Consider the following 72,089-nt stretch of genomic DNA (forward strand, 5'->3'; position numbering starts at 1 on the left):
TAAATTATTTTCAAAATGAGTGTTTTTATCTCCCCCCCCCCCAATTTTTTTAATGGGGTTATTCATCCTTCCTGCTGAGATTTTATAACATCCCATTCCACCCATTAAAAATGTTTTGTGGTGGAGGGGCGGGGGAAAGGTTAATTTGTCTTCTGTACTATTTTTTCGAAGATGCTTTCTAGCTCCCTTCCCTTCGGTCATTGCAGGGTGGGGAGAAGGGATGGGGGAGAAGAGATGGGGGGGAGATGGGGGGGGAAGAGGTGGGGGATATAAATGGGAAATAGGGATGGGGGAAGGGATGGGGAAGAAGGGATAAGGACTAGGAGGCCCATAATCAAATAATCCCACCCCTTAAAACGCCCTTATTTAAAACTAGTATATATAATCAAAATGCCCCCCCCTAAAGCAAAGTGCCCCCCCGGGGCACTTTGATTTAGGGGGGGGCAAAATTTTACAAAATCTTCAAAATGCCCCCCCCTAGACAAAGTGCTTCGCACGCCACTGGTCGTGTTCCTCAAAATTAATACAATTTCGGGACAGTTTTTATTGTGTCATTTCCGGCCTTACTCATATAAGGAAATAAATGTCTATAAACGAGCTCAAGTTTTCCAAGGAATATTTGTTTAAAACTCATAGTGCTCCAATAATCCATAATAAACTCTCATTGCCCAGAACGATAAGACCCATTATTTTACTTTATTAAAAATAAATTCCTTTTTTTAATTTCATGTTGCTATTTACCTTATATCAATGTATTTAATTTCTAATCATAAAAAAGAAAATTTAAATTTATAAAATAATAAATGTAAGAAAACTCTGTTTTAAAAGAATTCGATTGTGGCGACACTTTGTGTGTTCAAATATTAAACTAAAATTGTAATCATCATCATTAACCCTTTGGTGATGGTAATGTAAAGAAAAAATATAATTGAAAAAATCTTTTTAAAATCATTTAGATTATTAAATATTTACTTTCTTTTAGATAGTAATGCCGGGTGAGGAAAATAGATTTATTGAGAAATAGATATGCATATAGAAAACTAGCCAATAGGGAGATAATTATATCGAGCCAACTCTAGTCTTTTTATAAAATGTATCTTTCTGAAAATAGTTATTAACAAATTGTCAAGAATACCTCATTCATAGAGAAAATGTTTCATTCATTAATATAAATATATTCTTATAATTAGCCTTATTTGTCAATTCATGAATTGACTAGGTAGATTTCAATATAAAACAAGAATGATAACATCCATAAATAGCGAAGCAAACATATAGAAAAATATTTATTAAAATATTAAGAAAAAATATACAAACGGACTAATAAAGTAAGTTATATATTGGATGAGCACATTAAAAAAGGAATTTTCTGATATTTGAGAACCGATTTCATATTCGAGAAGTCGAGAAATTCACGTTTCCCCACATAAAAAAAAACTTCACCCTATCATCATTTGCATAAAAACATACAAAATTAATAAAGACAAATATATCCATAAGTAGTGTAGCATTAGAAGAAGTTAACAATAACATAGATACAAAAAGAACAATAAACTGCAAGCTCTTTTGTAGCATATGGACAGGCCTTATTATAGAATACTGAAAACGCAATAAAATTTTAAAAGGTACGCAATTTTTTTAAAGTAAAAAGGTTTTCATTAGATGAAATTAGGTCATATGTTATGTTGATTTTTAAATCAGTCAATAAATCGACTTGATTCTTATAGTCCATCAAAACATTGAATTTGTTTTTAAATTAAAAACATGTATTTTTCATATTTTTCCTAAAATTCGGATTTTTGATGTGTTTTTGTTCATTTTAGGAAATGTATTTTGATTTCCTTGATGGTTTATTTTTTTCCTAGGAGGGAGGGAGATTGTATTTCTGATTATTATTCAGTTGCGCAGCTACTCTACAGGTTTTGGAAACCCGCGACTTTGGCGTAACATGTAAGGAAGGTGATATGTTCAAAACTCGGCCTAACACTCTGTCATAACTAAAGACGTTAAAAAATGTCTTACTGCTGCTTCTAATTAGGAAAATTATTATCTTCAGAAAAAGGACGTGCAATCAAAGAGTTGTTTTTAGATATTTTAAGGAATTTACAAAATTGGTATACTTATCTCAACATAGATTTACAAAACTTACGATTAGGTATGCCTACATAAAAAAGAGAAAAACGTCTTATAAAAAAATATGTTTAATTTACTGTTTAATTATAACTCAACAATAATATAGATGTTAAAATAGAATTTAACTGTTAGTTTTTATTTTGGAAAAGTGTTGACTTGGTTGTAATTACACCATTCTTATTGTAAAAATTTAAAGAAAATAGCTCCGTTACTTATGAATGTTGTAATCCTTGTTTGTTAATCTGTATTCAAGGACAATTAATGTGTTTTTTTCCCCCAACATTTTATTTGTTTATGCGTTTTGTTTTCAAGCAGTTGGGTGCTATAACACAGAAACTAGCGGCCGGGCTGACACTCTGGTTTTAGGGTTATGGGGATTGATTTAAGTTGATCTTTCCATCCTTATAATAAAGTAACAGGATGTTTGTGTGTCTGTGTGTTTGTATGTTTGTACCGAAGGTTTGTGGAAAACCCCCAACCCCCCCCAAAAAAAGAAAAATCACCCCCGAAAAAAAAAATTTTTAATTTTTTTTAACTAAAATTAAAAATGAGGGGGGGGGGGCATCACCCCTCAAAAAAAAAAAAATTTCGCCCCCCCTCAAAATTTTTTTACTTTTTCTTTTAAAATCTAAAATAAGAAATTGAATTATTAAATTCGACTCTCTCCTCCTCAAGTGCCCCTAGAGGCCTCTAGGGGCGTAGCCGCTAGTAAGTAATAAGAAACTTAAGTAATTAAGAATCGTCACTGTTTGAAGGTTGACAAGATATTTTTCACAAATAGACATACAGACATCCTCTTGTATTGCTAACAATTGAAGTAAAAAGTATACAACTTTCCTGTTAAAAGCAGCTAGGGATGAAAAGAGAACACTTAAAGAAAGGCTCTGCTTCTAAAAAATACTGTAAAGCCTTAATTTACTATTGTTTATTTTTCAGATTTTTGTACTCCTAAAGTTTTACAAAAGTGAAAAATTGTTAACAATTGAAAGCAAAAATTGTTTTTTCCAATGTTAAATATTTTTTGGTTGGTAGAAATGTAAAAGGCAAAAAAATCTTTATTTAAGAGCTAAATTCTATTTGCATTTTGGAAAATAGATTCAAAATCTATGTTACTTTCCTAACTGTCTAAAAGGCCCCTATTAGGCACCTAGTAGGCATTTTGTAGGTCCCTAGTAGGCCACTAGTAGGCCTGACTTCAAGATTTAATCATATTAATATTGATCGAACAGAATAAAAACATTTAAAATTGGACATAAACAAGAGTGCTAGTATTCAAAAGTAGCATAGCCAATGATTTTTTTAAATAGCGGCTAGAGCTAGTCGAATCATCTATTTCTATGAAAAAAATGGGGGAAGGGATATTTCTCTTCGGATGGGGGTAGAAACCTTCCCCCTAAATATTTATCCACCTTTTCTGTGGACCTATAAGAAGCTTCATTATATAAAAAAGAGACATATCGGTTCAGTGGTTACTTAGACATGTACTTTAATAAGTATAAATGAATTATTTTAAAATCACGAAACCTATTAAAGTTGATATGATTATGTTTGACAATATTTATATAAACAAAAGTGTCAATGGCTGACACATTATTAACACTTTGGTTTAAGAGTCAATTTACTTGATATTTACGTCGACATAATATCAAACTAAACACTATAGTTGTGGAGTTTAAATACAGTTGGCATATTTGCATTTAATTACTAATAGTTTCTAATAAAATATAATGTATGAACTGACCAAGCTAAATTTGCTTCATTCACTTCACTAAGAGATGCGAATGATAATGAAGATTTTTTTCTTTGAAATATATTTCGTAATGAAGCAGCAGTAGTTACTAATTTTTAAATGGTTGAGATTAGATTTATAACTGTTAAAAGTGCTTAATGGATGAGACAATAGACGATGATTTAATATACATCCCCAATCATTATGATCAAAATAACCCTTTCTGGAGATCAAAATTATTGGTGGATATTTCCCGACAAAGTCTCCAATGTTTTTAAGCCATTCAATTAATTAGAGAACATTTGAGTAACAGAATAATGTCCTTTCCCTCCTACGTTAAAATCAATTTAACACAATTTAGACAAACAGATTGAACTAAAGAGTAGCTGCGCTACTTAAAGCATAAGGAATTGGGAAAAACAACTTTCTTTAATATGTTTATATTGGCACGAGATCTTATATATATGGGCACAATTAGATAGATAGATACATACACAGACAGATAAATAGATAGATAAACGCATTAAGATGGATAGATAGAGCTCTAAAGGGCAGAAAGATCGGTAGGTAGCCTAATAGGGGAGGTGGGGAAGGGGTGTTTACATTGAAGGGGTCAAATTATGTCAATTTCAGGGATGCCACATCTTGAATTATGCACAGTGCTATATTTAAATAAGATATCCCTGTAAAAAAAATGTAAAGTTATACTATGCTACCTTTTATTTATTAATGCCCTAAGTATTGACAAGGATAATTTTTTAGCTAATCTTTGCTTTAAATCAAAAGTGGGAGTTTTAATACATATAGAAAGGGATTTTAAACCAAAAAAACATTAATCTCAAAAAGACCAAAAAGCAAATTTATTCTGTTTCACTTTTAATTCCCAAAAAGTTAATAAAAATAACTTTCTGTCAAACCTAAACTTTTTCTAAAATTGGAAATAAATTTTTTTTTACAAGTTAAACCATTTGACATCTCTGACCTCTAGTAAACATTGTGGTCAGGACTTGTGCCCATTTCATGCACCTTCCCCCCATCCCACAACACCCCGCAAATCAAAACAAGCACCAAAATATCCTTACCCACTCCATCCTTTTTTAGCCTCCCCACTAATTTTATTTACCCAGACAAGAATCTATCTATCTAATCCATTTCCTCCCTCCGTTACTCTCTCACAGAAAGACCTCCTTCCTGCCCCTCCCCCGCCTCCTTTTTTCACATCCTGTCTATAATTCCCAATTTTCCACCCCCCTTATTTCCATTTCCTCCATCCCCCTTTCCCCTTCCAGCCCAACCAATTATAACTCCGACGTACTGTCACGGCACTTGCCGCGCACTTACACCCTTGTACGGCGCACAGAAGCGCCGAGATTCGCGCATTTTCGGTAGCAAATCTGCAGCACGGGTCATGAATGCCGCACCGTCCCGCCATAACCAACAACCAATATACTCCACACTAAGATTGTCGGAAAATTCAACAAGTTTAGAATCAGTTCCAAACAAATTGTCAACGAGTAAAGACATACATATTTGTTAAAATATAAAATCAACAATTTATAATTGTTATGTTAATGTGACATTAAAAAGATACAATTTAAAAAATCACTATGTATAAAATAGTGTTATTTAGTGCCGTTCTGGCGACAAGTGTCATTTCCGCAGACATTAACAATTTTGAAAAGTTAACAGTTCAAATTTCTGATGATGTTAGTTATAAAAATTGCAATCAAACACTTAGACAATTAGAGGTAAGAATCATTTTATTTATATTTATTTACAGTAAAAAAAAACATTCATACATAAATTGAAACTTTTTACTGAAATCAAATTTAATTTCATTTATAATTTTTCTTTTTATTTATTGCAGAATGTCTTACATGAATCCAACCGCCTGATATATAACCTCACGAATGGCCGCGTCCATTTGACCGACATCCATGTGCAGCTGCCCACCAGTTGGTCCGCCGCCAGCCATTGCATTCCCTCCACAACAATTTCCGCACCCGCCTGGCCATCCGCCGACATTCACTTGACCCCCGTGGAGCATCCCGTATTTGGCCGCCAACCGTGGAGTCTACAGTATGACGGCTGCGGCGCTCCCGCCAAACATTTGACACTGCCCACCGCTTTCTTGGTGGCCACCAATGAAACCAACAACGCCACAAAGGCGGAAACATTTGCCATGGAGTGGGCCAGACTGAAGTTTGGCGTGTTTCCCGAGAGCGGGTTCAGCGGTGATAATTTATACCCAGAATCGTTTACCGAAGGTCTGGAGACCCTAGAAAACTCTGGCTGCAGCCAAAAAGTTCAGGTAAACAAAAATATTGATAATTCATGATTCTGCGCTACTTTTTAAGTTTTGGATGTTTGGATCATTCTTGTTTTATTTTCTCATACTTTTAACCTAAACTGACCATGCCAAATCTAATTAAAGAAAAAATGCTTTTAATTGTCTTTACAGCATTTAAAGAATTTCACCCCCCTATCGTTTTAATGCCTTTAAATACAATTTCCCACTTATAAAGTATTTTTCAATCTATCTCAACATCTTTAAAATTGTCAGAGAATAATTGAAAATTTTAAGATTTGAAACAAAAAAATTGGGTTTGATAAAATGATTTTTAATTGGCCTAGCAATAATAAAATAAATTGTAGAGTTGCTAAACACTGAAGCCAATATGTAAAACCAGTATACATACTAATATAAAGCCTAATGAATCTAGTTAGCTCAGATTAAAATCAAAAAAACGGAATTCAAACGCCCTAATAAGATATGGAAACCATTTCTATGCTCTTCTTATCTGTAATTGAATTTTATCATTTTGGAACATGGGTCAGCTTTTTATTTTTATTGAAATTTTAGTACAATTTTTAAATCTTAAGGTTCTTGGCGTTATGAGTAAACCAACCCTCAATTTTGTTTCAAATTTAAACTTTTTTTGTGGGAGTTAATAGATTTACAAACATCCTGTTACTTTACTAAATTGACAATGTAATTTCTCAATTGCTTACAAATTTTTTCTTCTCAAAATGAAATCTTAATCTGTCTAATATAAAAAAAAATGTGTGCTTGCGTCTGAAGTTACTATCTTTCATAAGATCAAATTAAGCATTAATTAAAGAATGAGTTATTACCAACCCCGCTCTATATTATATACATACTTACAGACCATTTAGAACAAGGATTAAACTTTCCAAAGATTTCCAAGTTCAAATATATAATTATCTAGGTATATTGTTTGCCAATATATCTAATAAAAAAGGTTGTTAAATTCAAAATTTAAAATGTTATAAATGCTTTCATAAATTTCAAAACATGTTTCACGTATGTACAGACAAAAATCTTATTAAAGAGTAGCTCCGCTACTTAAAATCCACAAGCCAAGTCTAATACCAATTGGTATATTCACGAGGTTGCAGTTTTTCCATGTGGGGGGAGGGGGGGATGGGGGCAAAACTAATTACAATGAGCTTTGCACAAATGGTAATTTGCAATACCCAATTATCTATACCCTTTAAACAAGGGCTCGGCAGAAGCGCATTAATCGTGGTTTAGAACTATAAATGTCTAAACGTTTATCTAATATCACAATCCGACTTTTTATTGTGTTTTAAAACACCAAAACAAGTTTATTATATAGGCGGCTGGAGCATTGCTGCCGAGCCCTGCAAAAAACAACCATATAAACATATGCTCTTTGTATTTTCATTTCAAATATAATAAATTACAGGATTTAATTTGTAAGATTTTGTACTATATCAATTTTTTGGAAGATTTTTTATGTCATTTTAATTTGAAATATTTTTATTATAATTTGATATAAGATCTGAAAACAAGGCTTGGATGATGTAAAATGATGTATTTTAGCATCTTTAAACAATGATTATAATAGGGCTAGGTCTATTTAATAACCATCTTATGGTTCCAAAAAGTCACTCTCAAATTGCCCATCCCCGTTTTGTCTTGAATTTTTATTATCATCCATAAAATACTGACAATTTTTATAATTTTCATCATATTTTTTATATTATCTAAGATTTAACAGTAGCTACTCTACAAATAAAAATAATTAAAGCACTTATCTTTGCAAATAGCTAAAAAATGCAATATTTTAATGTATCTATCCATCCTTTTTTCTATCTGTCTATGAATTGAATGTCCTTATCTTGAAAAAAATCATCTTCATTAGGGACCGAATGACAAATGATGGCTTTTTAGAGCATGGGAACTAGTTGATAAAAATTAATTCTTCTATAGTGCAACTTCTCTATAATATTTTTTTTTATTTTAGGGTTTCTGTCCAACTGGTGATTATGCGGAGGATATGCCGACAAAACAGAACATTCTCTGCAACAGAAAGTCCATCAGAGCTGTTATCAATGAGAAGCTAGAGTCCTTGACTGCTACAACCGCCACAGCTGCTTCTGCCTCAACTAATACTTCATCTACTCCATCTCCCGCCAATATTTCTGCCAAAATCCGCGATCCTGCAAGTTTTACTGTCCAGGAAATCGGTAAGGTTACCATGTCGAGCCAATTTGAGTTGCCACCACTTAATTTTCACTTCCAACTGCCAGTTAGGCAACGTTTTGTGATTGTTCTGGAGCGCACAGGATCCATGGGACTTCACAGCCGCTGGGCAATGCTCCACTCTGAGCTGTTCAGGTTTGTCTCGCTGTTGCCCGATGCCGCTGAATTAGCAATTGTCACGTTTGGCAGCGAGGCTGAGCTAGTGCTTGCCCCCACCCTTCTCACACAAGAGAACAGAGAGGGCATTTATGGCAGAATTCCAAGAAGACATTTGGAGGATGAAACTTCTTGCATCAAGTGTGCTGTTGATTTGGGACTTAAGACCCTTGGAACAGCTTCTATTACTGATGTTAATGGTCTTGGTGGCACAATGATTCTGATCACTGCAAGTGCTGCTAAGCCATCAAGCTTTGAGGATACTTTAAAGCTGGCACAGGCCACCAATAATCAAATCCATGTTGTGGCTTTTGAGAAGAGCATCTTTTATGAGGCTAGACACCTGGTGGGCGAGACTGGAACTACATTTATTGTCCATGAGAAGCACCATGATGTTATTGGCGGTGCCCTCAACATTTCTGATATTTTCACCTCCATTTTAAGACGGACTGGCAAAATGGAGATTGAAAAATTCCATGAGGAGCAGAAAATCTCAGATGAGACCTCAACTGTGACTGGAACCTTTGTTGTTGAGGAAAATTTGAGGGACAACCTGTGGGTCCAGATAGCCGCCCCGGATGAGGATGACATTGAAATGTTTGAGCTGACAAACCCTGCAGGACGTGTGTTCGAGTTCCCCAAGTATGAGCATGGCCTGGTGTATTTTAAGCTGGCCGGCACACAGGAAGCTGGCATTTGGTCATACAGGACTAGGCTTTTCAAGAAGGATCAGAATATTAGAGTTTCTGTCCAGGTTCACGCCCAGCCCAGCCACAAGGACTCCTTTGCCTTGGACACCTGGACCAACATTGATCATGAGGGTGTCAATGCTCTGCAAACCCCAGTCAAGATATTTGCCCGTCTGACCAGCCACGCTGCCCCAGTCATGGACGCTGAAGTTGTTGCCACTATTCACCGCCCCTATGGCGCTGAACCTGTTACTGTTGTCTTGCGTGATGCAGGAACCGGTTATCCTGATATCACCGCCGGCGATGGTATTTACTCCGCCTACTTTACTCAATTCACAAGTGAGCCTGGATTTTATACTGTCACCGTTACAGCCACCAACAAGAACGGCACTGCCCGCCTGCCACGTGTCCAGAAAAATGTCAACTCCACCGCCAACAGCACTGAGGCGTGCTGCGGCTCCGCCATGACGTTTTCCTACACAGTGCCTGTGTCTCAATTTACCCGCCACTCCCTGGCTGGCTCCTTCTTTGTGAAGGAAGGGTCTCAATTCTACCTGCGCCAGGGTTCCCCGACCCGCAACGATGTTTTCCCCCCCTCCAGGGTGACTGACTTTTCTCTGGCCAACTACATTGACAACTCTCTGTATGTTACCCTGAAATGGACAGCGCCCGGCAATGATTATGACTTTGGCCAGGCCTTCAGGTATGAAATCAGATGCTACACCAACCGTGAGGCCCTGAGGGAGGAAAACTTTGCTGAAATGGGAATTCTTGTTCACACCTCCCTCATCCCTGTACCTGAAATTTACGGCACTGAGCAGAGATCAACTGTCGGAATCCCCTGGCCCAATGAAGTCTTCTACTATGCTATTGTTGCTTTTGATGAGGAGGGAAATAGAGGTCTAGTTTCAAACATTGTTTCTGTTTTTGCTGAAGAAAAGCCATCAACCTCAAGTGAATCTTTCATTGCTGAGAATATCATCCCTGATGAACATTATCCAATTCACATCAGCCAACCTTTGACCTCTGAAAATAAGGACACCCTCATTTATATTGTGTCAGGAGTTATTAGCGCCATTCTAGTTGTTATTCTTATCCTGTTGCTGGCGGCTATCTATAGATCTAGCTGGTCCAAGAATATTAAGCGGTCAAATTCCAGTCAGATCTATGTGAAGGACTGCGAGGCTGGCAGCGAGAACGGCAAGGGTCAACTTGTGGTGAACAATGCTGGAAGCAGCACAAACTGGAAGGACACTGACTCTTGTGATAAAAATTCCACTAGAAAATCACCAATTCCCTCCATTTCTGATAATCTATCATGGAGGTATGACCAGTCCTTGGCAGGTGTTCATAACAAGACTATGACCTCAACTCTGACCTCCACGCGGCCCTCCAGCATCCAGAAGAACCACCACTATGCCTCCAACATGATGATGACCAACTCCTCCACCAACAGCTCCACCTCCACCGACTCCTCCATGTATTCTAACGACTCTGAGACAACTGTCAGCGCGGCTGACTACAGCCTCGTGGCGCCGAGAATTTCTGTGATGGAGGACTACACTGTGTACAGGGATCTATCCCATCTGGACTCTATGACCGGCCAGGAGTATTTCTCCTTCAGCCAGCTGCCCAAAGAGCTGCAGGGAGTCTCAATTGTGCCATATTCTCCGGGCTATGACATGGTCGAGCCATCAAACAGACGCCATGTATCACTGGTCTAGAAATTTTCAGCGTGCTTCGCGCCATTTTATTTTGAAAATGGCCTGAAAGTCAAAGAAAGGAGCTTTACTCAACAAGAAAGAAATGAGTTAAAAGTGATACCTACATAAAAATGAGCTTAAAAACATTGTAAAAATTATACATACTGAATTTATAAATATTCCCACAGTTGAAAAATCATAAAACTAGTCTTTTATATATAATATAAATATTATAAATAATGTATTAATAAAAAATAAAAATTAAAAATTAAATCTATTTGTTTTATTTCCTTTTTAGTGTTATTTAGCAACCTTATATATTTTTAATAGGATGTCTGTCAGTCTATACCGAATGATCTTACTAAACACTGAACCTATATTGTTCTCCTTTACAATGTAGCTTTTCATAAGTCCAGGTTTATTACTAATTTAGGGAAGAACTGCCTCCCTCTCAAGAGAAATCGCCAGAAAATAAAAATAAGCTCCCAAAATTGTTTATTTATGATTTTAAAATTGAAAAGGGAAAATGTTGACTCTTCCCCCTAGTGCCTATAGAGGCCTCTAGGGGGCGTAGCCGCTAGTATATATATAAGACACTGACATAGAAAAACTACTTTTCTCTTCTGTTTAAATTAAAACAGTTTATTTTAAGGGGCCAGGAGCTAAGCTATTCAATATTTAACAATCCGAACGTCAAATCACAAGTTAAGGTAATTTTAAAAATTTTGGATGATAACAATCATGAAAGCGAAGCTCAATAAAGAGATAGCTTGATAAACGAACATTAATCATTAATTGTGGAGCGATATTACTTAGAAATCGGATTCTGAACATTAATCCATTTAAAGGAGGGGGGGGGGGGGGGGGTTAATGCAACCATCTCGTAATCAATGAGTAAATGGCACTTAGAATTCGAATTTCGATCTGAAATTTTTTCAAAACGGCTGAGCCGCTAGCCGTTACTTTTCCAACTTTTTGTTCTATTTAGGGAAAATAGACCTACCAAGGATTACTCATGCAAAATTTCAGATCGAAATTCGAATTCTAAGTGCCATTTACTCATTGATAATGAGATGGTTGCATTAACCCTCCCCCCCTTTAATTCTAAAAGATTAAAAATCAATTTGATAAAAGACATAGGGACTTTCCATTTTATGTGTAGTTTCTAGGTTTTACATTTATACCTAACAGTTACAAGAATCCAATCTAATTAATCAAAATATAGAGTCGCTACATTTCATTTTTTATTCTTGGTTTTAGAATATTATTTTGTTAAAGAAAACCAATAAATCTTTAAAGTATATTAAAATGTTGATTTTATTGTTCTTAGCTGTTAGAAAACATCTCTGAAAAAAGCAAATATCATAAAAAGCGAAAAATTAAACAAGATTGAGTTTAAAAGTAGCGAAGATCGTTGTAAATTTGTAAGCTAGTAGTAATAAGCTTTTTTTTGTCTGTAGCTTAAGATTTCAATGACTACTGAACAGAATGATTTTCTATTTTAACGAAGTTTTACATAAGCCCCTAGATGGTTTTAGACATTTTGATATAGATTTTTGTACGGTATAATATTAGAATAATAGACTAGGGCACTATCCTATTATATAAAGTAGTAAGTTTTTTTTTGTCTGAAGCTCAAGATGTCAATAACTACTGAACCGATTGGGTTCATCATTTTAGGTAAGATTCGCGCTGGTCCTGTGATGGTTTTAGACTATTTCAATTTTTAGATTTAAGTATTGGTATGGTTTTAAGCCATTTTCAAGTCCCCTCGAATACAAAGCCATCAAATTGTAGGGGCGCAGTCGCTAGTAAAGTATAAAGAGTGCCTTTTTCTGTCCATCACATCTTCTTCCAATACGGAGTCCCTAGTTGATGGGGCGCAGTCTCTAGTTGATGGGGTGCAGTCTCTAGTTGATGGGGCGCAGTCCCTAGTTGATGGGGCACAGTCTCTAGTTGATGGGGCGCAGTCTTTAGTTAATGGGGCGCAGTCTCTAGTTGATGGGGCGCAGTCTTTAGTTGATGGGGCGCAGTCTTTAGTTGATGGGGCGCAGTCTTTAGTTGATGGGGCGCAGTCTCTAGTTGATGGGGCGCAGTCTCTAGTTGATGGGGCGCAGTCTTTAGTTCATGGGGCGCAGTCCCTAGTATTATAGAAAATATCTAAATTGGCTCTTTTATTTGTTGTACCACAATGCAAGAACTTAGTTAAAGTCTATGAATTTTAAACTAAACCTCAAAATTTATTACATTCCATATACACTTTCCTCTTCACGTATTTTGCCAAGTTTTATAATACACCCCTTTCATTATCCTTCTTTAAGACGAAAAGAATATCTGTCTGTTTGTCTGTATCGTTAACCGCAGGACCGACATGGCTCTCCATTACAGTAAAGCTTCCTATAAAATCTGAAAAAGGTAACCCCCAACAAAGAAAATTTATTTCACCTTTTCTTTGTTATTTAATAAGGGTGAGTCGAACCCACGACCCCTTCTATAAAGTGTTACTTCTAGGGGTTCAGCTTTATTTTTTTTTAAAGTGAGAGGTTCAATATAATTTGGTAGGATTTTAACCTATTTCCTATAAGTATTACTTGGGTTAAATAGAGTAATACACACTAAAAACACTTTTTACAAACATTATTTGTTGGTTTTAGTACTTACTTCTTGTATGGATTTACCAAAAACGGCTAAAATAGCTCTGAAAGTATATTTGGGGATGTTTGAATCGTCTCATCAATTTAAAATCCTACATAGGGATTCCTTTAACATTTAGGTATCATCTAGAAAGCGTAGCAACATTATGAATGTTAAGAGAAAGTTGGTGCTTACATTTATTAACGTAAAATGATGATCAGGTTTTAAATAATAAACTGTTTTTTTAAAGCGAAGCTTTTCTATGATTAGGGAGATCCGAACGTACTGCATACCTCTTATTGTTTGTTTAGGCATGTTAAAATTGTATTTTTGATTTTAAACTTTGCATGACATTTCTAGTAACAGTAAAATACGATTTAGAAAACGTAGCATCTCTACACTCGTTATCCTAGAACAACACGGTACAATATTTTAAGCAAAGATTTTTAAAAAATCAAGTCCTAAAATGTAAATATTTCTGTATATAAGCAATTCTTTAACAAAGTTATATACAATTGCACATTTTTATTTTGCTCATTAAGATGATGTCGTTCGTCCTACCGTATAATTTGAGAGATTTGGTTTTATTATTGTTTTATCATATTTTTATATAAGATTTCACTTTTTAAGCAAAAATATGATTAATTCTAAAATTCATGTTGAACATTGATTTATGTTATTGATTATTTTCTAATAATACAATACCAAGTTCATCCATAAGTAGCACAGCAAATACAAGAAAATCAGAGGTCTACCTTTCTTAGCAGCTGAGTATTTCCCATTGTAACCCATAGCGTTACAGACTGACAGACAAAGGGAATTATAGAATATCTTTGCAACCAAAAAATATGGACTAAAACTTATTTAAAAACAGACACCCAGTAGACCGAAAATGTACCTTCTGGAATTTTTTTTTTGAAAAACTCAGTGATGGACATTCCTTAATTACAAAGTAGCTGCCTTTCTAATAACACAATTTTATTTGGCAAAACTAACATTCTAAGATTAATTAGTTGACATACATTCCTGCAAAAATTTAAATGTTTAAATCAACACAATACAATGTCGTAATTAAAAAAGTGTTATTTCTTATAAGCTGCATAGCCCATAAGCCTCTAGGGGAGGTCTTAAAACTACCCAACACAATTATATGAAAAGTGCAACCCCTTCGAACCAGAAATTTACGTGATCTTTGAGATAAAAACCGTCTCAGTTATTTCTACAAAAGAAAGCTTAGCAACTCTAAACACAGCATTTAATGTTCTTTTATTGTCATGATTTGTTTATTTGTTATTTTTATCTAAATTTTCTAAACCATTTTTAAGCACCATTCAAAAAACACTGGTTATTTGAATGATTGATTATTGACTGATTTACAAGTTATACCACAAGATTTTCAAAGTTGGCGAGATTTTACTACAGAGTTAGTTATAGAGTGATCATTAGAGTAAAACACTAGAGGGAGAAAGGGTTTAATCTCTCCATCGCAGTGTCCTTGTGCCGACTATCAATTGGTTCATTAAAATCAACCAATGGTGTCGCTTATATTAACGCTTATAGACGAAAAAGGTCATTAAAAAAGAGAGGAAGGTAGTTATCTGTATTTACACAATACTATAGATCTGTTGAGTGATTAGAATATTAGAAGTGAAGTTACTTTTTGTAATTTGTCATAAGGTCTTTTTAAATATTAATTATTTTACTATAAATAAGTTAGTCATTTGAGAGTATAATTGTCACGTAAAATCTGTGAAACGGCTTTATCTCTGGAATATTTTTTTTGTAGGTTAGCTTTATATATTTCCGGAGCAGGTTTTATACTATTCTTTTGCGTAAATGTCAACCCAATTACAGACAATCATCTTTATAAAAAAAGAACAGAGAAAAGTGTGACTATACTCATACTAAAATGTCTAATATACATTACTTTTTTGCGATGTTACAAAAAGTTATGAATTGTATATTTTTAAAATATTTAAAGTTTGAATTAATAAATCATTTATATACAAGAATAATTATGTCCATAAGTAACATAAATTTTTTTCGCATAATCTTTCCGTCATTGACTGTTTAATTTTCAACTTAAAACTCATATTTTTCAGTTTTTGATATTCTACAATAAAAAAGAAAATAGCCTAAAACTTTCTGAAAATAAAATATCCTAAAACCCTCCTCGGATCTATGTTAAGCTTCCCTTAAAAAGGGGGGAGGGGATAAACCCTCTTGGAAGTCTTATTTGTCTTATTGTTTAAATGACTTTATTAGGGCAAAATAGAAATTTTCCTTCAAATGAAATATCTCTGCCCAAAGTAAGAAATGACCTATCATTGCAATTAGAATTCATTTTGAATACAAAATAACTAGGATAATTTATTCCAAAGTTAGATAAATAAAAGGCTGTCCTTATTATATTAGTAAATTAAGGGGTTACTGGACAAAGCGTTTAAAAAACTCGGCCATATGACGTCATAAAATGAGAGGAGAAGTGGGGAAGAAAACCACTAAAAAAGAGATGGATAATCCCACATTTTCTGACGCTATGTCCAGTTACATTAGGGCTATGCCCCTTAGATCCCTAAGGTTAGGGAGGTGGGGGGGGGGGGGGGTGGGGGGTGTAACTTGGTAAGTCGACTCCCCGTCCAATTTAAAAAAAAAAAGAATAGAAAATTAGGAGAGGGATATTTTTTTATGGTCGATTACCCAAATTTGTTCTAAACTTTCCTAAGGACCTAAGTTCACAAGATTTTTCTGTACTGACAGGCAGTCATCTTATTACTTTTATATAAAGATTAATTAATGTCTAAGTTTAGCTACTTATGGATGTTGTATCTAAATTACTAAAGTTTTTAAAATCTATTTCCTTTAATTATCTTAACCTATAACATTCCGTATGCAAATAAATGCATTAAAATGGCATTTTAAAATGATTTATTACCAAATTTTAGATCAATAAAAAATTATTATAAGATCTTTTATTAATTTAATTTAAAATCTTATCTTATATTTTATACTCTCTACCTCTCTCCCTCTCTCTATCTATCTATCTATCTATCTATCTATCTATCTATCTATCTATCTATCTATCTATCTATCTATCTATCTATCTATCTATCTATCTATCTATCTATCTATCTATCTATCTATCTATCTATCTATCTATCTATCTATCTATCTATCTATCTATCTATCTATCTATCTATCTATCTATCTATCTATCTATCTATCTATCTATCTATCTATCTATCTATCTATCTATCTATCTATCTATCTATCTATCTATCTATCTATCTATCTATCTATCTATCTATCTATCTATCTATCTATCTATCTATCTATCTATCTATCTATCTATCTATCTATCTATCTATCTATCTATCTATCTATCTATCTATCTATCTATCTATCTATCTATCTATCTATCTATCTATCTATCTATCTATCTATCTATCTATCTATCTATCTATCTATCTATCTATCTATCTATCTATCTATCTATCTATCTATCTATCTATCTATCTATCTATCTATCTATCTATCTATCTATCTATCTATCTATCTATCTATCTATCTATCTATCTATCTATCTATCTATCTATCTATCTATCTATCTATCTATCTATCTATCTATCTATCTATCTATCTATCTATCTATCTATCTATCTATCTATCTATCTATCTATCTATCTATCTATCTATCTATCTATCTATCTATCTATCTATCTATCTATCTATCTATCTATCTATCTATCTATCTATCTATCTATCTATCTATCTATCTATCTATCTATCTATCTATCTATCTATCTATCTATCTATCTATCTATCTATCTATCTATCTATCTATCTATCTATCTATCTATCTATCTATCTATCTATCTATCTATCTATCTATCTATCTATCTATCTATCTATCTATCTATCTATCTATCTATCTATCTATCTATCTATCTATCTATCTATCTATCTATCTATCTATCTATCTATCTATCTATCTATCTATCTATCTATCTATCTATCTATCTATCTATCTATCTATCTATCTATCTATCTATCTATCTATCTATCTATCTATCTATCTATCTATCTATCTATCTATCTATCTATCTATCTATCTATATATCCATCTATCTATCTACCTAACTAACCACAAAATGTATAGTTAGAATCACCTTAGTTAATTTTCAATCTGGATCTTGTGGTAGAAAGAAGGGATACAAAATTTATATTTTTTCTATTTTCTTAATATTGATCATGCTGGAATTATGGGTGTATCAAATGTTCTGGCAATGTTTGATCACATGGCAAAACTTGAATTTTAAGCAAAAATGTTTGAATTACAGTATAATACAACAATACTGTAGTTGATACGCTAATAATAATAATTCATCACTTTGTATTATATTCAGCTTTCTAAAGATATTAAAATAAAAAAATATAAAACCTACTTTATAAGACCCATGTTGTCGAAGGCCCGGACTGGTATTGATTTTATGATTTTCATTTTATTAGTTGTAGAAAATTGTCTGTAATTTTTCAGGATAGCTGAGAACCAGTACTAATCAGTGGATATAAATCGCACTTATCAGGCTAAATATAACGCAAATAATATTTTTTAATGTTTTATCTAAAAGATATTTGGATAATTTAGCAGAGAGCAAACTAATTAGAGTAATCACACAAACAATTTTGTGAGAATTTTAGTAAATGTAACCATAAAAACAATCCTATCAGAATTGCCAAGGTAGAAACTGTTAGCTGCTTAAAGCTGTATTCGTATTTGAAGGATGGACATATAGAATTTAAATAATATAATCTAGTTTTATTGAGTCTTTTACTTTTTTTTATGAGCAGTGCAAAATTGCACTTTTATTTATTCTACTTTTTGAGTATTTGATTTTTTTTTTGAGTCTGCCATCTATAATACAAAGTAGCTTGATGTCTGTCCGTCTGTCCGTCCGTCCGTCTGAAGCTTAAGATCTCGGTAACCACTGAACCGATCGGATTCTTCTCTTCAGGGAATATACCTACTGGTCCTGTGGTGGCTTTAGGCTATTTTCTTGGGGGGTGGGACACCCCCAACCCCCCCAAAAACAAAAAATCCTTCCCCCATTTTTTTTTGTAGAAGATTTCCTTGGTCCGTCTTATTTTTTTTTTACGAATTTCACCTTAACTTTTTTTTATCATCTCTTGGGGCAAAGCCCCTAGAGGCTAGGGGCGAAGCCGCTAGTTCAAATATAATATACGACAAATGGCTAAAATTGATTCAAATTGTTGCTTTCTTTGAGTCACCATTTTTACAAGACTTTAAAAATTAAAATTCCATGGGAAAGCAATTTTTTTCGCCAGAACATTTTTTAATCCATTTTTATTGAATATTGAATTTCAATTTTCAAACAAGGAGGATAACAACCAGGTCTTGGCAGGAGTGACTAAGCCTCAAATTTATATCCGTTTGAAAAGTGGAATTGCCATATTTAGGTCAAGTTTTGACTTCCAGTGGATTTTTAGAATTGTAAATGGTTGAATTCCCTGAGTAGATACCAGTTCAGCGGGCACCGAGATTTTAAGCTTCAAACAGACAGATTGACAGACAGATTGACAGACAGACAGATGGACAGACATCGTTCTACTTTGTATTATAGATGGGGGAATTATAGAGACTTTAACGATATACTAAAAAGCCATCGTATATATTATAAAATCAGGTTTAAATTTTCTTTCAATTTTTCAACTTTTTCTAATAGCTAATTAATATATTAATAATTTCTGATTACTGCATGGATAGAAGGGATAAGCCAATCAATTTGAAAAACCTAATGTTACCTTATTTAAGAAGTAAATGTGATCTTACTACTACTATTACTATATCAGACACAGTATGGGAAAAATAAGATTAGAAAAATTCTTTGGCTCATAAACAGGAATAACTTATCAGCATGCAAAATTTAGTCTTCTAGACAAAGGTTCTTCAATCAAAAAGTCGGTTGTCTGTAATGCTTAACATGAAGTTGCGTCTATAGTAAAAAGTATGCAATAATAACACAAATATTTGACAGAGGCATATTTATTTTCCATATTACTATCCCCGTATCCCTGTGATCAAAGTTACCATTCTGATGAATTCTTTGTGGGAAAAAATAACGCCTCAACTCAAAATAGGAAAAAATAGAAAATTTCAGGATTTTAAGAGATATCATAATAGACAATAAATTGATGCACATCCCCAATGGTGCCAAACAAAATTACCTATTCTGTAGATTCAAATAATTGGTTGAAATGTTTGAACATTGAAACATAAGAAATCTTGATTATAAAACTTTGGGTAATTACAGTCCAATGTCCCTATCCACTCTGAGAAATTTTAGAATATCTTTTAGATATCTTAAAATGTAAAACTGGTTGCACTTTTCAATGAATTTTCGACTCTAACAGTATATCTTAATGAAATTAGCTTTTCATGGAAGAAATACTCTGGCGTGATTAATTTATGTTGAAATATGTTGCTCAGTGACAGGACGGATATAAAAATATATAGGATGCCGCAAACATTTTTAGTTAAAGAAGAAAATATTCAAGTTTTTGAAAATATAGGAAATGTTTTAATAATCATGAATTTTTTTTAACAGTTGATGAATTAGCCCTTGACAACAATTGAATTTCCATCTAAAAAAATGATATTTTGGATCAGGGTTAACATTTAAAATCTTCATTAACCAATAGGTTGTACCACATTTTTAATTTAATGAGGCAAAAGTTTTTTTAAGAATCCACCTCTGGTGTCTGATTTAAACGTTTAGAAATCCCCAGATTGATAAGTTTTGAATAAAGAAAAATTATTTTACTGTAGGTTCAAAACAAAATTAGAATTTTGAAAGTAACAATATGAAAGGCAGAGAAAAAATGCGTGTCATTCTTAGGAGACTCTTTGCTTTATAATATTCATTCTCAAGGGACAATTAAAACTTTTTGAAGTTCCCTAAATAAATTTGTTTTGAATGAATGAAAATGTCCAAACTGTAAGATTCATTAGACGAACAAAAATTCACACGCGCACACACACACACAAACTCACACATAAAAATAAATCTTTTTAAATTCAGCCAAAAAATTAAAAAAGCAAAATTGTTTTAACTTATTATTCAAAAATAGCAGCTGTGCTGTTAGCATCTATGTAAAGTAAAGCCTCCCTAAAATAGAGAACCTAGTCGGTTCAGTAGTTATCGAAATCTTGAGCTTCATACAAAAAAACCCTAGTACTTTCTATATGAAGGAATACTTGAAATAAATGTAACTGTAGAGATATGTGACTATTTTCTTGGAAAAACAAGGACAATTTTGTAAAAAAAAAGTAGAGGAGCAAAATAAGAGCTGAATGAGGCAATGAAACTTGTTATATATGATTCATGAAATATACACATACTAGCGGCTTCGCCCCTAGCCTCTAGGGGCTTTGCCCCAAGAGGTGATAAAAAAAATTAAGGCGAAATTCGCTAAGGACCAAGGAAATCTTAAGCAAAAAAAAAAAAAAAAAAAAAATGGGGGGGGGATTTTTTTTGTTTTTGGGGGGTTGGGGGTGTCACACCCCCCAAGAAAATAGCTTAAAACCACCACAGGACCAATAGGTATATACCCTGAAGAATAGAATCCGATCGGTTCAGTGGTTACCGAGATCTTAAGGGACAGACAGACAGACGGACAGACGGACAGACAGACATCATTCTACTTTGTATTATAGATGGACGTGTCCTCGTGAAAAAGAAGAAAAGAGAGTAGATAAAAAGTGAAAAATAGAGGTACAAAAAGTTGAGTATACGCAAAATTCTTTGTAAAGACTAAAGGCGTATTGGCAGGTTTACCTTATTGATAGAATAGCTACGATTTTTTAGTAGCTATATAAATCTATGAATTGATTTTTCAAGTTCTTGCTAAAAATGAAATAATCTTTTTAGCTATTTTGTGAGATGCATGATTCTCAGACAATTTGTCTTGAAGCAAAATCTTCAGAAATTCCTTAAATTTGTTTCTCTGTGAGAGAAAGGTGGTGTCTCATTTACGAATGATTCAAAGTAAAGTTGTAACTTCAAATTATGATTAAATCATTCCAATGATTTTATTTACTTGTTATGACACACTTTAGCTCATAAATTCAAAACATTTTCTCGTATTCATTCGAATCCGGTGGATAGGAACCGGTTCTCATCCATACGAAAAAACTATGTCTAGCATCGTATTATATCTAGCTTTCTACGAATATAAAAATGTACAATCATAAGATTAAAACCAGTTTTTTTAGCCCTGCCTTCTATATCCGCGGAAATTCGTTTATAATACGATGAAAGAAATAACTATTATGTCATTCAGTTTTAAATTCGGACAGATAATCGAACATACCCTAGACTTATGGAAACTACGATTACAATTATGAAATGTTCAGCATAAAAAATTTTGCTAAACACCCAGTATCAACATTTTTTCCAGTGAATGAAATAAAATACTGACGACGGGAAATGCATTTTTATTAATTCTCTTGCGGTTTCTAAGATATTTTATTGAATATTATTACATCAGATTGGTGCTGATATTCTAAACTATGGAATGTAAACGAAGCCTTTAGGTTGGCCCTTACGTCCTTGCATCCGTAAAAACAAACACTGACTATAAATTTTGAAACATTAGAATCATTTAAATTTTTCAAAAATATTTATTGGTGAATTTTGCAACATTAAGGTACAATTTAGAAGGCAAATAAAATTCCATGCAAGTTCACCTTCGGTTTTTAGACTTTAGATAAATTTTAAATCATCTAGAGTTGTATTGAGTGTTTTGAAGACAGTGCATTGTCTTTAGATCATTGGCTGGTAAATTGATGTATATCCCTTATGATGATTCACAAATTACCCCTTCTGTAAATTATTATTAGTGGTCGAAATGTTAAAATACTCAACTTAATGAACTAACATATCTAAATTCAATAAAAGTCCCCAAAGTTGTTAAGCCAATGAATAAGAAAACGTTATCATATTAATTTGGGGACTAAGTGATAAAAAGCCACTGTCCACTCCCTCTCAATAGGTATATTATATTTATGAAAATCATGTGTACTTTTCTGATTTTGTCTTTTTTGTTGTTGGTATATTGATCCTTGTCTCTACAATGATGGGAAAAATTACACTGGTAAATGATTCATTTGAGAAAATTAGTTAATTTCTAATATTTTTCACATCAATTTGAAAAATTCTTGCAAATTTTCATGAAAATTATTTGATTTCATAACTGTTTTAGTGATTTTACCACTGCATTATTGCATACTAAACTAGAATTATCTAGGGACACTTTAGGTGGTGGAGGGGAGAGGGGGGGGGGAGTTAAAGTCAACAACCCCCAGCAATTTTAGTTTAAAAAAGAATAACTTTTTAGAATAATTTTTCTTGAGAGGTTGGTCTTACTCTCCCCCAAAATAGTTAAAACCTTCCCAGGAGAAACTTTAATGTGAAGTAGAACCCTATCGTTCTAGCAACTAGCGATATTCTTCGTACAAATAGACAGCCAGCTATCCTGTTACTTTTATATAAGGATAGAAATTTTTGGATAGGATTCATTTAAGTCTTAACATAGCTTTGATCTTTTGTTTATAAGGTGGGAGGGTATGGGAGTCTATGGGACTTGAGGGGGGAGGATTGTAGTAGAGGTAAAAAATAGACTTCGAAGAGTTTGGTAAAGCTTTCCTTAAGAGCACAACCCAATGGTACCAACCTTATCCGAGATCTCATGCTTTGCACAAAAACTTTTCTATAACCTTATTATAGGATGACTATAATAAAAATGAATTTATTTAGGACATACGGATGGGATGAAATTATGAATTGTAGAGAAGTTGCTCTGCTTGTAATATGATAGGTGTGTGCTTCCATTACTCTTAACATTATACTAATTACATTGTAAAAGGTGTTTCCCCTTTTTTAGTTTTTAAAAAGAATATGTATCCAATTATGTAAAGTAGTAAGTTTTTTATTGTCCGTAAAGATCTCGCTAACAACTGAACCGATTGAAATATCTCTACTAGGAAAATTTTGTATAAATTCCAGGATTATTTTTTCCTAATGTAATAATAATATAAGCCTAGAAAAGGTTTTAGGTTATTTTACCGACCCTTTCTACATAAAGGCGCAGTCAGTTGTGTTTCACATAGCGTTTTGTTGATAAGCAGTAATTTTATACTATTCCAAATTAAATTGTATGTAATATAACTATTCTTATTATGTCGTGGTTATATTTAATAAAAAACTTGTATCTACCAAGAAAATGACTCTATTCTAATAATGAAATTATACTAGTATACTTATATCATAACAGCAGACAAAGTTTAACATACGGACAGACAGATGTTATGCTATATATCCTATATGTAGAATAGCTATGCTACGACAAATTAAACTTGAAGACTCTCTTTTGAACCCACTAAACACTCTGTTTAGCCCTGTTGGGGTTCCTACACTTCCGCTAAAAATAAAGCAACTGAACTAAAATTATTACTATAGCACAAATTGGCTATTCCCCTTTGTATTACTATCATTATTGATGATCCTCTATGATTTGTTTTTTGGTGCTTTCTCAAAAGGTTCCGGTTGAGCATTGATAACAGCAACCCACTTTCAAAAAATTTAAATAAGGGGGTAAGGTTTTTCCCTATGCCTATCCCCTACCAAAGCCCAATATAACCTAACCTAACCTCATATAAAGTTATAAACAGACCGATTAAAAACTACCTCTCCATAATTTCAATTTTTTTTCAAAATATGAAGGGGGGGAGGGGGCTATTAGTGCTTGAGGATAAAAGCACCGATTTTTTGCGAATATTAAACAATTTATTGAAATAATATTCTGCGAAAGTGATAGAACACTGTTGTATACTCTTATTATCAAAATTAAAATCATGATTAAAATGATGAAAACTTGAACAATTTTGCTTGAAAACCTCATTAATTTATCATATATTATAAGCTTTATCATGTAGGCTAGAAAAGATTGACTTGCTGTTAATTTTAGAAAAGTTAAGATTTTTTTTTATTAAAAGTGAAGATTTTTATCTCAGTATAGGTCTGTTCGTAACGAATAGTCCGGATCGTTAATGTCATTGTTTATATGTTAGAATCGTTCAATCGATATTAAACTTTGTACTTTAGCCATAAGTTATAATCTAGGATGCGTAGCAGCTATTTTAATTATTAGCAGCTACGCCCCTAGAGGCATCTAGTGGCACTTTGAATGTTTTTTTTATTTAAAATATCTAATTAGAGAAATAATTGGTTTATGTTTCGTTCAAGTCTCATTTTGGGAGGGGTATTTATTTAGGGGCTATTTCTCTTGGGAGGGTGGTGGTACCCTCCCCCAAAATAGTTATAAACCTCCCCGGGACCTATGAGAAGCCACCCTGTTATGGAGAACCCGATCGGATCAGCGGTTAGTGAGATCCTTCGGTACAAACACACAGACAAACAGACATTTTGTTACTTTAGTATAAGGATTAGCATCCATTTAAACAACTTAACTTTATGAAAACTCTTATGATTAGCAAATGATTTACAACAGGATTTTATTTTCTCGTATTCATTCGAATCCGGTGGATAGGAACCGGTTGTCATCCATACGAAAAAACTATGTCTAGCATCGTATTATATCCAGCTTTCTACGAATATAAAAATGTACATTCTTTATCCGCGGAAAGCCGTTTATAATACGATGAAAGAAATAACTATTAAAACCTTTAGATCTACTATTAGACACATTTTCCAGTATGGCTTCGAAACCGATGACTACCCACTGGATTAGAACCGGTTTTCAGTCAAACGACTATTAGAATAAAAACCATAAGATTGATAAGTTTGGTTAGCCCAGTCCTTGGCTAACAAAACTAATTTCAATCCTATATTTTTTTCATTTTAACTTCCGCGGAAAGATGTCATTATACGATGCGATAAAATTAAGTAACTACTATTATAGAAATAAAACAAGTTTTTACTCATAAACCGAAATAAAGAGGGTACTTAATGAGAAACTACGCAACCAAAAATATTATACATTTAGGGAGTTGAATCTATTTTTATAGAAGCAGAAATATAATCTATGATTATGGTTTGGACCCTCTAAAACTGTAATCTAACCTTCCACTTTCCCCTCTCTTGGTGAAGATATCTTCAACGCCGATACGATTTTTAAAATGTAAGATTCTACTTTCCCCTCTCTTGGTGAAGATATCTTCAACGCCGATACGATTTTCGAAATGTAAGATTCCACTTTCCCCTCTCTTGGTGAAGATATCTTCAACGCCGATATGATTTTTGAAATTTAAGATTCCACGTTTGCCTCTCTTGGTGAAGATATCTTTAACAAGAGAGACAAAAGTGGAATCTTATATTTCAAAAATCGTATCGGCGTAGAAGATATCTTCACCAAGAGAGGAGAAAGTGGAAGGGTAGATTACAGTTTTAGAGGGTCTAAACCATAATCATAGATTATATTTCTGCTTCTATAAAAATGGATTCAACTCCCTAACTGTTATACATTACATACATGATCATATTTGGCAATAATCTATTCTATTGTTTTCCAGAGAGGGAGAGGACAATGGAGATAAATAAGCTACAGACAATTTTCTCTTAAATATCAACAACAACTACGGACACAATTTTACATACACATGGCGTCATTTTGTTTTTGAATATTTTTGGTGTTCGTAAAATTACAAGGATGACAACATCCATAAAAGCAAAGCACTGAAACGGTAGGACAAACGGACATTATATAGTGTCAGAACTGAATAATCAGAATATAAATGCATAAGAGTCGAAGCAAAATTGTAAGTAAATTTGTTGAAAACTGCTTGATACAGGATAATGTTTATGGACATACTTACATTTTTAGGACTTGATTTAGGAGTTGCTTCGCTTATAATATTTACGTTGTTGTCCCAGGAATCAATATACCAAAAATCAGATCGGGTAATTATATCACATAAAATTTTTTGTTAAAAAAGTAGAAAAATCAATTTGTTTAAAATGAACGTACAAACATTCTGGTAATGATTATAGAGTTGCTACGCTTTCTAAGTCGTACCTAACTACCACAGGAATCACCATGCAAAGTTTGAAATTGATAGGACAATTCTAACTTGTCTAAATTAACAAAAAAGCTATTCGTCTCTGACGGACGTACAGACCGATCCTAATTATAGAAAAGCTTCGCTTAAAAAAAAAATAGCAGCTAAAGACGATAAAAATGGACCTATTTTGAAATACTTTTTAGCAGCAAAATTAATATACACTATAAAATATAATTCTCATACAACTTTTTAGTTTCAAGCTTATATTTTATCAAATAAGACTATAAATATTATATATTTAATGGTTTAGAATAGAATTATTTAACTATATTAATAAAACTTATCTTATAAACAGGAATATTTTCCAACAGTGCAGTGTAGATATTTATTGAAAATATAGAATTACCGATATTTGTTGAGATATAAAGTAAATAATACATTGACACCTTGGTGGAAAGCAGTGGCGTGTGGTGGGGGTGGGGGGGGGGGGGGGGTATAGGGATATCAACACCGTGTTTTATATTGAATTTAGAAGGCTCACTTTTTAATCCTCTTAATGGTTTTGCACCACCCTGGTGAATTGCTGTGAACGCCACTAGTTGAAAAGTCATGTAATTATATAATGGACAGGTAAATCAAAGAATAGTTATTTATCGTATAGTATTATAGACAGCATTACGCGGATGATAAAATGAAAAATTATGTAAGTAAAACCATTTTTGTTAGCCCTAAAGACTCAAAGGCCTGTGATATCCTAACCCATATTTTGAATCTATTTAAAAAATAGCGTTAATCTGGAAAGAAATAATAACAGCTAAATAAATACGGTTTAAAATGTAAATACGTCCATATTGAGCACGGTAAATTAAAAAGAAAATCATTTTATGATTCAGTTATTATTTTTATATTGAAATGTGATTTTTAAAAAAGAAAAGGGCTGGCACTTTACAATTAGTAATGTCTTATTTGAAAGCTTTGCATTTATTGCTGTTGCCATTCTTGTTTAAAATAACTTCATCATTCCAATGTTTACTTTCTTACGGCCTTATCTATTTAAGATATTCATTTTTCTCTTTCTTTTTATTTCAAACCTTTTAACATCTTTTTGTCACTCCCTCTTCTTTATTTCTACATAGCAAAGCTACTCTATAGTTATATTATATACGTTTTGATAAAAAAAAATAATAAAAACACTTAGGAGAAATTTGCTTAAGTTATTTGGGAATTAGTTGAGCCCCTAGCACCCAGTTGCTCTGTATTCGAAGGAGTAGAGTTAAATAAGAAAAATAGCCTAAATCCATCCAAAGACTACAAATAGCCCATCCCCCAATTTTGATTTTTGAGTAAGTATAAATGTAACAAAATATTCTTTATAGGGGGAGTGTTACAATATATTTTTCTACGGGACATTTCTTTTATCCCTGATTTCTTTTGGGAGTGTTAAGGAGGGGGGAAGGGGTGGCGTTTTGTATACCACTTAGTAAAATATAAGATACTAGCGGCTACGCCCGTAGAGGCCTCTAGTGGCACTTTAAATGTTTTTTTTTAAATATGTCTATGTTGCGTTTGACGTTTATGTTTGCGTTGAACTCTCTTTCTAAAATCAAGAAAAGTAAAAAAATTTCGATTTTATGTGATTTCTCTTGGGAGGGTGGTGTTACCCTCCCCCAAAATAGTCAAAAACCTTCCCGGGACCTATGAGAATTTACCCTGTTAAGGAGAACCCGATCGGTTCAGCGGTTAGTGAGATCCTTCGAGACACACAGACAAACATCCTGTTACTTTAGTATAAGGATTTCTCCAACCCTAAGTATCTAAAAATCTAAATCTAGTTGCGCTCTTTATGGCTATTGTCATCCTTGTCTTTTCATAACTCTATATGACTGTTTTTTATAATAAGGACTTCACAAAACACGTATTAGTTTAAAGGGTTAAATTTTAGCTTTTAATTTTTTAGCAGTTGACAAAACACCATAAAGGACTTGCAGAAAAATGTCTTGACATCAAATGTCCTATGAATACTTATATTATTTAAAGTTTAAATTAGTTTGTATCTTATGTTCTAAAGTTATTGAATGTCTGTCTGTACGTTCGTTAAGATCTCGTAAACGACATGGACGATCGTAGCGCAATTTTAATAATAAACCCGTTCTTTGGCCGAATGCCCTCAAGGCTTGGGATGAAGTCACTAGTATAAACAAAAGTATGAAGTAATAATGTCGTTTTTTTGATAACATGTCAGCAACGACCATTTTTATTTGTTGTCATATATTCGACATAATTAATGTCATTGATTTTACTTGATTCGATTATAGGTCAGCCATTAGCACTTTTAGTAAATGCCAAAGTCCATATAAACAATAAAAATAGCACATTAAAAAAATTTGCAAAGAATCTATTCTAATATATCATTTATAGGTACAAAGCACAGTATGTCTAGTTATATTAGAACTATTATTATTAGATATACATATAGAGTTAGATTTAGAGTAGATTCGCATTTATTGGAGGACTCTTTATAAGCCTAAATCCTCTGTTGCAGTATTATAATGTCTTATTGACAGACATACAGACAAGATAAATTATATAATATATGCACATTTGATCAGGGAATGTTCACATTAAATTTCGGAAGTCTATTTCTCATAGAAGCAATAAATTCTATTTTCCAATAGAGAAAAGATATTGTTATTTGTAGAGTAGCTTCGCTACTAAAAATCAATCAATGGTTACTCTAATACTCATCTATTGCATATATTTCTTATCAGTTCTAAAGATCTTCTATGCTATGTGTTATAATACGTTTATACGTACATGAAAATTTATAGAATAGCAACGCTGTTGGCTCAAAATCATATTTCTGTGACTGCATTCGGCAGTTTTTCAACAATTCTCAGATGAGCAACCGCCGAAAAAGCCAAAGTTTTAAGTTTGATAAACTTTAAAACTGCTTCTCTTATGCTGTTATAAACATGGTTATTCATCGCAACGTATTAAAGACAGTTTTACGCGGATAGTAGATAAAAAACTGAAGGATTAATTATTTTTTTGAGGGATTAATCGAATCATCTTTAATTTATTATACAGGGTGAACCACATGAATCCGGACTTTTTCTTATTTTTAAACAAATAAACATAAAATCATCAATTTTAAAGATTTTATTGAATTTTAAAAACTGGGAAGCAACCTAGGTATATGACTATTAGATTATTTAATAAAATTGCCGCCAGCCTCAATCACCGCCTCTACTTGCCCCCTGAACCGCCCGCAGACCCTAGTCACCATGTCCCTGTTCCAGCAGGTGAAGTTCTCCATGATAGGAGTGATGAGAAAGGTCTTTTTGGTATGGGCGCGTTTATTTGTTCATGCTTTAATGGCGCTCCAGGCCCAAAAGTCCATTGGATTAAGATCGGGTCTGCTGGGAGGCCACATCTCCTTATGGAGTGAGTAACAGCAGGATCCAAATAAACCCATCTTTAAAGCTACCCTTTGACACGGCGGCTCTCATTTGGGCCACAGTTAAGCTAGAACAACGTTTTATACCTTTTTAAAAATGGCACGAAGATTAAGATAGGGTTATCAGCGCAATACATAGTCTACAACGAGTTTTAAGGTTCCATATGGGCCCCTGAAGTCAAGAACCGAGAAATTTTTACGGTTTTGACGTTTTTGACATCTTAAAATCTACCACGATCCACTTTGTCGGAGTACTACAGCCTTGTCAGCTGGGATAGAGAGCTCTAGTCTTTTTTAGTGTTTTTACTAGGTATCTGATAGTATCTCAAGCAAGTTTCAATAGTCCATCTCACCTACAGATGGGCTGAGGTTAGATTTAGTAGGCCCAAGTCTTAAATCCACGCTAATTTATCTGCGCAATTCGAATCTGCCTTGTTGAACATATGCGCGGCCAGCTCGGCGTACACGTCCTCCATCGTCCAAAGATTTTCATGGGCAAAAAGGTCATTACCTAGGCTTTTTATAATGGGGTCAAACGTCCTGATTGGTCAAGTAGTTTTGGCGCTATGGCCGTTTAAAAAAAGTCCGGATTTATGTGGCGCACCCTGTATATGAAAATTTTCTACGATACGATACATAATATTTCAGTTTGGTTCAGAACCGTTTTTAATCCAGCGAACAAACCTCATTTTGAAAGCTGTTACTGATGCCGTGAATATTATAATTGTAGGTATTGTCAACAAATAACAGTTTCATATGCACACTTTTGAGTATGGTTTGTGTTGTCACTGTTTAATCAAAAGACAAAAGAATCATGACAAACACTCATGAACAGATCTATCTATCTATCCTTATGTCCATCTGTCTTTCTAGTTTTCTATATGTCCATCTGTATGTATATTTTTCTATATGTCCATCTGTCTATATAGTTTTCTATATGTCCATCTGTCTATCTAGTTTTTTTTATATGTCCATCTGTCTATCTAGTTTTTTATATGTACATCTGTCTATATAGTTTTCTATATGTCTATCTGTCTATATAGTTTTCTATATGTATATCTGTCTATCTAGTTTCATGTATGTCCATCTAATTATCCATATACCTTTCAATGTTTAATTATAAGACAAAGAATCATGACAAACACTCAAGATCTATCTGTCTCTCCATATGTCCATCTGTCTATTTGGTTTTCTATATGTATATCTGTCTATCTAGTTTTCTATATGTCTAACTATCCATCCATATATCTAAGACAAAGAGAATCATGAAACTCATGATCAAATCTATCTGTCTATCTAATTTTCTATATGTCCATCTGTCTATATAGTTTTCTATATGTCCATCTGTCTATCTAGTTTTCTATATGTCCATCTGTCTATCTAGTTTTCTAAATGGCCATCTATCCACCTAAATATCTATCATTGTTGAATTACAAGAGAGAAAAAATCACTTACTTATCCATCTCTCAATCTATCTATCTATCTTTCTACTGCATGCCTTTTGTTTATAAATCTATCTATCTTTGTATCTATCTAAAGGGTGAGCAAAAAAAAATGCGTAGATTTTTAAAATTCAAATTGCGCGGCTTGTGTTAATGGTAGAAAAAAGGCACGCATGTCGTTAGAACCGCTAGGAAATATATTTTTAGGAAATATAAAAATGATTCCTATGCTATGTATAGTTTAGGAGCTACGTGTTAAAATGTCCCAACTGACTTAAAACTTGACTTGCGAGTAAATTTTGGGACATTTCAACATCTGGCTCCTAGATTATTTGTAGCACATGAACCGTTCTTATATTTCCAAAAAATAGACTTCATAGCGGTTCTAGCGGTATGCATAACGTTTTTCTACTATTAACACAAGCCGCGCAATTTAAATTTTAAAAATCTACGCATTTTTTTTGCTCACCCTTTATCTCTCGGTTTATCTATCTAGGTAACCCATTGTTAAAAAATAATTTTTTCATACATTAATTCAGCAATTCATATAAGACACACTCAAACTAACATTCTAAGTAGCGAAGCTACTTTATCATTATGAATGTGCGCTCTTATGTCTGAAAGGATTTTGGAAAGCCTGAATTTCTTGCTTCCTTATTCTTAAAATTAGTAGGAGAAATTTACATCTGAAATTCACCTAGGTGATTCCTTAACTAATTACTAATAATCTACATACTCATATTAACCACTTGAATGGAATTATTATTACTTGGATCTTGCACCAGATTTTCTAGTAAAATGAAATAGGCAGCGGACTAAAATATGATTCCCCCCTACACCCTTATCCCATCCCCTCCCCTCCTACTGGATGAACGAACTGACCAATAAATGAGTTTCATTTTAGTAAGCTAAATTGACAACAATTCTTCGTACTTTTCATAGTAGCTTTTCTCCTATTTCTAGCCACTGCGGGGGGCTCTAAACCTGCGGGGCCAATTACCTAACCCTGTGAGGCAATCACCTAACCCAATATAACCTAGCCTAACCTAAAATAACCTATAAAAAGCCATTTTAAGAATACGACGGATCGCCCCATATGGGGCGATGTTACGAAAGGGACTATTCCCCAATTTTCTCCTCGTCATAATATCCACGTATATGCTACATCCATTACCACTTGTACTTCGCTACATATGAACGGGGTCATCCTTGTTTTAAAATCTGAATACAATTGTTTTGCTGTGACTTTTCCTTCTTGATGACAATTGCTTATTTATGTTGATTTATGTTGTAGGTTTTTTTTATAGTGTTTGATGCATCAAAATCAAACTGTTGGTCGGTCAGTCTGCGATACTTGAATATAAATTGATTAGTATTAACCTAATATTTGTATCATAATTTTTTTATTCTCAATAACGCTTTTTTTTTCTTCTGAAACATTCTAAAGTTCATTTTTTTGTATAAATTTGACATATTTTGAGAAGATAATATGTTGAATTAGTCTTGACTTAATCTAAATGTACACTTTTTATGTTAGACGGCAATTTTCTTTCTCTTTTTTTACTTCTGCTTTACAATCAACTGACACTTTTTTATAAGAGAATATCTTGGATTACTTTTTATTTAATATTGTTATTACAACTCTTATAATTCAGATGTAAACTTTTTATGTAAATAATTAAGACAAATAAAGAATCAAATAATAATAATAATAAAAAAAATTGTTTATGGCTGAGCCCATAAGAGTAAGTCCTACTCCACCTATTATTGTTCTTTGTAGTTTTATTTAAAACCTATAATTGCGTAACTCTCATAACAGTATATTAAATCAAATTTTCCCAACATACAAACTGAAGACAAATTATGTTAAAGAGAAGCTTTGCTACTAAAAAGTTTGTGTAACAATGCGGATAAAAAGTATCTGTGACAATGAATATAAGATATACATGGATATATTGACAGGGGGAAATTTGTGGTCAATTTTGCTTGTTTATTATCATTTATTAGTCAGTTCGTTCATCCAGTAGGAGGAAAGGTTATGGGCTAAAGCGGGTGGATGTTGGGTATTGTTATTTTACCCAGCTGCGATCATCCTTTTTTCAGAGTACACGAAAATCTGGTGCAACATCCAAAAAATGATGTATCGATTTCTGTGACTCAGTCACAATCTCCAGCTTTTGATCAGGGAAGGGAGGAGATATTAACCTGTAATTAAACTAGTAACAAAGTTTAATAAACAGGTTCTCTTTTTAGTTGGCCTAAAAAACTTGAGTACTTTTGGAAAATCTTGATTGATTGGTAAAAACTAAAAGTATGTTAACTTGTCTAACAATAATTTTATTCTACAGAATAAATAATAAGGGTTATGCATCAATTTATTGTTCATTGTCTTATCCCTTAACATTCATGGCTTTTTAAGACAGACGTCTTCACTTTCAAGCAAATTAAAACAAGGACAATTACAATTATCAAGAATAAAAAATCCCTAAGTTATTTAAGCCTACGATTGAGATAACGTGTTTATAAAAACATTTGGGTACCAGTATAATATGCATTTGAAAGAGAGTAGCCCCATTACGGATTGACAGACTGACATAATTTCATTATAGAGTAACACCTTTATAAAAAAATAAGACCTTTTACACGCTCATTTTTTTGGTAGGTTTTTGGGAACTTATTTTCGATGTTATCATTGATTTGCCTCAGTCATGAATATTGTCATCATATAAACAAGGATCATTACATTCAGCGAATTTGTTTCGTCTTTTTCCTCAAATTGTCTGTTGAGCTTTTTAACCCCCCCCCCCCCCCCAAATGTATTGATAATATTTTTCTCCTATGATTAACTAATGTGGGATGCCCTTCGGGGCTAATACATATCCAATAAACCTAACTTAAGCTATCATAAACTAATGAACAAACAAAAGGAAAACTACCCTTCCTCCCTTTTTTTAAAAATCATTTTAAAAATAAAGGGAGCCAGTGCACTACAAGCTAGGGATATAAAGGGAAAAGAAAATGGCCAATAATTGATGTACTTTTACAATGATGATACAAAAAATCACCTCTTCTGTATTTAGTGTTAGTGGTTGAAAGTAATTTGACTCTCAATTAATTGAGCCAACCAATCAAATTTTAATAAAAGTACCGAATTTTTTTAATCTAACAAATAAGAAAACATGATTTTATAACTTTGGGTACTAGAATAAATAACAGTCCAGTGTACCTTCCCTGACAAATAACAATAATATAATATTTAAAATGTATAAATAGCCCAACTGTTAACTCTTTATTTTATCTGCTTATGAGCGCATCCTGTCTTTTTTTATGAGGCCTGGTTCTACAATAGTTTTTCATGAATAGTCACAATAAAATTTTACCATTGAGACCAATAATTTTGGTGTGTCAGTACGGAATTAATTTATACTAGAAACCTGCAGCTACAGCCATTCAACAGTTGTTCACAGATGTCAGACGAATACAGGGATATAAAGGGATAAGGCAATGGCTGATAAATTGATCTATATTCCGAATGATTATCCACAAAATTACCCTTTTGTATATTACAATTAATGGTTGAAGCGTTTGGAGTGGACATTCAATTTAAAATAACTATCCAATCAAAATTTAATAAAAGTCCCAAGTTTGTTGAGCCAACGAATAAGAAAACGTTCTGATAAAACTTTGGGGACTACCCTAAAATATTAACTTTTATCCTTTAATAAAAGAGAGTTGTATAGAATCCGGGAGGGAGGGGACATTGGACTGTAAATTTAGCTGGTACCCAATGACTTTTAAACAAGTTCTCTCATCTATTCGTTGGCTTAAAACGTAAGATGCTTTTATTCAATTTTCATTGTTAGATTGAAACCAGCCTTGTTCATACTTTTTCCCCAACATTTTTACTCTTCTGTAGGTATTTTGTTTGTTTATTATTATTGGGGAAGTTTATGAGTTTATCATATATTGTCTGAGTAGAAACAGGGTACTGGATTGATCAACTTTGCTGTTATGGATGTTTTTTTTCTTTTAATTTTTAGGAAAAATTCTTAAATGGGGGGAGGGGGGGGGGGAGTTATACAGGAAGTCTAAAAGGGTTGATATATGGTGTGCATCAACTTCCGCAAATGCATCACATTATCAAATCAACTCTTTTTGTCTTATCAATACATTTTACTTAGTTTCACTCACATAATTAAACAATCTCTCTCTTTTTATTATTTTTGGTATTGTGATTTTTTTTGGTAAAACTGCACTATGCAGATGCAAAGAGGGAGGGGGCATTGGGCTGTTTATTTCACTAGTCCCCAAAGTTTTTAAATAACGTTTTCTTATTCGTTGGCCTAACAACCTTTGGGACTTTAATTGAATATGATTTGTTGGTTGGCGAGTGTCCTAACGTTTTAACCACTAGTTGAAATCTACAAAAGGGACAATTTTAGGTATCATTATTGGGGATGTACAACAATTTAACGGCCATAGTTTATCCCTTAAGATCCCTGATGCAGATGTGATAATATGCGGAAACGAACGAACGGATCATGTTACTTGTCGATGCAGCGCTGCACTTACAAGTAACATGTTTAACTTTGCTGCACTTACAAGTAACATGTTAAAGGGAGATAAAAAAAAAGGAGATAGGCAGACAATGTTAGTTATATTTTTTATCGAAAATAAGCTTTTTAGTCATTTCTGAAGAACTTCAAAACCCCAAACAACTTCCTTCATCTTGAACCAAATTATACAAGGAAAACTCCTCCCACTCTTTTCTCCTGAGAAATTTCCACCAATTTCTAAATTAAACCTTTGATTTAAAAAATCTCCACCCTCTAAAAAACATAACTCAGGGCAATTTCATGTACAACCCCCTCCCTCCCTTCTATTCCAACCAAATTAAACCAGAAAAACTCATCCCACTTTTTTATTATCTCTACACTTTTTTATTAGTATATCTATAGGGAATGGAGGGGGGATATTGCTGCACCTACAAGTAACATGTATGAGTTTGCTGCATCTACAAGTAACATGTGATAAGCGCTGCATCGACAAGTAACATGATCCGAACGAACACTTTGAAATATTTTCAGGGATTTAAAGGGATAAGAATTAGACGATAAAGTGCTGATATGGACATCACTATTGGCCAGTTCGTTCACATGTGATAAGCGCTGCATCGACAAGTAACATGATCCGAACGAACACTTTGAAATTTACTCTTAATTACATTTGTTTTATATTTGATGGGTGCATATTTTCATATTTTCAGGGATTTAAAGGGATAAGAATTAGACGATAAAGTGCTGATATGGACATCACTATTGGCCAGTTCGTTCATCCAGTAGCTGGGGAGGGGATGGGGTACAGGGTGTGGATTGGGGTGGGGGGGGGGGGGGGTGTTTATTTCATGTTTATTAGGGAACATGAAAATTTTGTGTAAGATCCAAGTAATAATAAATCCATTGTTCTTTAAAGAATTCAGTAACCCGACCTTAACTGAAAAGAATTTCATATTATCCAATAATCCGAACGAAGATATTTTTAAACGAAAAAATTCCCTAAAGCAAATTATAATTATAATTCCTAGCTTCTGAATAGTTAATTATGTGTTGAAGAGGAATTCATTCTATAAATATCTAAAACACATCCGTTCTATTTTGGCTCAAATTTTGCCACAAATTGTACACAGGGAGGGAGGGAGGGAGCGTTGGGCTGTTTAATACACTAGTCCATAATATATTATAATGATATTTTCTTATTCGTTTGCTTTACAACTTTGGGGGCTTGTATTAAATTTTTATTGGTTGGTTTATTAAGTTGGGTGTCCAAATATATCAACCACTAACTGTAATCTTCAGAAGGGGTTATTTTATGTATAATCAATGGGAATGTACATCAATTCATCGGACATTGTCTTATTCCTTTAAATCCCTGATTGGTACATCATATTAGAATCAAACTTTCCTTGACAACCTAAAGACAACAAACTCTTTGATTGCACTGCCGTTGTCTAGAAGTATATATACAGGGCGTTTAAAAAAAAACTGCGTTTTCCAAATTTGGGAAACAACCATTAGGAGTACAAAAAAAATAATTATATGTCAATATTCTCTATAAAAATATGCATCGAAAATGTTATAGGTGTTTTTTAATATCTCTGAAAATAACGGCGCATTTTAAAGCATAAATATTTCAAAAGATGCATATGATGCTTTTTTCTGGTAGAATTTTGTGCCTTAAGGTTGGTTTTCAAAAATTTATTCACTTGAAAACAACATCTTAATACGGCCAATACAATTTTCTACCAATTACACTAAAAATTTCATTTAAAATTCCCTCACTGAAAACAAATATTCAGTTTTTCTTTTTGTATACTTAAGAAACATGACCTTAAAAATTGCTCATGTTCGTAAATCCCCACCCCTCATTTATTCCTATAATCCTTTAATTTGATTGACAGGTTAAGATATAAACTCATAATTTATCCATAATTTGTAATTAAATGCTTTTATAAAAAAAATTCAAACTTCAATAACTTTTCTGTCTTTAGAGATTTTTCTGTCAAATAAAAAGGATTTTTTTTTCTTTTTACTATAACCTACGTTATTAAAGAAGATTCTTTTACTGCAAATGCATCACAATCAAGAAATGTGAAAAAATGACAAATTGTAGTTTCTTAAAAATGCTTTTGTGAGAAGCTAAAAAGCATTTCACCTTTAAAACTCATTAAGGTACTTTTCTTGTACCTTTTTCTAAATTAATATTGAAATTCTAAATTTTTTTTTATACATAATAGAAGAGTTATTTTAATTTTTCTTGCACAACATTTTTCACATAAAGCATTTTTGGAAACTATGTACCTATCATAGAGGCCGTATTTTTAGAGATAATGAAAAACACCTGTTATAAATTTGATTTACTTTTTTACAGAGAATAAGGACAAATAATCGTTTTTTCTGTATTCCTTCTGGTTGTGTCAGAAAAACGGAAAACGCAGTTTTTTCTGAAACACCGTGTATATATCCTTATATGAAAGTAGCAGAATCTGTGTGTGTGTGTGTCTGTATCAAAGAAACTCTCTAACCACTGAACCGATATGGTTCTGCTTTACAGTGTAGCTGCTGATAGATCATGCAAAAGTTTATAATTTTTTTGGGTTGGACAACACCACCACCACCCCGAATAAAATTGATCCCCCTCAAAAAATATGTTTTTTTCACCTAAAATGCCCATAAAGGCCTCTAGGTGTGTATTCGCTGGTAGTGTATATCATTATGAGTTGTTACAAATGCTATTATTGGGTTCTAATTAGAAAGGAAGTAAAAAAATTAATTGAAGCTAGTAATTATATTCGTAAAGATTCTTTGTTTAAATATCTATCTTTATAATTTGTGCAACTATTATATTATTATCCTAATATTCAATAGACAAAAATAATATCATATTTCAAAGTACTTAGTGTTATCTAAGATTATCCTATTATGTAAAGGTAGTATGTTTTTTTTGTCTGAAGCTTAAGATCTTGGAGATTGTTCATGCGTATGGATTGTACTTTTTGGGAAGATTCGGAAAAGTATTAGTTGTATGTGGTTTTAATTTTTCTTTTTATTAACTCCCCTGCCTTTCCCCCATAGTCAAGGGGTGATGAAACAAGTTTGAAATAATACAAAATGTTTTAAAACGCAAAGCTTTTCATTTTTAGGGTGAGTCAGTAAGTCTGTCCGTCCGTAATAAACTGCTCAAATAGATAGCTTAGGCATTCCTGTAACATCAAGGTACGATTTAAAAAGCGTAACAGATTTATAATCATTACGTCATTTTGAAACATTTTATGTATTGTGATATTTACGGACTTTGACTGACGGACTTAAGCATAGAACAGCTTTACTATTTGAGTGATACACAATAAGTTTAATATATGAATTTATTTAGGTTATTATTAAATGGATATATGTTTATTAAAGTAATAAGCAGATCAGTAAATAACAGCTATGACAGTAACCTAGCACTATGGCAGGGCTGCACCGGTCTTGTAGAGGTAGAACCTTCTTACACAAAACAACAATCACAACTAGCTTGCCAGTATCAAGTATACAGAATGTTGATATCATACAGAATACATTGACGTAAAGAATCCAACAACATTCATTACATCAGGAATGAAGGAACTAAATATCACAGTATGATATAAATATGCTTTTCAACTGATTTCTGGATTAATGATTTCTTGGACAACAAGATATAGTATTATAAGCAAAGCAAATATTAAAGTCTTAAATTATATCCTTAACATAATCCTGTTTTTAAGCAATTTAGCAACAAATCTAAATAAAATTTTGTTTAATCTTTAAATACTTCACGTGTTGATGTTCGTTTGTCCTACTGTCGGATTTTAGAGCTTCACTATTATGGATGTTATCATCCTTGTTTTTAAACTGTGGGATAACTAATCTTACTTTTTCGGTCTTTTTTTGTTTTGAGGAGTAAACATTAATATACTCTTATTATTTTAGAATGTTACGCCCCCCCCCCCCCCCCCTTTACACTTTGTGATTAAGGGGATTTAGATAGTAGGAATAACTCTTTTAAACAAGGATGATAACATCCATAAACGTGAAGCTATAATAAAAGAAAAAGGACAAACGAACAATAACTCTTAAAGAGTATTATAACTTAATCAGCAGAACATTAATTTATAAGTCTAAACAAAATTGAAAATAATAATAATTAAAATCTTCTAATCAAAAAGTAAAAAACGGCGTGTTTAAATAAATTTTTTTTTAATTTTCTGGTAACGATTATAGAGTTGCTACGCTTAGTAATCGTTCTTAACTGATATGAGATTTATGATGCAAAGATGGACATCGTTAGGACAATTATAACATGTCTAAATAAACGAAAAGAGTTAACCGTTACGAATGTACGTACGGACAAACCCTAATTAAATGCAGGTCTTAAATGCATAATGTCGCGCGGAAAGCTTCAAATAAAATTATCTAAAAGCGTTTTGGTGTTATCGGTATCATTTACTAAGTATATTTTTGATAACTTTTATTTAATAGATTCTTCCAATTTTTAACATTTACAAAACAGCCTGCTTTATTTCTTCAAGATCCATGTCAGATCTATATAGGAAATAAATGTCTATAAATGAGCTCAAGTTTTCCAAGGAATAAATGTTTAAAACTCATAGTGCTCCAATAATCCATCATAAACTCTCATTGGCCAGAACGATGAGACCCATTATTTTACTTTATTAAAAATAAATTCATTTTTTTCATTTCATGTTGCTATTTACATTATATTGAAGTATTTAATTTCTAATCATAAAAAAGAAAATTTAAATTTTTAGTATAGTAAATTAAAGAAAACTCTGTTTTCATAGAATTCGATTGTGGCGACACTTTTGTGTGTTCAAATATTAAAACTAAAATTTGAATCATATTAACCCTTTGGTGATGGTAATGTGAAAAAAAAATATAATTGAAAAAATCTTATTAAAGTCAATTATTAAATTGATAAATTAGAAAATTGATTTATTGAGAAATAGATAAATAGATAACTAGCCAATAGTGAGATAGTTATATCGAGCCAACTCTAGTCGCATATATCTTTAATGCTTCGAAAATATTTTTGTATTTTTCATATGTTCTAGTATTTCAAAGGTATTAACACTTTATTAAATTTAATCTTTACCAAAGTAAAACCTTTAAAAAATACAGAAATAAACAAAATGAACAAGAAAAACAATAAATAAAAGTAGCTATATTACCATGTTTAAAATTGACTTCCTATGAAGCTATTGCCATTGAACTAGATTTAAAAATTTTGTTGGATAGATCAACTTTACCTTTTTCAATTCTAAAAATCCACCAATAAACGTGGCAGGGTCATTGTTAATAACTTAGTCGGGCGAACGGTCATACGGACGTATTAATAGTAACACAGTTTAAGTACATTGTATAGTAGTTGCTCACTTAAAAAAATTATGTAATTCTCACCTAAAGCCTTTTGGGGCATCCCACTGTTACGCTGTTTTAAAGATCTTAATCCCTTTTAATCCCCCCTACACCCCTTATTGTTTGTATTGAATATACTTTTCACTCATTTTGGTCGGTTAGTCTGTAATACGTACCTTGTGCTATTTCCTAAAGAGGATACGAAGTAGCTTTCATATCCTAGTAACCAAGGCTCGTCAGCCTAATTTAGGGAGGCGATTGAAGCTGCTGAGCCCTGCTTTTAATAAAGATATAAAATCACTTCGACTGCTTATTATTAGTGGTTTTGGATAAAGATTTTATAACATTCAGGACTTGATTATAGAGGTGCTTCGCTTATAACATTGTACCTTGTTGTAGTAGGAATTAGTATTCCAGAAATCAGATGAGTAGAATAATTTTATCACATAAAATATTGTTGTCAAAAAGTTAAAAACAGACCCGTTTTAAATGGACGTACGAACATTTAGGTGACAATTATAGAATTGCTACGCTTCTTAAATCGTACCTAACTGTTATAGGAATCATTATGCAAAGTTTGATCGACAGGACAATTCTAATATGCATAAATTAACGATAATAGCTATTACGGCCGGAAGTATAGACGAACCGACCCTAATCATAGAAAAGCTTCGTTTTTAAAAATATGGTCACTGCTATTAATACCCAATATATAAATGAGGGCGTATGTATAATGATCTATCATATTTATTTTCAATAAACGCCTGTAAAGATAATATTTTCAAATGACTGTGAATATTTAGGGATTATATCTTTATTTATTTTGATTAGACAATTTCATATTAATTTATAGTAGAATATGGCAGTCGATATATTATTACTTGGATGTTTCACCAGATTTTCATGTTCTCTAATAAAGTGTTACTCGAAGCTGGCTAAAGTAACGACACCCTCATCCAACCCCATTACCTCATCACCTCCTTTAGGAAGAACGAATTGACCAATAAATGAGGACCATTAATTGAGGATAATTTTCCCCTGTCAATATATTCACGTATGCTATATCCATTAATATGTCACATATTTTTTTTGGTGCTTTATCGAAAATTTCTATTTTTATTTAAACAAGAAAAATCATGTCCATAAATAACAGCTAACAACATTTTTATTGTCAATATTTACTTAAGAAGATATCTGTAAAATTTTTAATTTTTTGAACAGCTTGGTTATGGAGTAGCTTTGATTCTAGAAGAAATATAATAAAGTTAAAGAATAGCATACCGAATATGAAACTTTCTTGTAAAGGTTAGCGAGATCTTAACAGACAGACATATAAATATACCTATGTTCTACCCATCTTATTTATGAATTAAATAAATGATTTTTGGTGAAAAGTTTAGAAAGACCACCCTTAAATGCGTCGGCATAATTATATAATTAAAGCTTTTAATTTCTTCTTTTCAACAAGATAATTGAAAATATTAATTATCAATAATTATTCTAAAAATCTAAAAAAAGAAATTAAAGAAAGGTTGAATCATAGGTTATTGTAGATAAATTACGAGGTATCTAAAAATATTATATAATTTCATCCTATTGAATAGTCAATAACTAGGTTAGGTTAGATAAGGACTTGTTAACAAAGGTTTATTAGACTTCCAGAAGGGTTAGGCACCCCACAGGGGCCTTGATAAAACACAAGTTACTAAAATTCCAATAAAACCTAAAAAATAACAATATCTTACTTTTTTGATTGCTTCATATAGTATAGTTAACAAAAGAATATTACATGCAGAGGCGTGCAAAAAGGGGGTGTATCCACCGCCCTGGCAAGATTAAGGGGGTTGGATACACCCCCAGGTGTCTACCTCTTCAACCCCACTACGCCCACCTTGACAAGGGTATCTATCTCCCTTAAACAGGAACAGGAGGTTGTTAAACAAAAAAACGTCATACCCCCTCATCAAATTTAAAAATTTTCAATTAGAATACTGTTTTCTGGGATAAATTTAGTATTCTATGGGTTAAATAAATAAATAGAGACCTCACAAAATAGCTGTAATTAGTTTTGTTCCCATAATCAAACTAAATAAACAGCAAAAAAAATCCCCCAAATTTTTATCATTAAAATTAAATTTTAAGGGGATGCACGCTGATTTCTATGACAATTGGGTACAAAGATATTAAGCATTACTTAAAGCGCTGCAGTAATTTATTTAACTTCGCTTTTATAAATGTTGCCATCCTTGCTTTTATAAGAACACCAGGTCTATTAATAAAATAAATGTTACCCAAGGACCTTAAGGGATATGACAATGAACGATAATTGATTTACAATGATGATAAACAAAACTAACCCTCTTTTTTATTACAATTATTGGTTGAAAATTTTAAACATCACTTGTTTAGAACCAATCATTTAAAATCCAATAAAGGTACCCAAAGTTTAATGAGATACATGGGTATGACACTTTGGGTACCAGTGAAATCTAAATCCAATGTCCCTTTATCCCTGATGTTACCACTAAATCCCCTATAATTATATGATATTACGGGTACGGATTAGGTATACACAATGTGACCGCCAGGTCAGCCTAGGCTACCCAGCTAGCAGAGGAAGCAAGGTGGCAGGAATTTGGTAATAGGTTAATAAATTAAAAAAAATATGAATATTTGATAAACTTTTCTGCCCTATGCGTCAAAAATTGATCATACTGTTGACATGTCAGGTGCGTGACATTACTTGCCCAGAGTAGATGGGAATGCCTTGGCCCAAAATAAGCTTTGACAAAGTTGATAATGCCAGACAATAGACCTGCAATTACAGAATTTGATGTCTGTAGGACGTAAAAGTTCAGACTATACATCCAGACAAAGGTTGTGTAATCAAAGGGTATGTCGGCAGCAAGATCTACTTTTCACTAAGATAAATAAAACTTTATTCAAACCTATAGCAGATCTATTGTTAGATCTATATTTCCTTATTTCCGTGGAGGGCTCAAAATACAATGTTGACCACTAAGCTAAGCCGCGACGCGTCCGGTCGTTCTATTTTCCCATTCAATTATCTAATAATTGGCCAGCTTGTTTATTTTTAACTCATTTTTAGTGACGTAGCCGCTCTATAATTCACAATTTTGTCTGTCCGCCTGTCAGCTAAGTATATTTGGAAAACGTAAATTCTCTCTGCTGCTATTTATGATATTCATCTGGAACTTAATCCGTCAGCCTGTCTGTATATTTTTTTCTATAAAATTTGGTTTATGGACAGGCGGACATTAGCAAATGAGCGATAGTTTCAGAGCAGCTTTGCTTTTAATATATCAATTTAATTTAAAACAGAACAAAATCTCTTACCCCTAATATTTACCAATGTATTATATATGATATACGTTGATATATTGACAGGGGAAAATTTGTCGTTAATTTAGATTGCAAATATGGACCTCATTTATTTGTCAGTTCGTTCATCCTTTAGAAGGGAAGGGTATTGGGTAAAGAGGGTGGACGGGGGTATCGTTATTTTATCTAGCTACGAGCATCACTTTATCAGAGTACAAAAATCTAGTGCAACATCCCATTAATAATATGTCGATACTTAAGCAATAATATGGTTGAATTATTGGGGTGGTAAATAATGCAATAATATGGGGGGGGGGCTGCAACTTCCTCCCTGCTGTAAAATATTCGACCCAAAAATATCATCCTTTTATTTTTCCCATAGAGTTATGCGGTTTAGGATTTGTGTGGCTTGGGGGGTATTGTTGGGGGGTGGGGGGGGGGGGAGTAATTTTGGTTGGGTAATAATAGTATTATTATTAGGGTGGTTGAGGGGGGGAGGGTGGTAGAAAATAAATTTAAGCCGGAAGTCTGACCGTGTCCACACAATTAGACTGACCAGCACAGCTAGAGAATTATCCCCCTATTGTATTCCCCCCCCCCCCACCTTCCAGAAACCCAACAAATAAAATTGGATAATGATTTTAACTTTGACTTTTGCCTTTTAAATAATTATGATGAAAATAAATAATTTATTGATTTTCAATTTATTTCAACTATTTTTTTTATATTTTAAAATTTAAATTTTTGCATATAAACTAAACCTATAACTAATATTTTTTTTTCAATTTAAATTTTTGGAGGGAGCTTTTTTTCTCAAGGACATATATCCAAATAGCCTTAAAACTTCTCTGAACCAATTAAGAACTTCTATGAAGAATTAGGACTCATCAATCAAGCTGTTGACGAGATCTTAGCGAACAGCAGACTTTTTGTTTGATGTAGGTCTCTCAATTAAATTAACTTTTTTTGAATTTATCAAATAAAACTATTTTTAATTAAAGCAATTTCGGTTTTGGGGGTAATTCTGGTTTTTAAAGTTACTTAATATTTCTTTTGTGCTGTAGGTCTTAAAATTAAGCAATTATCTTAAATATGTCTTTATAAATAGAGTTAAATGTGGTTTTTATGTAAATTAAAAGATTATTTAAAATTCTTTGAATGCTGTAGGTCTAATATTATAGGATAGAGATTTGATTGTAAATTATGCTGGTCCCCAAAGTTTTACATTACGTTCACATAGGTTCTGGAATAGATTTAGGCTATCTAATTTCTAGATTTTATTCTTTAATTTATTCTTCTGTCCTTCCCTACCTCGTCAAATACAGAGCCACTAACTGTTAGGAACACAGCCGCTAATATTAAATCTGAGAAAAAAATCAAAGCTCAATAAAATCACTAAATAATACAAATTTCAATTTATTCATCAAAAACATGAAAAAATGGCCTTTCATTGATTGAATGAAATTGATAAAAAATAATAATAAAGGGTAAATGTCGGAACTCAGTTACATGCACACAATTAAAAGTCAAAAGCTTCTATCAAACAACGAAAAATATTAACATTTGCGAAATTTTCCTACAATATGGAAAATGGTTAATGTTATTTTGCAAAAAGCTGTAAAAAAGGTAATCTTGAAATAATGCAAATGAATATCTAAACAAATTCTCAAATTTCAATTAATTAGTGCAGGGTTGGGTTCTCTAAAGTGGCGGAAATCAAGTTTTTAATATAAAAAAATTATTAAAAATGAGATGAGGGCCGGGGCGAAAAGTTAAGTATTGAAATAATTATGTATAACATTTATTCTACGGCTTTGTACTTTTGAATGATTTAATTATATTATATTTTACTGGTACTTTGGTAAAAACACCAAATGAATGGGCCATTTTGACTTTATTGGGGCGTGGTTGGGTGTGTGAATATCCCCCACATGTGTCAATCATTTGCCCACCCAATAAACACCAAACCCCACCCCTCCCCTTTTTGTCACTCCTATCACTCATATTCTCCCCACTAACCTTTTGTAATTTTGACTTATGCTTCAAGGTTTATCATTCCTGGATTCACTTTATAATCTCTGGATTAGAGACAGCTGCAGTGCAAATAGGTATCCATAATTACTTAGAAAAATTGGACCAATACACCATATGAAAAGAGTTTCTGGTGCTTTTACACAAACCTATGTCTGGACCACCAAAAACCCCCTAACTTAAAAAAACACATTGTTAGTTACTGTCGAAATCTCTAACACTGCGGAGCCTTTTCCTTATAAAAAAACCATCCGTGTGGGGTCCTCAAAACCATTACTTAACCTAACCTAAATTAGCTTAAAAACATATGTTTGTTCTCTCAAAAATTATTACAACATAACTAAATTAAGGTTATAAAAAATATCTTACATATAACACCTAAATTTAGAGATAAAATAGTTTAAAGCCATCATGGGAGCAATGTGAATTCTCTAAAATGGAGAACTATATTGGTTCGGTGGTGAATGGGACTAAAAAACTCTTCTACTTTATAAAATAGACTAGCTGCTACGCCCCTAGAGACCTCTAGGGGCATTTAGGGGAAAGGGGAGATTTAGATTTACATGTTTCACTACAAGATAATTTTTTAAAAATGTAGTAGGCATTTTTATGAAAAAGACATTTTTTGAGATGACCCTTAGGTCTAACCTCAACTTTTAGTTTATTGTATAATAATTAAAATGGGAGGGTGATTAATTTTTTCTAGAAGCGATTTCTCTTAAGAACTTTGAAGGTTAAAAATAGTTAAAACTGGACATATACAAAACCTCTCCGTAAAGGAGAACCATATAGCTATAGTGGTTAACGAGATCCTTCGCTGCAGACTAAAAGAACTTACTGCTTAATATTGTAGGATTGTTAGACCCTTACATATATAACTTGATGCACAGTATGATATAAATTCATGGTATTATTATTTCCGACCATTCAAATCATTATACGCTACATTTATTTGTATCATGATCTTTAAACATTGAACTATTAGTTTAGATTCATCAGATTGTTTTTGTTATCAACCGCTATGGACAAACGGACAAAGTAAGTTATAGAGCAGATGTTCAGTTCTCATAACAAAGAAAAAAAAGAGCAAAGATATGCAAAAACTCAAAGAAATCATAAAACCTTTAAAAATTTATGTCTTTTGAAGAATGACCGACAGACGGATAAAAAAGATTAGATGCGCTTATGTTTTAGGAATCTTTACAAAAAATTCCAACCGTCTATCTTTAATAGCAGACGAAAGAATCACATTTCCATTACTGTCAGACAAAGTGAATTATAGAGTACCTTTACTACTTATAAAAATAATAAGGATCATGGAAAGAAAACGAAGTTGCCGGTTTCGTCGTTTTTTCACATTAGCTTTTCTCCTATTTCTAGCCCCTGCGGGGCAATCATTAACATTTACTTAACCTAACCTAACCTAAAATAACCCTTTAAAAGGTACTGGGAAAATACGATGAAACCGGCAACTTCGTTTTCTTTCCATGATCCAATAATAAAAAGATTATATTATATTTATTGAGAGGTTTTCTAATGAAAAAATGAAAATTGTTTGCAAAAAATGAAAATGAATAACTCTATAATAATATTGACCATTTTATCCACCCCTTGCATACGCCCTCAAAGCACAACCAACGCCCATTTTGCAGCAATATAAAGTTTATTATCAATTACAAGCGACTGCGTCCCTAGATTCTAAAAGGGGAGCATAAAAAAGAGCAGAAAGCGACAAAATAAAATTTACTGAGAGATGTAGGTTCCTAACCCTATTCTTAAAAAGCTTTTTACAGTTTTTTTTTAAAGCGAACCATTTCTATAATTTCATAGGTCGATCCTTCGTATGTCAGTAAAAGATAGTACAGACTATTTGTCATTCTAAACATGTTATAGTCGTCATATCGGTTTCAAACCTAATATGATTGTTCCTGTTACAGTTGAGTTTATCTTAGAAAGCTTAGCAACTCTGTAATCATTTCCTGAAAGTACGTATGTTCATTTAAAATATGATTAATCAAGCCTTTGAATAATGATTTTGAAAAGGATCAAGCATATAAGATATTTTGATGGTTATTTTATTAGGATCTACTTCTGTAGATTTTAACAATAGATTTGATATAGAATAGGTGAATATTGTGACATATTCTCGCATACCCTTTTAAAATGCTTCTCACAGTTGGATAATATGAAGATAGCCCCCACCCTCTATATGATATTACCCTATCCCCTCCCTTGACCATGGAGGAAAGATTGACCAATATTTGAGTACTATATTAGCAACCTAAATTGACAACAAAATTTTCCCTGTCTCACTGTACACGTATTCTGTATACATTATTATAACATATTGCAAGTAATTTGTATATTCCTACATCCATGGATAATAATGTGCCATTATATCTTGCATGTGCAAATTTTATTGATAGTTAAGATATCAACTACAGACTAGGCGTTTAAGCAGGGAGGGAGGGGATATTGGACTGTAATTTACACTGGAACCCATAGTTTTTATAACAACGGTTTTTTTCGTTAGCTTAAAGGCTAGTAGTGTTTAAACTTTTTAACCAATATTCTAATGAACAGGAAAGTCATTTTGATTGTTATCATGTACATCATTTTATCGTCCTATCCCTTAAGATTACAGGTTTTTTAAACCTGCTCTATAACACACTTTGTCAGTTGGTCCCTCCATCATTTTTATGTTTATTCGCTACTAATGGTTATTGTAATCCTTGTTCTAAATCCTAAATGATATGAACCTTAATGTACAATTACCCTCTCTATAACTGATCTTATCTTAATTTTATTTGAAAATGATATACCAAGGAAGTTTTAAACGCCGAATTATAGCAGACATAAAAAAACAAATTTGTACAGTTATAACAAGTGGCGTGCACAGGACTTTGCCAAAGGGATGTAACCTGAAGGTGGTGTAAAATGGGGGAGGCAGGCCGATTCGGAGGTGAAAAATAGCCTAAAATCATTCCAAGACTTATTTAAAAAAAATAAAATTGCCTAAAACCATCTTAGAACCTATAAGGAACTTCATTCTAAAGGAGAAAAGCGGTTAGCGAGATCCTTCGCTTAAAAAAAGCTTACTACTATTTATAATAGGATAGTTAGTTAGAAAGATAATAGGTGGAATATATTTCATAATTAAAATTTAAAATTAACTTTCGAACATTAATTTCCTATTAAATACTTTACAGAAAATTTATGGGGCGTCACCCATGTACCCCCACCCCTCCCCATCATGCCTGTCTTTATGAGCACGAAACAAGAACAAATTTGTTCATAAATAGCCAGTGGTCTGTAAGGATTAGACAATGGACGATAAATTAATGTGCATCCCAAATAATGATTACAAAAATTTTATCTTCAGTAAAAAAAAAAGTTTGCAATACTTCTATTTTGAACCAACTAATCAAGACTTCATAAAGGCACCTGAAGCTATTAATAATGAATAAGAATCTATTATTAGGGAAATTAAGAATATGTACTTACAAAGTCTATGCATTACTGACCAACAAAACAAACAATGAAAAGCTTCGCCAACTGCCTCAAGAGGTGGTAGGCATTTCCTTAACCCTTAATGTTTTTTAAAATCTTATTTTTAGGGGGAGGGGAAGAGGCTATTTTTTTTGTAGGGGAAATAGGAAAAGTGCAATCCTACCAAATAGCTTTAAACCTACCCAAGGCCGAGACTAGACTTTTATGAAATATGAATAAATATGGTTTTGCTGTTTATGAGATAGAGGACATACACAAACACAAATAGAAATAATCTCCCCCCCCCCCGAAATATTTCGGACACACAGAGTAAATTGAGGAGTAGTCATGTTTCAAACAAGCTCAGATTTTTAGTTTTTAGTACCTCATTTTCTAATTTTTATATCAAAATTTGACAATATTTGTATGGGGCGAGATAATAGAGGAATACATTAGATAACTTTTAGTAATGTGGGGGTTTCTTTCTGTGTTTTTTTATGGTTGGAGAAAAAAATTATTTTTGCACCTTCAAGTTGGGGGTAAAATTTTGATGGGCATGGTTTTTTTTTGGGTGGGGGGGGGGGGTTATTAAAGATAATTGTTTTACAAATTCGTTTGGGAGAGGGGAGTGTGATCACTCCCCTCCCCCCTTGACGTCCCTGAGTTTAGTTTAGGTTTAGGTTTATTACTTTAAAGGGGAGCTTAAAATAGGCAATTGGAAGTTTTCTATGTTTTATATTTTAACACTTCATTGGCTAGGAGGAGTTTAGTTTGGGTTTGATATTTACTAGGGTAGTTCAAAATAGGACATTGGAATATGCACACTATTATTAGTACTCTATTTTAATCACTCAATTGGCTGGGAGGAGTTTAGTTAGTTTGGGTTTGCTAATTTATAGGGGGAGCTCAAAATGAGTCAGAGAAAAAATCTAAATATGGCGTTGCTGAAATCTAGCAAAATATTATTGACATTTAGCTCTTTTTATGTTAGATTAAATTATATTAGGTAAGAATGAGAGCAATATTGTTGTAAGCAGGAGGTTTTATATCTGAAAAGCACTGCATGTATAGGTCCCACAAGATTAAGGCCCCCCGCAGTGATTAAGCGAAAAATTTCACTCCACACTCCTCTAAAAAAGGAGAAGGGCATTGTTTCTGTGGTCGGTAGGCACTTTGAGGGAAAGCACTAATCCACTCTTTTTGTTTCAGAGTTTTTTGGAAAGTTTTCAAAAGTATTATTTTACCTGTATTGAAAAAACGCCTAAAAATGAATGATTTTTTAATACCTCTAACAACCGGATATCAAATTATAAAACATTTTTTTTTACTTTTTGGGTGTTGAGATTTTTTTGATTTCCTTTTTCAATTAGAAGGAGGAGTTTTGGACATTATCTGGGAAATTTTATTCAATGCGGTGTCTTAACCCCCCGGGTCTATCATTCTCTCATTATAACCTAACCTAATCTCAGATAAAGTATGAAATAGACCCTTGCCCCCTTATCATAAATTTACTCCGGGGGGGTATCCAGTGCTCGATTTGGTGCTTGTATTGTAGATCATTTTTTTTGTAGGTTTCGCTAATATAAAATGTTGTTATTCTTTTTTAATTCAAAATATCCAAAATGTTATGGATATTACTATTTGCTCGATTTGGTGCTTGTATTGTAGATATTTTTTTGTGTAGGTTTCGCTCATATCAATTGTTGTTATTCTTGTTTAATACAAAATATCCAAAATGTTATGGATATTACTATTATCATAAATTTTTAGTGCTTTCGGCGGTTTTCTTAAACTTAAAAAGGGTAAAATTTTTATAATTTTTGCTTATAAACAAGGATAACAGCTTTTGAAACAAATTTTCAACCATTTATAAAGATTTATAAAGGGGTTAAGGATTAGGAAATACCCCAAACAAAAAGTTATACATATATTAGACATTTCACACCAAAAATGTGGATTTTTACCCACCCTCCCTCACCACAAAAACATTTGGAAGGTGTGAATAATATCCTCCATTTCCCTATTTTATATGGCAAAATAAAAATTTTCCCCATCCCCACAAAAAGTGAAACCTTTTAATATATTTTTTGTATGGTTTCATCGGATCTCCCCCCAACGGGATTTAACCTACTGACTGAAAACCTGCTCCTAGCCCCTGCAGGGGTCCTGAACCTTGTGGTAAACTAACCACTGAGTGAGCCTAACCTAAATTAACTTTAACGAATCTTTACTAACCTAACTTAAAATAACATAAACTTATTGGTGCAAACAACGACCAACAAATACGAATTCTAGAGTAGCCTTTCCTCCCAAAAAAGATGCTTTTAACGGATTTTGTATTAAATTAGTCGTAGCAGTAAAAAGGGCATATTTTTAAGGTAAAGCTTATTTGGTTAAAAACATTTTTTAATCTTTTAAGGAAATTTAGAAATTAGAATTTGAATTTTTAGAAAATTTTAGTACTCTTTTTGTAACGAAAATACTCTATAATTCACTTTGTGTCTACGGCAGTCAGTTACTCAATGATTGATTTTCTTAGATGCTATTTAAGATATACTGCTATTTTTTGGCGAGATATACATTTCCAAATAGCATACAGTATACAACTTAATTGGTCCGTTAGTCTGTCGGTCATGTTACAAGAGACATTTATATTCTCCAATTTTCGGGATTTTGTAATATTTGTCATATTCTTCTGCTCTATATATAGCATGCTTTACGTCTGTCCATCCTATCCACTTCTTATGCATGTTTGTCATTCTTGTTTATTTAGGGGACATTTTTAATATTGAACTATATTACTAGCAGCTACGCCCCTAGAGGCCTCTGGAGAAAAAAAAGTGGGGAGGGAAGAGAAGTCGAACCTCCTCACTTTTGGATTTTAAAAGAAGAAAAAAAATGTTTTTGGTGCGATTTTCTACGAAGGATGGTTGTACCTTCCCCCAAAAACCTTCCTAGGACCCATGCGAATCTAAGACTGTTAATCTATTGGTACCCAAAGTTTTATAACCACATTATTTATTCGTTTATTGAATTTAGATTGATTGAAGCATCCAAGGTTATATTTGATTTATAGAAGGGATTATTTTGATTATCATCATTGATATAAATTTATGGTCATTTGTTCTTTTTTTTAGTGTTCACGTCTACTTCACTTACGCCAGATCATTGCATAAATCGTTCAAAGTATGGAATGATAGAACGTACATATGGACGAACAGTTGCACCATAAGTCTACAAAGATTCGCTTTTAAAAATAAATTGATTGTTGCACGTATATTGTTCACAATGACCTCTATTTGAGTATATTTTAATAAAACACGAATTACAAAATTCATAAAAGCGCATCCTAGCATATAGAAATAGATTGAATCGATAAATAGTTGAGTAAATTAAGTTCAAAATACTAGTTTAGAAAGTTTGATAAAATATAAAGTAGTAGATTTTTTTGTCTGTAGCTTAAAATTTCGACAACTACTTAACCGATTAAGTTCTCTATTTTTTGGAAGCTTCTTAAATGGATGGTTTTAGGCTAATTTTCTCTTTCCTTACTCCTTCGCATGCAGAGCTCCTGAATGCTAGGAGCGCAGCCGCTAGTTGAATATAATGTAACTAAAAGCTGTTTTCATAATTTGACGCGACTTACAGATCTAGCTATTTAGGGAAGCTTCGCTTTTATCAATTTACACTGTGAGGATACATTTCAGCTCTATTTTAGTTTAGAGTTCAATTTATTAATGTTCAATCAAATTCGCCAAAAAGAAACTGAGAAAATTTTTTTTTTACTTTTTATCGTTTGTAATCTGACGAATGAAGGTATAATTTACAGCTAAATATGCCCTCCCTCTCTGCAAACCTGCTCAAAACCATAATCATTCCTTCATTCGTGTGTACGTGTTAACAAATAGTTTTTCAGTATGGCTACGAAACAGGTTGTTCTCAACCATACTGAAAAAAACATGTATAGCATCGTATTACAGACAATTTTTCACGAACATTAAAAAAAATAGTAAAAGTAAAAACAGATTTGTTAGCTCATGCATGCAGCCCCAAGGGGCTAAAAAACTGATTTAATCTCATAATTTTTAGTTTTTATATCCACTGAAAGCCACTGCGACTACGTACTGATCAAAAAACTTAGCTAAATTGCTTACACACATCGAGGGAGAGGCCAATAGCAACTAAATTGATCTATAATTAAACATTTATTACACAAAATGTTTTAAATCTACCAATTTTAGAATTTCACATCCAAAAACTATGGGAATTATTTTTTTGTTATTGTCCTATCCCTTATCCCTGGTTTGTGGGAACACTAATTTATTATGATAAATTAGAATCTTTCACTTTAGTATATTTCAGTCTTATTCTCAGTATAATTCATTAAAAAAATAGATATAGAAGATCTAAATACATACTCTATAAATCAGCCAATTGGTAAACAGTGGAGGGATAATTCGGCTATATTATTAGATAGAAAGTGTGCATATTTTGTTACGAGAGGGTAGTTAGGATAAAGCTTTGCTTTGGTGAATTATATCTTGTAAAAATTCTTACTATTTGCGTAATTTTTTGGTGCTATCCTCTTTTTGGAATTTTTGGAAGATTATCGTTCTTGTTCGGAGTCATAGTTTTGTCGGGGGAGGGGGAATAAAACAAGAGGATAACACCATTTTTGTAACACTTCTGCACGCCTCTTTTTATACCTTAATTTTTCTTGCATATTTTGAAGAAACGATGAAATTATTGTTTCTAAACTGGATTTTCCTGATAACAGTGTGCTACTCAGAAAAAGGTAAATTTAGTCAGTAAAATGGATTTATTATTACTTGGATCTTACACCAGATTATCCTGTACTCATGTAATAAAGTGAAAGTCACAGCAGCCTAAGTATAATCCACCCCCTTTACTTTATTCACTCCCCTACTACTGGATGAACGAGCTGACTAATAAATGATTACCATGTTAGCAACCTAAATTAACGACAAATATACCCCTGCCATAATATCCTCGTATACATCACTTGAACGGTGTCAGGTCCTAAGGACGCACAATCTTTCCATTATCACCAATTATTATACACAAAATTACCCCTTCTGTAGAATACAATAAGTGGTTAAAGCGTCAGGGCACTCAACTTAATGAATCATCCAATCAAATACAATAAGAGTCACCGAAGTTGGTAAGCTAATCAACAAGAAAACGTTATTATAAAACTTTAGGGACTAGTGCAATAAACACCCTAATGTCCCATCCGGTTCCATTGGAATTCAGCCCACACGGGATTCAACCCACGGAATTCAGCCCAGCGGGATTCAACCCAACGGTATTCAGCCCACACGGGATTCAACCCACGGTATTCAGCCCACACGGGATTCAACCCACGGTATTCAGTCCATACGGGACTCAACCCACGGAATTCAGTCCATACGGGACTCAACCAACGGAATTCAGTCAACACGGGATTCAACCCATTATATGTGTAAAATTACCAGTTTGAAAAAAAAATATTTTTTTTTTTAAATTTGAGAACAAAATTTTTAGAAATTTTTTTTAAAAGTTTTGAAAAAAGTTTATGTAAATTTTTTTTTGTAGAAATTATTTTATAAAATATGATTTTTTTTAAATTTTCTAAAAATTTAGTTCTCAAATTTAAAAAAAAATATTTTTGAAAACTGGTAATTTTAGATATATAATGGGTTGAATCCCGTGTGGACTGAATTCCATGGGTTGAGTCCCGTATGGACTGAATTCCGTGGGTTGAGTCCCGAATGGACTGAATTCCGTGGGTTGAGTCCCGTATGGACTGAATTCCGTGGGTTGAGTCCCATGTGGGCTGAATTCCGTGTGGGCTGAATCCTGTGGGTTGAATCCCGTTTGGGCTGAATACCGTTGGGTTGAATCCCGCTGGGCTGAATTCCGTGGGTTGAATCCCGTGTGGACTGAATTCCAATGGAACCGTCCCATCCATAACAGGCTTCTAATAAAGATATTCTTGTTATATTTCAGATGGAAAACATTTAGAAGTGAGAGAAAGGCTGAAAACAGCCCTACTTCAAGATTATGATAAGGGATTCTCTACATACTTCTTCCTTATAATAAATTAATTGGATGTCTTTCTGTGTGTGTGTGTGTCTGTCAGTCTGTACCGAAGTATCTCACTAACCTCTGAACTGATATGGTTCTCCTTTACAATGTAGCTTCTCATTGGTCCTGGGAAGATTTGGATCTATTTTGGGGAGTGAGTGTCACCACCCTCCCTAGAGAAATTACCCTTTTATTTTGATCTAATTTTTCTTTTTAATTCTAAAATTGAAAATGGTGAGGGGTTTCTTCGCTCCCTTCAACCCCAAGAGCCCCTAGAGGTCCCTAGGGTCACTTGTGGTGGGTGGGGGGTGGATAGGGTGCAGGTGAAACAAAAGTAAAGGGGTTATTAATCTTGGGAAAAGATGGGTACCCCAAAATAGATATAAAACTTCCCAGGACATATTAGAATCTACATTGTAAAGTAGAACTATATCAGTTCTGCTGTTAGCAAAATCCTTTGGTACACAAGACAGACAGACAGACATCCTCTTGCTTTTACTTTTCTGTGCTCTTTTCGGGGGGGGGGGGGGAGTTCTGTGCTCGACTAGGAACTTTAAGGGAAACAGCCAAAGTTAGCTTGTATCTATGAAGAGAAATATTCAGACTCTGATACCCTTAATGAACAGCAGACAACCAGTAGTTGTAGAGCTAGGACTTTCCACAATGTCTATGGATTTACAGGATACAATTAATACAAACAATTTTATGAGCAGGAGTGATGGAATATAATCTGTGTATAACACATCGCAAGAAAAATACAATTTTCTTTATTGACAACGGATGTTAAACTTTTGTGGGGTTGCGAAGTATACAATCCTTTTAATAAAGCTTCTTTTATGTCCTAAGAGGATTTAAAATTACATATTTTGGAGGAGGGTACCACCCTTTCAAGAGAAATTGCCCCTAGAAAGAATTTTTGAAAAGTTTTCATTTTATAAATCTTAAATTAAATGTGACCCCCCCCCCCCCAAACAAAAGTGCCTCTAGAAACCTCTAGCCGCTCTGGAATTATATAAATATTGAAATTACTAATGTAAAATTGTTAGGGTGATGGGTTACTGAATATGACCAACGGTAATATCCTACAATGGAAAGTAGGTCGCCTTTTACTAAAGCAGTTGAATGTATGTTTGTTTGTGTGTGCAGTAAAATCTCAAGTACATCCTTTTATTGAAATTTATTTAGACAATATGACCAATAATCCTTAAAGAAAAGTAACAGTATCTGTGTCTGTTTGTACCAAAGGATCTCGCTCACTGCTGAATAAATATGATTTTTCTTTACAATGTAGCTTTAGATAGGTAGGTCCTGGGAAGGTTTTTTACAATTTTTGGGAGGCTACCACCACCCTCCCAAGATAAATCGCCCCTGGAACCCCCCCTCCCTCTCACCATAATTTTTTTAATTAAAGAGGCCTAGGGGCGTAGCTGCTCGAGTCTTAATAAGTTAGCACAAAAATTACATGATATATAAAGTAAAAATAAAAAAAAAACTTCACAACACTTTTTTCTTCTAGGATGCAAGACTAAGATGGAATCCTGAAGTTTATTCCAACATAACATCAATAAGAATCCCAGCGTCTAAAATATGGATTCCAGATATTCAGGTACTAGTGTTTGTTGGCGTTTTGCATTGTTTTTTGACTTACTTGTGGGGGGGGGGGGGGGTGTCTTTTTTTTAGAACCCCCTGCTCTTTAATTACAGTTTTTATACCAAAAATAATTCGAAAAAAAACACAAAACATATACGTGTTTTCAGCAGTCGTTGGGGGTCAACATATCATAGAATTGACGACCTTTTCATCTGCCCCCCCCCCCCCACCAAATGTTATTTTAGATTTATTTCATTTGTTCGTCATGACTTATTTTTGAATTAATTATATAATAATCTAACAGTAAATCTGCATCTGTGAGGCCTAAATATACAATACATGAAAATGAGTTGAGACTGATAATTTGGGAATGTACATGCATTGTCTTTCTTTATACACCTATCACATCTACAATAGGCACCATTTTAAAGTATCTAATTTGAGTTGGACTTGAACCTAATAACATGGGGATGTTACTATTGATGTTTATGATTTTAAGGCAATATTAATGTTGAATCTCTTATGAATTACTTTAAAATTACTGTGTTAAAAATGTATCTTTCACTAAAATGCAAGATATATAATACTTTTTTGGATACTAGAGGCTTCTAGGGGCACTTGAGGGTGTGGAGGGAAATTGGCTATTTCAGAAAAGTAAAATTTCATTCATTCTTCTTTTTTCTTGGGGAGAGGGTCATTTATTTCCAGGGGTGATTTCTCTAGGTTGGGTGGTGGTAACCCTCCTCCTAAATAGTTATAAACCTTTTCAAGGGGTTCAGTGGTTAGCAAGATGCTTCGGTACAGACATAAAGACACATAGACTAGTATATAGATTGATGTGGAATTTCTTGCCATTTGGTTGGTAAAGTCTATAGCATTTTTCATTTACAACTTGTGCTGTTACGAATATCTCGAGCTTGTACATACCTGTGATATAAATTGCTAATAATTTCAATATAAGTATTTTGTTCTCATATTGTCATTTATCTATGGGATATATTTAGGTTTACAATGCTGTCAATTATGGAGAAAATAGCTTCTCTGATTCACTGAGAAATCCAGATAGGCATTTGGCTATTGTTACAAGTGATGGAAAAGTCCTTTTATATACAACTCACAAACTTCAGGTTAGGATTAGTTTTCGATACATTTGAAAAAATCGTCTAAGCCTTTTTTTTAAGAGGGGTAAAAAATCACAAGGATGGGGGTAAAATGGTGCGCGAAGCTTGCAGAACATTTCCAATTTTTGATAAATTTTTTTGAGATCTTTTACTCCAGATAAGATGTGATGTTGCCAAAACTGTTCCTGGACCTGGAGAGGTTTTCATTGATAGAGGTTAATATCAGAACTATTTTCAAACTTCAAAAAAAAAATTATGTGGTTTGTGCTGCACTAGCTATAGATTCTGAACCAGTTGCGGTCAAGTGTTTTGTTAAAAGGGTGCGTGAATAGCCTCTCACGGGAGTGTATAGGGGCGTTGAGGAGTATCCACTCCCTTTAATTTTGCCAGGGGGGTGGATACACCTTATCTTTTAGATAATCCTTACAAAAAAGTAACAGGATCTGTGTTTGTCTGTCTGTTCCAAAGGAAATCCCCAACCGCTAGACTAATATGTTGCTCCCTTACAATGAAGCTTCCCATTGGTCCTGGGAAGGTTTATAAATATTTTGGGAAAGGTACCACCAATCTCCAAAGAGAAATTATCCCTAGAAAAAAAATACTAAAAATTATAAGAAAACAAATTATAACAAAAATATTTTAAAGTGCCCCTATAGGCCTCTAGGGGTGTATCCGCTAGTAACTATAAATAACGTGTCAGGACAACTTGACTGGCCATGGGGGAAGTATGAATGTGAGATAAGTATGGGATCTTGGACATATTCATCTTCACAAATAGATCTGAAACCTTACCTCAACAGAAACTATATTGAATATCTTGTAAGTACAATTCTGAATTTGATTTATAATCAAGTGGATCTTACACCAGGTTATCATATACTTTAATAAATTGGAACTTTAACTGGCTAAAATAACGATTACCCCCATCTACCCACTTTAGCCCATCCCCTCCCTACTTACTGGATGAAAAACTGACCATTTAATGAGTTCCATGTTAGCAAGTAAATTGACGTTAATTTTTCTCCATAATATCCCCGTAGTTTTTTTTACATCCAATACTATAATAATTTTGGGGAGAAAGGATTTGTTAAAATGTTCTCAAATTTTAATCATTTTCATTATGTAATATTTATCCCAAAAGAAATTTCTCACAACAAAAATGACAACTCCTAACAAATTTTTTAAAATAATTTTTTTAAAAACTATAATTGAAAGAGGTGGTGTCAACTTTATCCTCCCTACCTCAAGTGCCCATAAAGGCCTCTAGAAGAGACTTCTAAAGGCCTCTACAGGAGTAGTCGCTGGTTATACCTAATTATAATTATATCTCTTATTTATCAGGATCAGAATAACTCTCCATATCTTTTCACAGAAGACTCATTTAAAGATGAGAATGTGATAACCTGCACAAGATTTAAATGTTGTGCGGATCTTTATCAAATGGCCAGGTTTAAATTTAAGGTGAGGTTTTTCAAAAATTACTTATGAATGTTGGCTTTAATTAATATCAAAGTCTCAATTCCAGGGAAGGAAGGGATATTAAGCTATTTATTACACTGGTACCCAAAGCTTTTGATCACATAAACTTATTCGTAGAATAAAAAAACTTTGGGCCCTTAATTATTGGTCAATACGTTTCTCCATGGTCAGGGGAGGGGAGGGGCTGGGGTAAAGTCATCTGCAGGTGGTGTATTTTAGTAGCCAGCTGGGATGAACATTTTAGTTTCATATGAAAGATTTAAGTATGGCTTCGAAACCGATTAATATCCGCTGGATTAGAACCTGTTCTCAGCAATACTGAAATATCATATAAAGCATCGTATTACAGACAATTTTTCACGAATATTAAAATTAAAATTCGTAGAATCAATTCCAGTTTTATTAGACCGGCCCTTCGAACCCCTCGGGACTGACTTCTTAATATCCGCGAAAAGTTGTCTAAAATACGATGCGATAAATATCTATTTTTAGGTTGAAAAACGTGGCACGGTTACAGCACAAGGACTAAAATTGATGAAAAAAGATGATAAAATGTTGCTGATAAGTCCTTTTCTTCTATTTACTCTGGTCATAATATCTATTATTGGGACATTATTCACAATTAGCAAGCTGTGTCATAGAAAACCAAATTTTTTAGTTGAATAATCGAAAACATATATTGATATTAAATATGGACGAAAAAAAGTAAAATTTTATTTAAAATTAAATTCTATTCTGTTTCTTAAGCTGCCCTACTTTGCATTTAATTAACCTTGTATAAACATCTTATTTATTCACTTTATTTGTTATTAATGTGCAACCATAGGGAATTTTAATTCTTTTTTTATATGTAAAATTGCTTTTAAAACATATATTAACTAATAATTGACTTAAAATGCATAATTTTACAAATTTTAATTGCTATTTTTTGTTGTTTAGTTCCTGATGATGAGGGCAGTTTTGCCCTCGAAACGTTGAATAAATTTAAAAGTTTGATGTCTTGAGTTTTTCATTCTGAGGATTTTACATGTTGGGTCCGTAACCATTCGTCCTACATAATGATAGTTAGTCTTAAATTGTGTCTTATATTATCTAGGGATCTGAAGGGATAAGACAATGGACGATAAATTGATGTACATTCTGAATGATGACACACAAAATTACCCTTTTTCTAGATTATAATCATGGTTGAAACGTTTGAACACTCAACTTAATAAACCAACCAATCTAAATTCAATAAAAATCTCCAAATACACTGAGCTAACGAATAAGAAAACGTTATCATAAAACTTTGGCGACTACTGTAATAAACAGCCCAATGACCCAATGGACAATAAATTTATGTACATACCCACAAATTATAATAAACAAAATACCCCTTTTTTAGATTAAAATTATTGGGTAAAAAGTTTGGACCTACTTATGAAGATTAATAAATGTTCCCGAGTGAAAGAATGTATGTATAAAGCTTTGGGTATTAGTATGATGCAATTCCAAGGCCCCCTCCCTCCGTGGTTCTATATCTAAAATATACCAAAATATAAATATAAAGGGGTGTCAAAAAATTTAACTTCTTTTATTCGGTCTACTTTGTAAAATATGTTAATTTTATCATATAGCAAAACATATATTTAGTAACAAGACCAAAATGACTAAATTATAGCAACAAGTTTTTTCATGAAATCTCTTACAAAGATTAAGAAAATTTAAAACATTATTATTTTCCACTACAATGTCCACTAAAACTTAAGACTAGATCACTTTATAACAGACTAAAATTTGGGTTAATAACATTCATTTGCCTGCTTATTGGCCAGGGCTTTACCTTTTATCTTTATTGATCACCACTGAGCTGCCAAAAGCTTACTGTCTTTAATCAAGATAATAAATTTATTGCTCTATATGGTTTATAATAAACGAAAAAAGGAATTTCAAGGAGACGAAAATATTTGTTTCTTTCCTTTCCTAAGTTCGACTTGTGATATGAATGAAATAAAAACTAACTGCTCTTAGTACCAAAATTTGCACATGTCTAACCAATAATGTGGTCGGCTTGTTTACACACTGTGTTCCTTTTGGTCAAGTCAAGGGGATTGTTTATCTAGACCTTGCGTATTTATTGTTACGCACCGTATTATAGACAGCTTTTCGCGGATATCAAAATGTAAAAATATAAGATTAAAACCAGTTTTGTTATCACCAAAGTCTTGGGCTAATAAAAGTGGTATTAATCTTATGATTTTTATTATTTATTTATTAAAAATTGTCTGTAATACGACAATAAAACTGTTTCGAAGCAATACTGGAAAAAATATTTCTGAACGTATCAACATACATATATGTATTGTAGAGCGGCTGCGCTTCTATAATAATGATTGGTGGAAAATATCTACTGCAAAGGCGTAACTAAATACATACATATAAACTAAAACAGAATTTGGCTAAGAGAAATTTCATTTGCCTGCTTATTGGCCAGGGCATTCTACCAACATTGAAAAATAATATGCTGACAGATTGATGGTTGGTGTTATTTTTCTGTCTTAAGTTTAGATATTTTATACTAGATCGTCTATCATAAACAATAAAGGGAATTTCAAGCAGACGAAGATTTTTGTTTATTCTTAGTCGCTTATGATTCCTTTCCTTATTATACGAATGAAATAAAAACTAACTGCTCTTAGTACCAAAATTTGTACACTGTAAAACCAAGAACGTGGTTGGATTGTTTATACACTTTTTTCTTATTGGTCAAATTAATAGAATTGTTTATCTAGACCTCCTATATATATATTGTTATTCGTCGTATTATAGACAGCTTTCCGCGGATATCAAAATGTAAAAATATAAGATTGAAACCAGTTTTGTTATCACCAGTCCAAACTGGTATTAATCAAATGATTTTTATTTTAATATTTGTTGAAAATTGTCTGTAATACAGAGAACCGGTTCTAATCCAGCGGTGATTAATCGAAGCCATACTGGAAAGAAGATTTCTGAACGTATCAACATACATATATGTATTGTAGAGCGGCTGCGCTTCTAATAATGATTGGTGGAAAATATCTACTGCAAAGGCGTAACTAAATACATACATATAAACTTAAATCTTTCACGAATGCTCTTAGTCACTTGCAACAAGATTGACATTGTTCATGGGAATAAAAGAATATAGATATTGCCAGAAATCTTAAGGGACATGACAATGCCCGATTGATTGATGTATACCCGCCAAATGATGATAATCAATAAACAATAATTTTTGTTGAAAAATAGTATTGTAACAACCAACGAAGATTTGATTAAAGTACCCAAAGTTTTAAGTCAAACGAATGAAAGAACTTGTTTATAAAACTTTGGGTACTAGCAAAATGTATACTAACCCAAAAATTTAGATTTTATAAAAGTAACCAAAGTTTATACGCAAACAACGATTGAAAAACTTTGGGTACCAGTATAATTTATATCCTTCCTGAAATTATAAAAATGTTTAAGGGAAACCTACACATATAGAGACACATTCGCACCCCCCACAAATCCTAATGGCACACGGCTATTTACAGCTTGCATCCAAAAATAATAAAAATCATGGCCCAATGATGTCACGGTGAAAGGGAAATAAATATTCATTTGAAATATTCATTGGTTGAAAAGTTAGTTATTAGTTTTTTATTGACAGCTTTTCACGGAGAGTAAAATTAAAGTATTATTTTTAGTTTTGTTTTTCCCGAACGTCCGAAAGCCATGGCTTACTAAACTGGTATTGATCTTATTAGTTTTATTCATTATTTGTTAAAAATTGTCTATAATACGATACAATATTTGTTTTTTTAGTCTGGCTCAGAACTGGTTCTCATCCAGCTGAAATTGATTCAGTTTCGAAGCCTTACTGGAAATAACTATTACCCTTTTCCCTTCCTACTCAGGGATATAGGGATAAGACAATGGCTTATAAAATATTGATACACAAAGTTACCCCTTCTATATATTACAATTAGTGGTTGAAACATTTAAACACTCAACTAAATGAACAAGCAAATCAAACCTCAATAAAATTCCCAAAGTTGTTAAGCCAACGAATAAGAAAACGATATTATAAAACTTTGGGGACTAGTGTAATAAACAGCACAATTTCCCCTCCCTCCCTGCTTCCTACGTACTTCTCCTTCGATTAATTTGATAAACCCTCTCCAAATATTATTCCAAAACAAGGCAGTGGTAATCTAACAAATTTGGCGGTAAAAATTATCGCACATCATGCAGAATAAAATGCAAATTTACCCTTTCCTCATATTTTTGTTAGGAAATCTGCTCTATAACTCACTTTGTTCGCCTGTCCTTCAGATATTAGGAAAAACGCTATATTGGACCCATAATTTCGGTGGTCACCTGAAAGTTGAGGGGGGGGGGGGAGAGATTTTTTTCAGGGGAGATTATTCTTGGGCCTAAGAAGCCTAGAAATCCTGTTACTTTTATATAAGATTATACCCTTTCACAAGTAACAAAAATCATGTTTTAAATGCTTAAGGATTATGGTAATTAAACTTAAATTATTTTTCGGTTAGAATTAAAAAAATTTTCTTCATAAAACAAGTAAATTTTTTTCTCGTATTCATTCCAATCCGGTGGATAAGAACCGGTTCTCATCCATACAAAAAAAAATTATGTCTAACATCGTATTATATCCACCTTCGGCACCTAAGGGCTAAAAAAACTGGTTTTAATCATTCTATATTCGCGAAAAGCTGTTTATAATACGATGCGAGAAATAAATATTAACAATTATTTTGACATTTATTAGAATATTTTTTTAACTTATTACAGAATTGTTGAAAATGTTTTATTGAATCAATGTTTAAACAAGGATGACAACATCCATAAAAGCGAAGCACTGAAACGGTAGGACAAACGGACATTAACACTTGTATAGTGTTAGAACTTAATTATCATAATATAAATTTATAAGAGTCAAAGCAAAATTGTAAGTAAATTTGTTGTAAAACTGCTTGATACAGGATAATTTTTATGGACATACTTACATTTTTAGGGCTTGATTATAGAGTTGCTTCGCTTATTACATTATACTTTGTTGTCCCAGGAATCAATATACCAAAAATCAGATCAATCCGATGATTTGATCACATAAAAATTTGTTGTTAAAAAAGTAAAAAAATCAACATGTTTAAAATGGACGTACGGACATTTTGGTAATGATTATGGAGTTGCTACGCTTTCTAAATCGTACCTAACTACTAAAGGAATCACCATGCAAAATTTGAAATCGATAGGACAATTCTAACATGCCTAAATTAACGGGAAAAGCTATCCGTTACGGACGTACGGACGGACGGACGGACGTACGGACGGACCGACCGTAATTATAGAAAAGCATCGCTTTTAAAAATATTGAATGTTCAATGATGTTTAGAATCTTTGTATAGGATTGCATTGGTGCGAATTAGCGCGGTGATTTTGCAATCCTCTAGCAAAATAAACACGCCAGCTACCAGTTTTTTTTTTTAAATAATTCATTTAAAAAATCTTATAAACAAGTTTAAATACATTCAAAATGGGTAAAGAGTAATTACTTCCTCATTTTTTCTTCTAATATATTAGATTTTTTAGGGGGAAGGGGGGAGGCAGAACACCCCCTTTTCCAATCTAAAAATCTTTGAGATGCAAATTTTACCCCCTTTGTAAAAGATTGGTTTGTTAGGGTGTTAGGAAGGTGGAGAGTATCGCCGCCCTAACCAAAAATCTTGGACGTCTTGGCTACCACTATATGCAAATAGATTCATTTGAAATAGAATTCGGTACCTGTCGTGTTTTGCCTCATATTGAGAAGATACGGGGGAGTGTTCAAATGTTCAAATCAACACCCCATAAGGACAAACAATTAAAAAAAAAAACATTATTAAGTAAGAGTCAAAACTATTTTTTGTGCGTACATTTCTGTAAAGAAAAGTTATTTTTAATCAATAATAACAGCCAGTAAGCTTATTTCTTTTACTAGCTTTTTAACATCATTTCTAGGACCTATAGAAAGCTAAACATAATTAAATAAATACAGACAGACAAACATTCTGGTACTTGGACCCTCCATGTTCCAATATCTCTTGGGATTTTGGAAGTATTCTCCACTTAAAAAAGCAAAAAATTATTTCTCGACCTTTAAGAGGCTTCTGTAAAGCAAAACCAGACACACAGACAGACATTCTGTTACTTTTATAACTTGTTAGGAATTATTGTCCATGTCCTAGGCACATGTGAAGATGATAGTAAATGGGAAATATTATGCCTTTCAAATTGGTTCTAATTTATGATAGCTCCAACTTTCTTGCCTGGCGGTGTATGTGTATGTGTATGTGTGTGTGTGTGTGTGTGTGTGTGTGTGTGTGTGTGTGTGTGTGTGTGTGTATGCGTGTGACATGGTGTGCGGAACCAAGGACATGAACATTTCCTACGGAGCATCAAAGAATATTCAGATGGCGGTTTTTTTTCTTTCCTCTTTGAAAAGGGACAGTTGTTTTTTTTTAAAATTAAATAATAATAATCAACGAAAACTATGCAAATGATGATTGTTTCTATGCTCTGTGCAAAGATGCGCTGCATAATTCAACTTTTGAAATAGTTCAAAACAACGACAAAAGGTGGGCACACCCCTCTCCCCATCTAATTTTCAAAATTGTGGGGGGTTTCCTCCATTTACGCTTTTTGATATTTCTTAAACCCACACAAGTTATCATAAAAAGATGTATTTTATTGATTTCATATCAAGTAAGTTTTTTCAGACACCAATAAAAGCATACTATTCTGCAAAAAAAATATTATTCGGAGGGTGATAATGACAGATGGTATTTAAAATGGCTTTGTGGTAATTATAATAAGGCGTATATAAGCATCTTACTTTGTTTTTTTTAACTGATTTTATTTCTTATGGTAAAAAAGAACAATACTTTTTATTTGACAGCTAGTAAATTCGTTCTTTCAAAGCAAGTTTTTATCTGTTTTCTTTCCATCATGTTAACACTATGTGAAATAAGGTTTATTTTGGATAAAAATTTGCTGACACATAAAACAGAAAAATCTTCCAAAATGTTAATGACAAAAGAATGATAAAGAGTTTACTTTTATTTTGTTTATCTGTTTAAGCTTTGTAGTTCTAAACCCCGTGTTGGATAAAAAACGGTTGAAAGGTCAATGAAAAAAAATTGAAAAATGAACTGGCATATTTATTATTTATGTTTATTTTCTATGCCTTCTTCTTTTATGGATAGAATATTTTCTACATTTTGACCATGTCTGTCAGTTTGTTCGTAAAACTAACAGTATTTTCAGGGATTTAAGGATAAGACAATGAAAAGAATACGCAATACTTTGTTGACCCGCTGAAAAAGTTCGAAAATGTTTTTAAAAAAGACTTTCATAGACTGAATCACTTAAAACTAAAAAGACAAAAGCATGGTTTATTCCTATTAAATGAAAGCTATAATTATTTGTATTTATAGTATTTTTGTTGTTAAATGTTTTGAAGATTTGTTGAGACAAAATTTAGTAAGAAATCTACCAATTACATACATATAAGTAGAAGATCACCATAGATTTTAAGGAATAAGACAATGGCCGAAAAATCTATATACAATATACAATCCGAATGATAAAAACAAAATTATACCTTCTGTAGAATAAAATTATTGGTTGAAAATTTTGGAATCTACTCGTATGAAACAAACCAATTGAAATTCAATAAAAATACCTAACAATTTAAAACGGATTTTTTTCTAAATATAAACAATGCCTTACAGTTCAAATTTAAGTTATATAAGTCAGTACCTAAAACGTACATTTTAACGTACTCAAAATAGTAGAAAATAAATGGCCTTGATAAGCCAAAAATGTTTATCTAATTATTCATTATTTATTTTCGTCTACATAATACCAAGTTGGTATGCAATCACCTCCACCAAGCATAGCATATTATTACAAAAACACGAGTTTTCCATTCTTCTTTGTTTACAATTAGCCTATTTTGATGGCTAGAAAAGTTAGATAGATAAATAGAAAAAGTTAGATAGATAGACTACCCTTCTAATTCATTTGCTATTTGGAGCTAATGTGCTAATATATATACGGAATTGAATGCACATCAACAAAGTTACACTGCACAGTGTGTGTCTATTGTTTGTATATCAGACTAAATCACATAGACCAATCATCCTTCATATCAATTTCAAAGCTTGGGTAACCTCTTATTTTCATGGGGGAAAAACTTAATAGAAAGGGTAATTCAAACCAAAAGTTACCAACCTTAGACTTTGACTGCAGGAATTTCATTTTCATGGTTTACAAAGTAAATTTTAAGTATTGGATCTGGGTTCAAGGTATTGGGATCATTTTCATCAAAGTAAAATTTTATTTTATTGAAAATGGTAAAGGATTTTCTCTTTTTATACAAAAAAATTACAAAACAGGGAATGTTAATTCTAGTGTAACTCAATTATTGAGGTGTACTAAATTGAAAGGTAAGTCTAGTGTAACTCAATAATCGAGCTATATAAAATTAGGGAAGGTTAAGTCTAGTCTAACTAAATTATTGAGTTATACAAAATTAGGGAAGGTTAAGTATAGTCTAATTCAATTATTGAGTTATCCAAATTTAAAGAAGGTTAATTCTAGTCTAACTCAATTATAGAGCTATACTAAGTACTGAAAGTTAATTCTAATGTAACTCTGTTATTGAGTCATACAAAATAAGGGAGGGTTAGTTCTAGTGTAACTCAATTATTGAGTAGTACAAAATTTGGAAAGGTTTATTTTAGTGTAACTCAATTATTGAGTAGTACAAAATTTGGAAAGGTTTATTTTAGTGTAACTCAATTATTGAGTAGTACAAAATTTGGAAAGGTTTATTCTAGTGTAACTCAATTATTGAGTAGTACAAAATTTGGAAAGGTTTATTCTAGTGTAACTCAATTATTGAGGTGTACTAAATTTGGAAAGGTTTATTCTAGTGTAACTCAATTATTGAGTAGTACAAAATTTGGAAAGGTTTATTCTAGTGTAACTCAATTATTGAGAAGTACAAAATTTGGAAAGGTTTATTCTAGTGTAACTCAATTATTGAGTAGTACAAAATTTGGAAAGGTTTATTCTAGTGTAACTCAATTATTGAGAAGTACAAAATTTGGAAAGGTTTATTCTAGTGTAACTCAATTATTAAGGTGTACTAAATTGAAAAGTTAAACAATGTTATCAAGAACGGAATAAAAACTTTTTCCTTTCAAGTTCAATAACAAGGTGATACAAAAGACCAAGAATTTCTTTCAGATAATATGTTCTATCATTCGTTGGCTTTTTACATTTTTATTGAATATTGATTTGATAGTACAAACTAGTTAATGCTGGTTTTACTAATAATTTAAATGTATAGAATGGTTATCTTGTTCGTTGACTCAAAACTTTTATCGAATTTCTATTCCATGCTAGCTGTGTTAGAACTTGTCGACCAATGATTTCAATCAACATAAGACCTACCTTCGATCATCATAGTGGAGATCATATCAATTTAAGACAATTGGCGATAACTAGATGTACACCACTCAATTATGAGAAACAAAATTGTTCATTCTACAGATACAAATTGTATCGAAAAGTTTGGACACTGTTAGTTTGTGCTAACCAATCAAAATTAAACGATAGTCAACAAATAAGAGAACGAATATAAAAAACTTTGGACAACAGTATAATTTACATTCCAATGTCCAATTCTTCCCTACGAATCTTCTATCTTCATATTTTTATTTGATTGAAGGACCTTTTTTTCGGTCAGCTAAACTAAATATCTAAACATCCGCTTGCGTCAATGTAAATAAATATTCATACATAATACATACGTTAAGGTGTGTGTGTGTGTTTAAATTTGAGGAACTGCGTAGAAACCGTAGATTATGTAGATGGACATACACTATATATAGAGTAGCAATAATAAAATAATTACAGCTCATAAACGTTTTAATCCTATTAAAGGCATATTTAAATTAGTAAATTTTTATTTGTCCGTAAAGATCTCGCTGCCTTCCAAACTGATTGATTTTTCCCTTCTAAGGAAGCTTCATGTAGGTTCCGGGTTAGTTTAATACTATTCTACAACAAATTTAGATGGTTTTAGGCTATAGGTTTGTGATTATTTGTTTTTACATTTGTTATTTTTATCCCTGAAAGCAAAAACTAGTCGGTTCAGTTGTTTCCGAGCTTCAGACGCATTTCTATGAATTGTAGATTGAGGGGAAAAGTTAATTTATCGTCCATCCATGTACCCCTGATTTGAAGGGTTTATTTTGGTGTTATCAATAGATGTATCAAATTTTATTTACTTTTACTTTAATATTTGTTTAGAGAGAGAAATATCTATTGAATTATCTATCTATTGAATTATCTATCTATTGAATTGTCTATATATCAATTTTTAAAAGCGAAGCTTTTCAATAATTAGGGTCGGTCCGTCCGTACGTCCGTCCGTCCGTCCGTAACGGATAGCTTTTTTCGTTAATTTAGACATGTTAGAATTGTCCTATCGATTTCAAATTTTGCATGGTGATTCCTTTAGTAGTTAGGTACGATTTAGAAAGCGTAGCAACTCTATAATCATTACCAAAATGTCCGTACTTCCATTTTAAACATGTTGATTTTTTTACTTTTTTAAATAGTTTTTTTCGTTTATTTAGGAATGTTAGAATTGTCCTATCGATTTCAAATTTTGCATGGTGATTCCTTTAGTAGTTAGGTACGAGTTAGAAAGCATAGCAACTCTATAATCATTACCAGAATGTCCGTACGTCCATTTTAAACATGTTGATTTTTTTTACATTTTTAACAACAAATTTGTACGTGACCTAATTATCCGATTGGACTGATTTTTGGTATACTGATTCCTGGGACAACAAAGTACAATATTATAAGCGAAGCAACTCTATAATCAAGTCCTAAAATGTAAGTATGTCCATAATCATTATCCTGTATCAAGCAGTTTTTCAACAAATTTAATTACAATTTTGCTTTGACTCTTATACATTCGCATTCTGATTATTCAGTTCTGACATTATACAAGTGTTAGTGTCAGTTTGTCCTATCGTTTCAGAGCTTCGCTTTTATGGATGTTGTCATCCTTGTTATATCTACAATTTAATCATTTTCATTTGGTTTACCTTCTATCTATCTATCTATCTATCTATCTATCTATCTATCTATCTATCTATCTATCTATATATCTATCTATCTATCTATCTATCTATCTATCTATCTATCTATCTATCTATCTATCTATCTATCTATCTATCTATCTATCTATCTATCTATCTATCTATCTATCTATCTATCTATCTATCTATCTATCTATCTATCTATCTATCTATCTATCTATCTAT

General features: G+C 32.6%; 2 protein-coding genes across 2 annotated transcripts; both read left to right on the forward strand.

Moving 5' to 3' along the window:
• Positions 1–5,356: 5,356 nt before the first annotated feature.
• Positions 5,357–11,218, forward strand: LOC145326449 (calcium-activated chloride channel regulator 1-like). Its single transcript, XM_080169803.1, has 3 exons — positions 5,357–5,610; positions 5,730–6,173; positions 8,155–11,218. Exons 1-3 carry the CDS (start codon positions 5,470–5,472, stop codon positions 10,960–10,962), a joined length of 3,393 nt encoding a protein of 1,130 aa, XP_080025929.1. The 5' UTR covers positions 5,357–5,469; the 3' UTR covers positions 10,963–11,218.
• A 43,824-nt stretch (positions 11,219–55,042) lies between these two features.
• LOC145325483 (neuronal acetylcholine receptor subunit alpha-2-like) lies at positions 55,043–61,359 on the forward strand. Its single transcript, XM_080168467.1, has 10 exons — positions 55,043–55,186; positions 56,401–56,460; positions 57,080–57,157; positions 57,523–57,572; positions 57,995–58,084; positions 59,074–59,196; positions 59,348–59,405; positions 59,891–60,009; positions 60,532–60,651; positions 61,162–61,359. Exons 1-10 carry the CDS (start codon positions 55,129–55,131, stop codon positions 61,333–61,335), a joined length of 930 nt encoding a protein of 309 aa, XP_080024593.1. The 5' UTR covers positions 55,043–55,128; the 3' UTR covers positions 61,336–61,359.
• The last annotated feature ends 10,730 nt before the right edge of the window (positions 61,360–72,089 follow it).

The sequence above is a fragment of the Acartia tonsa genome, chromosome 8, assembly GCF_053477335.1.
Source record: "Acartia tonsa isolate MP-2025a chromosome 8, ASM5347733v1, whole genome shotgun sequence".
NCBI classification, from domain to species: Eukaryota; Metazoa; Arthropoda; class Copepoda; order Calanoida; family Acartiidae; genus Acartia; species Acartia tonsa.

Coding starts and splice junctions, on each gene's coding strand:
- LOC145326449 (XM_080169803.1), top strand. CDS start 5,470: ATGTATAAAATAGTGTTATTTAGTGCCGTTCTGGCGACAAGTGTCATT. Junction 5,611..5,729: donor AAACACTTAGACAATTAGAG/GTAAGAATCATT, acceptor TATTTATTGCAG/AATGTCTTACATGAATCCAA. Junction 6,174..8,154: donor GCTGCAGCCAAAAAGTTCAG/GTAAACAAAAAT, acceptor TTTTTATTTTAG/GGTTTCTGTCCAACTGGTGA.
- LOC145325483 (XM_080168467.1), top strand. CDS start 55,129: ATGAAATTATTGTTTCTAAACTGGATTTTCCTGATAACAGTGTGCTAC. Junction 55,187..56,400: donor AGTGTGCTACTCAGAAAAAG/GTAAATTTAGTC, acceptor GTTATATTTCAG/ATGGAAAACATTTAGAAGTG. Junction 59,197..59,347: donor ATACAACTCACAAACTTCAG/GTTAGGATTAGT, acceptor CTTTTACTCCAG/ATAAGATGTGATGTTGCCAA.